Raw genomic sequence first — 72,089 nt, 5'->3', positions numbered from 1 at the left:
CACCTTACTAGATCAGCATGAACCCACCCCACCTTACTAGATCAGCATGATCCCCCCCACCTTACTAGATCAGCATGAACACCCCCTTACTAGATCAGCATGAACACCCCCCACCTTACTAGATCAGCATGAACACCCCACCACCTTACTAGATCAGCACGAACACCCCCCACCTTACTAGACCAGCACGAACAGCCCCCTTACTAGATCAGCATGAACCCCCCCCACCTTACTAGATCAGCATGAACACCTCCCCCCACCTTACTAGATAATAATAATAATATATAATAATAATAATATAATAATATCAGCATGAACACCCCCACCTTACTAGATCAGCACGAACCCCCCCCCACCTTACTAGATCAGCATGAACACCCCCCCCACCTTACTAGATCAGCATGAACACCCCCCCACCACCTTACTTAGATCAGCACGAACACCCCCTCCTTAGAAGATCAGCATGAACACACACCCTTACTAGATCAGCATGAACACCCCCCACCTTACTAGATCAGCATGAACCCCCCCCCACCTTACTAGATCAGCATAAACACCCCCCACCTTACTAGATCAGCATGAATACCCCCCACCACCTTATTAGATCAGCATAAACCCCCCACCACCTTATTAGATCAGCATAAACCCCCCACCTTACTAGATCAGCATAAACCCCCCACCTTACTAGATCAGCATGAACCCCTCCCCCCCCCCCACCTTACTAGATCAGCATAAACACCCCCCACCTTACTAGATCAGCATGAATACCCCCCACCACCTTATTAGATCAGCATAAACCCCCCCACCTTACTAGATCAGCATAAACACCCCCCACCTTACTAGATCAGCAAGAATACCCCCACCACCTTATTAGATCAGCATAAACACCCCCCCACCTTACTAGATCAGCATGAATACCCCCCCACCACCTTACTAGATCTGCATGAACACCCCCCTTACCCCCAACCTTACTAGATCTGCATGAATACCCCCCCCCCACCTTACTAGATCAGCATGAACACCCCCCACCTTACTAGATCAGCATGAACACCCCCCCACCTTACTAAATCAGCATGAACACCCCACCACCTTACTAGATCAGCATGAACACCCCCTTACTAGATCAGCATGAACACCCCCCACCTTACTAAATCAGCATGAACACCCCACCACCTTACTTGATCAGCATGAACACCCCCTACTTGATCAGCATGAACACCCCCCACCTTACTTGATCCCCCCCCCACCTACTAGATCACCCCCTACTAGCAGCATGAACACCCCCTACTAGATCAGCATGAACACCCCCCCTACTAGATCTGCATGAACACCCCCCCCCCTACCCCCCAACCTTACTAGATCTGCATGAATACCCCCCCCCCTTACTAGATCAGCATGAACACCCCCCACCTTACTAGATCAGCATGAACACCCCCCACCTTACTAGATCAGCATGAACACCCCCTCCCACCTTACTAAATCAGCATGAACACCCCACCACCTTACTAGATCAGCATGAACACCCCCTTACTAGATCAGCATGAACACCCCCCCCACTAGATCAGCATGAACACCTCCCCACCCACTAGATCAGCATGAACACCCCCCCCCCACTAGATCAGCATGAACACCCCCTACTTGATCAGCATGAACACCCCCTACTTGATCAGCATGAACACCCCCTACTAGATCAGCATGAACACCCCCCTACTAGATCAGCATGAACACCACCCCCTACTAGATCAGCATGAACACCCCCTAATAGATAAGCATGAACACCCCCCACTAGATCAGCATGAACACCACCCCCTACTAGATCAGCATGAACACCCCCTACTAGATCAGCATGAACACCCCCTACTAGATCAGCATGAACACCCCCCCTACTAGATCAGCATGAACACACACACAAATACTACTACACAGCATAGGAAGTCAACAGTCATACAGGGAGTTTGCAGGGAGCATGAGATGTTGTTTTTCATCTGTGCAACACACACACACCTCTGGGGAAGATACCCGGGTCCATGAAGGTGGCCATGCAGAAGTTGGCCAGGACGAACAGGAAGGTGACACCGTTGTAGATCGGCACGACAACCGAGAACTGCTCCGAAAGCCATGGACACCTGAAAGAGAGAGGGAGGGAGAAAAAGAGAGGGAATTAAGTTAGATCAATTGTCTTTATTCATAACAAGAAGCACAGCAGAGCCCCGTTGCCTCTGAACACCTCAGTAAAGGCAGGAATATCACGGCAGTGTTGTTGACAGTGAGCTCCATCTTTGAATTTGAGAGTGGTTACATTTGTCCAGTACCATCTTTCAGCTTTATAGCAAACCAAGTGGAAGGGCTGCCATTTTGTAGTGTTTTTAATTGATTTTATTAAAACATTTTAATAAAGGAGTGGGCCTTTAGAACAGTATTTTTGACAGGGAGGGCAGTGGCACTACAGGAGCAAAACTGTCAACAGTATCTGTTTAGGAAGAGCTTGTCTCATTGCCATGGGAACGGGGTGACCCACATATGGGGACCACATGTTGCATAGACATCAGGTCAATACCCTGAAACACAGGGAGAGAGACAGAGAGAGATAGTTCATGCTAGGTTTAGCCAAGACTGTGCATTTGTCTAGTGAATAAAGCACTTTCTGATTGAACTGAGTTGAGCAAATTCAGAGGAAGATGGATTGAAAGAGAGAGAGAGAGAGAGAGAGAGAGAGAGAGAGAGAGAGAGAGAGAGAGAGAGAGAGAGAGAGAGAGAGAGAGAGAGTATGTTGAGTAGAGAGAGGGAGAGCTGAGGAGAATGCTGAGCAGGGAGAAAGCAGAGAAGCATGTTGATTAGGGAGAGAGCAGAGGGGCATGTTGAATAGGGAGAGAGCTGAGGAGCAGGGTGAGTAGGGAGAGAGCCGAGGAGCAGGTTGAGTAGGGAGAGAGCCGAGGAGCAGGTTGAGTAGGGAGAGAGCCGAGGAGCAGGTTGAGTAGGGAGAGAGCTGAGGAGGATGTTGAGTAGGGAGAGAAAGAGAGCTGAGGAACATGTTAAGTAGAGAGAGCTGAGGAGCATGTTGAGTAGAGAGAGCTGAAGAGCATGTTGAGTAGAGAGAGCTGAAGAGCATGTTGAGTAGGGAGAGAGCTGAGGAGCATGTTGAGTAGTGAGAGAGCTGAGGAGTATGTTGAGTAGGGAGAGAGCTGAAGAGCATGTTAAGTAGGGAGAGAATTGAGGAGCATGTTGAGTAGAGAGGGCTGAGGAGCATGTTGAGTAGGGAGAGAGCTGAGGAGCATGTTGAGTAGAGAGCTGAGGAGCATGTTGAGTAGAGAGAGAGAAAGCTGAGGAGCATGTTGAGCAGGGAGAGAGCTGAGGAGCATGTTGAGTAGGGAGAGAGCTGAGGAGCATGTTGAGTAGGGAGAGAGAGAGCTGATGAGCATGTCGAGTAAAGAGAGAGAGCTGATGAGCATGTTGAGTAAAGAGAGAGAGATCTGAGGAGCATGTTGAGTCGAGAGAGCTGAGGAACATGTTGAGTAGGGAGAGAGCTGAGGAGCATGTTGAGTAGAGAGAGAGAGCTGAGGATCATGTTGAGTAGAGAGAGCTGAGGAGAATGGTGAGCAGGGAGAAATCAGAGGAGCATGTTGAGTAGGGAGAGAGCTGAGGAGCATGTTGAGTAGGGAGAGAGAGAGCTGATGAGCATGTCGAGTAAAGAGAGAGAGCTGATGAGCATGTTGAGTAAAGAGAGAGAGATCTGAGGAGCATGTTGAGTCGAGAGAGCTGAGGAACATGTTGAGTAGGGAGAGAGCTGAGGAGCATGTTGAGTAGAGAGAGAGAGCTGAGGATCATGTTGAGTAGAGAGAGCTGAGGAGAATGGTGAGCAGGGAGAAATCAGAGGAGCATGTTGAGTAGGGAGAGAGCTGAGGAGCATGTTGAGTAGAGAGAGAGAGCTTTGGAACATGTTGAGTAGAGAGAGCTGAGGAGAATGGTGAGCAGGGAGAAATCAGAGGAGCATGTTGAGTAGGGAGAGAGCTGAGGAGCATGTTGAGTAAAGAGAGAGAGAGAGCTGAGGAGCATATTGAGTAGGGAGAGAGCTGAGGAGCATGTTGAGTAGGGAGAGAGCTGAGGAGCATGTTGAGTAGGGAGAGAAAGAGAGAGCTTTGAAACATGTTGGGTAGAGAGAGCTGAGGAGCATATTGAGTAGGGAGAGAGCTGAGGAGCATGTTGAGTAGAGAGAGAGAGCTAAGGAGCATGTTGAGTAGAGAGAGAAAGAGAGAGCTTTGGAACATGTTGGGTAGAGAGAGCTGAGGAGCATGATGAGTAGGGAGAGAGCTGAGGAGCATGTTGAGTTGGGAGAGAGCTGAGGAGCATGTTGAGTAGGGAGAGAGCTTAGGAGCATGTTGAGTAGGGAGAGAGCTGAGGAGCATGTTGAGTAGGGAGAGAGCTGAGGAGCATGTTGAGTAGGGAGAGAGCTGAGGAGCATGTTGGGTAAGGAGAGAGCTGAGGAGCATGTTAAGTAGGGAGAGAGAGCTGAGGAGCATGTTGAGTAGGGAGAGAGCTGAGGAGCATGTTGAGTCGAGAGAGCTGAGGAGCATGTTGAGTAAGGAGAGAGCTGAGGAGCATGTTGAGTAGGGAGAGAGAGAGAGCTGAGGAGCATGTTGAATGGAGAGAGAGAGAGCCGAGGAGCATGTTGAGTAGAGAGACAGAGAGAAAGATGAGGAGCATTTTGAGTAGAGCGAGAGCTGTGGAGCATGTTGAGTAGAGAGAGAGAGCTGAGGAGCATGTTGTGGTCCTTCTGTAGCTCAGTTGGTAGAGCATGGCGCTTGTAACGCCAGGGTAGTGGGTTCAATCCCCGGGACCACCCATACGTAGAATGTATGCACACATGACTGTAAGTCGCTTTGGATAAAAGCGTCTGCTAAATGGCATATATTATTATTATTATATTATATTATTATTATTATATTAGATAGAGAGAGAGAGCTGAAGAGCATGTTGAGTAGAGAGAGCTGAGGAGCATGTTGAGTAGAGAGAGAGCTGAGGAGAATGTTGAGTAGAGAGAAAGCTGAGGAGCATGTTGAATAGAGAGAGAGCTGAGGTGCATGTTGAATAGAGACAGGAGTGTGTGTGAGTGTCAGGAGTATGTGTGTCTTTACGTCTGACGTTGCTCTGCTCTGTCCCATTGCCAGGGGTTAACTGACTGTGCACTACTCAATAACTGTCACACTACAGGCAGGCGGTAGGTAGGGGACTGGTGTGTCCGAATTGATGTGCATGTGAGTGTGTCTTTCTTGAAAGGCAGAGAACTCACCAAGTGAGGGTGTGTGTGGTGATAAGTGTTTATGTAAAGGTGTGGGTGTGTTTGAGGAGACGGTCTTGTGTGTGTGTGTGTGTGTGTGTGTGTGTGTGTGTGTGTGTGTGTGTGTGTGTGTGTGTGTGTGTGTGGGACATGTTCACGCCATGCATTTGAGCATCTGTGTATGAGTGTGTGACGTGTGTATATGACGTGTGTGTGTGTCCTGGGGGGGCAGCGGTATGTTCCAACTTCCAATTTGTAAGTCGCTCTGGATAAGAGCGTCTGCTAAATGACTTAAATGTAAATGTAAAATGTAAATGTTCATACTCACGTGAAGCAGAAGAAGAGTGTGGTGGATCCCACCAGGAAGGCCGTCGCCGCCGACACGGGCACGTAGCGGGACGGGCGAAGTGGCCGGGACGGGGAGGCGGTATGGGGGGGCGAGGGAAGGCCACCCGCACCCCCACTCTTACTGCTGCCCGGCATCACACAGGGGGAGAGGGGAGGGGGCTATAATGCCTTTGATTACTCAGGGAGGGGGAGGGGTAGAGGGGAGGGGGGACGGTGGAATTACCCCACCCAGGGAGGGTGGGGATGAGGGGGTGGGGAGGATTTGTTTGGGGTGTGTGGATGGAGGGATTATAGATAAAGAGGGAGGGAGAGATTAAGAGAAAGAGCACATAGAGAGAGAGGGAGAGACGGAGGGATTGAAGTGGTTAGAGAGGGAGGTAGAGGAGTCCCCTTCTCAATCGGACCAGGACGAGAGAAGACCAGCGTTTCTGCATGTTCACCGGAAAGAGGGGGGTGAAAAGAAAGAAGGGGTAGATTGGCCCCTCCCTAAACCGCGTGTTCAATAAAACAACTGTCCCTTTGCTTGAAGTTGTTTGACGTCCATTCAACTTGACCGTTGGCCTCGTCTAAGAGGAGGTGGTAAGATAAGACAGAGGCTATTTGAAAGGAGAGGGTAAGACAGAGATAAGGGGGGTATTTGATTGAGATGCACTCTGCCAGCCGCTAGAGGCTTAAAGAGCCTCCGCGATAAGGCTTTTGTTGCTCTGTCCTCCGGACAACACACAGGTCAACAAAGGTCAACATGAAAGGTAAACAGAGCCACTACTTAAAGACGTGCTCTTGTAAGATTGAGGCGTTGCCGCTCTATGCGTGAACTACTGACTTATATAGGGGGGGGGGGGGCTTGGGACAACAACAACTTCTGCTCAATTGTCAAGGCTGATTCTTTCGAATAGCTTGGTTTTTCCTTTAGTCTTTAAACTGGTTCCTTACAGTGGATTTGGGTCAACGTCTTGACATTTTAAAGGGGAATTTCAAGAACTGTGTGCGGGCGAGAGGTAAATAACTTCATTGAAGGCTTAGTGATTTTACGATACAAAAATAAAATAGTGCAACAAATAGAAAAGAGGAAAAAGCTGTGATATGGCTTGATTGTTTGGGTGTGGAATATAAAAACCTTGGACGCTCCCTTTTCAAATGAAAACAAGTAGGATGTCCTAGCAAAACATAATGCGTATGATTTGGTGAAAGCGGTTTTAACTTTTCTTCTTAATTCATTTACAATCCTACTCTCATCTAGTCGCCTAGACTCAGAAACGGTTTCAAAAACACAACTCGACTTTCGGGCGTCAAAATGTCAGTTAGGTACAGGGGATGAGGCAGATCGCCTTGGTTGACCTGCTACACATTCCCTCTTCAACGAAAGCCCGCAGCAATAACTTAATATATCAAAGAGCTCTGGTCCAGTTCAATGACATTGACCCAATAACCTTCTCCCCTTCCAGACTAAGATGACAGGTTGTTTTGGTCTGTAGCTTGGACGGTCTGTCGACTGTTCAGTCTGTACACTACTCGGTCTGTGATGCAGACCGACTGAGTATGGATTTGGTTCTGACACAGACGTTTTAAAAGGGTTTGAAGCGATTGAGGAGGTAGAGACCGACTGCAAGGTTTTTGATTTGTCGCAGGTAAGACATAAAAAGGTCACAAATTAATAGTTTCTTTGCTGCCTCGATAGAAAGGAAGGCTATCACTGTAGCTGGTCTAGTGTGTAAACAGGTAGTTGATATACATAATGAGGGAGAGAGAAAAACCAAGGGAGAGAGAAAGGCAGAGCAAAATGACCTTTGATTGTGGCCAAGTGGGATTCTTGTCTCTGTTTATTTTACTCCCTGGTCGGCTCAATCGTCATATGAGATAGGAAAAACAAAACATCAAAACGAGAGCAAAAAAAATCAGCGAAGACGAATATCAAGAAGTCAGCTAGTCAGCTCGTTTCCTTACTAATTAAATGGCTGTCCCTTCAGTCCAAACAGCGTCTTAAAAAGCGCCAATGTGCGCGTAGACGGACTCTCAGACTTTGTTCTTCCTGGTCGGGGCATCCCTGAGCCAATGGGAGACAAGCAGGAAGTCTCAGCGGTCGATCCCACATATCCAAAACACCCTTAAAAGGTCCTCCTGAAAAAATGGTTGAAAAAAAAAAGGATAAAAAAAAATAAAAATAGCAATGTGAAGTTGAACCCAGAGAGGAAGGATGAGGGCCTGAAGATTAGAAGCTGGAAGCTGTATTCCCCAGTGGGGGGGCTGATGAGCTCCTCCCCAGTGTCTGTAGACTCAAGGCCCAGCTGTGTTAGCTAGCCAAGGAGAGAAAGATGAGGCGGGCTTGTTAGTTACATAAGCCTCCGTCTCACTGAGCGAGGCAGCCAGCCAGCCATTCCCCCAGGGCCATTCCTCTACTTCCGTCCCCCAGCGGAGTGCAACGAGAGGGGGGGGGGCACCCTCCCACCACGACCCCTGAGAACCAACTGAGTCTCGGAGCGCGAGTCTGAGTGACTGTGAGACGTTTATGTGACTCTCTAGGGCTACTTCTAGAGGAGTGTGTGTGTGTCTGTGTTAGTCTCTGTCTATCCGTCTCTGTTCGTGTCCGTCTCTACGTCTGTGTGAGTGTGTGTCTGTGTCAAGTGTGTGTGTGAAGGGGGAGGGTGGCAGTTAGGAGAGCAGTGTGATAATCTGTAATAAAGAGAACTTAAATCCAACAGGTTTTCCAACAGGCACGGTCGCTCTCTCCACCCCCGCTGTGGTGTCACTTGTGATCTTCCTCTCTTTATGTGTGTGGCAGGGCCTCTAGATGTCTGCCGGGATACAGCGCCTAGAAGGAGGGGGAGGGGGTGGGGAGAGAACGAGGGAGGGTAGAGAGAGACAGATGGGATAGAGGGAAAGAAAAGGGGAGGGTGGGAATAAGAGGGGGGGGGGTGGGAGAGAGATACACGTGTTTAGCTCCATCGTGAACCACGGACAATTCTATGGACGGGGCTTCATCGTGAAACAAAACAGCATTCAATGTCGAGCACCAACTAGTCCCGCAGGAATGCTTCGGGTTGTTCACCAAGCTTCTGCTGTGTAAGTTATCTGCTGCTGTCACTGTGTGTGTGTGTGTGTGTGTGTGTGTGTGTGTGTGTGTGTGTGTGTGTGTGTGTGTGTGTGTGTGTGTGTGTGTGTGTGTGTGTGTGTGTGCGCGCGAGTGAGTCCGTCAACCTCGAGTGTGTCTGTGGGCAATATATTTATTATTTATTTCACTCGGGCCAGCAATCATTCTGGTTCCTAAAAACGAATCCAATAAAACAAGGTGTGTGATTGGGTCTGGCAGATATTCCGTTAGCCCTCCAGGGATTCATCTGAAAGAGTGTGAGAACAAAAATAGATAGATAAAAAAATAAAAAATGTCCCACGTCTCGATACAGCGTTTGACAAGGTGTTGAGAGGTGACGGTTTTCATGTTCCACCAACTCAATGGGAGTTGAGCCCTTATAACCAGGGACCCGCGTGCCATTCAGACACAACCCACGTTAGAGAGGGCGTGAACCGTGAACGTACGAGTGAGACTGAGTGAATGTGAGTGACTGTGATTCTGGGCCCGCGAAGGACGCCACGGTTGGAAGGAAATGAGAGCGCGCTCTTCGAGACAGAGGGTACAACCTGAACTTGCACAATAACAACGCTCATTTTGCCGTTTCTCCAGAAGGCCCTACCCTCCTCTGTTGAAATACGTTCTCCAGAACCCCTTGTACACATTAGGTGAGAAGACGGGGATAAGACACAGCACCCGAGATCAAGCGCAATTCAGACTCATGAATTTCACTGAACCACCACAGAGTCCTAAGTCCTTATTGATTCGTTGGAGGGGGTGTGCATTTATACTGGTTTAGCATCCCCCCACCCCAATCTCAAAGTGATTTAAACTGTTTTGGGTTGAATTGTCCGTTCCTCAAACCAATTAGGCGCTCCCTATCTCCCCTTCGACAGTTGAAGTAGTCAACTCAACACCGGTTACTTTGTGACATCCTTCCCAAGGGGGGGGGGGTCGTATTCATTAGGCGCCAGACAGAAGAAAGCAGACAAAGAGGGAGGGAAGGACTAACTCAACTAGTCCAATAAAAACATTTCCATTGCGCAACTCTTAAAATAAAAATTGAAAAAGATTTTCTCCAATGTGCTGCCTCTTACACCGGATAGGTCTGTAATTAGGGTGATGCACTTCTAAAACAGGCTGACTAATAGGGGACATGCTTATAGATACAGTGCCTTGCGAAAGTATTCGGCCCCCTTGAACTTTGCGACCTTTTGCCACATTTCAGGCTTCAAAAGATATAAAACTGTATTTTCTTGTGAAGAATCAACAACAAGTGGGACACAATCATGAAGTGGAACGACATTTATTGGATATTTCAAACTTTTTTAACAAATCAAAAACTGAAAAATTGGGCGTGCATAATTATTCAGCCCCCTGAAGTTAATACTTTGTAGCACCACCTTTTGCTGCGATTACAGCTGTAAGTCGCTTGGGGTATGTCTCTATCAGTTTTGCACATCGAGAGACTGACATTTTTTCCCATTCCTCCTTGCGAAACAGCTCGAGCTCAAGTGAGGTTGGATGGAGAGCATTTGTGAACAGCCTGAAATGTGAACAGCCTGAAATGTGAACAGCCTGAAATGTGAACAGCCTGAAATGTGAACAGCCTGAAATGTGAACAGCCTGAAATGTGAACAGCCTGAAATGTGAACAGCCTGAAATGTGAACAGCCTGAAATGTGAACAGCCTGAAATGTGAACAGCCTGAAATGTGAACAGCCTGAAATGTGAACAGCCTGAAATGTGAACAGCCTGAAATGTGAACAGCCTGAAATGTGAACAGCCTGAAATGTGGCAAAAGGTCGCAAAGTTCAAGGGGGCCGAATACTTTCGCAAGGCACTGTATCAGGCTCGACTATGCAGAGACAGGAAGTGACGGTGACAGTCAGACTGATGACCTGAATCATTCAAACACTAAATACACATAATGTAACATGACCGCCCAGGTACTTCTAAGTGTACGTCCCAAACAGCACCTCCGTTTCCTTTATAGCGCACTACCTTTCACCTGGGCCCCATCCTTTTTATTTGAACTATAGGGCCCTGGTCAAAGGTAGTGTACTGTAAAGGAACTAGGGTGTAGTTTGGGTCACAGCCCAAGTAAGGCTATTCCTGAGCCAGAACGGCGATACGAGCCCTATCTCCTGTTTCTGTAGTGGGAGGCAGCATGAGGTATAAAGTACACCCCTAGACAGGACGCTAGTCTGTCGCAAGGCCTCACCCCCGATCCGCCTCCTTGGATAGTAAAGCCTAACTGTTAATTCTGGACTATGACAATCATCTATGACTGATACCTCTCCTTCCGGAATCTCCATCTCCATCTTAAGGAGGAGGGAAAGACAGGATAGTGACAATGATTCTGTTTTTGTTTTTTTTAATCGCTAGTATGTCTGTAACATATACTCTTCTCCTCTGCTTTGTGCTAAATTCCAATCGAATTTGTAAAACATAGACCTCGGCTCTGCTTTGGGGCTACGTCCAATCAAACTCATTAACCTCCTAGTATCCTCATCTCCTTTCCTTCATCATCATAAAGGCAGACCAGGAGTTATCTGACTAGACCAAGGAAAAACCACGGCGCTAGCTAGTTATAGCCATATAAATAAGGCCCAGAGTTCTCTCTAGCCAGTTCACATGGTCGGGAACACCTCTGGCCTTACTGGTAAGAGAGAGAGAAGAATGCCTTGTATCACTCGGACCAATGGTTATCGGAGTGAAACCGGTACTATCAGCATGGATACTGCATGGATACTGATAAAGGCTGTGTTCCAGATGGCATCCTGCTCCCTAGAAAGTCCACTACCCTACGGGCCCAGGTCAAAAGTAGCGTACTACATAGGGAGCCATTTGGGACACAAAATAGGTGGTTGTAGCCTGTAGCAGTAGCATCTTGCCAGGAAAAAAGGCTGTCTCTGCCTACACTGTCATAGTACTGAGATCTAGGGAAAGATTACACATAGTGGGCAAGATGGGCGGGCACACACACACACACACACACACACACACACACACACACACACACACACACACACACACACACACACACATACACACACATACACACACACACACACACACACACACACACACACACACACACACACACACACACACAGAGAGAGAGAGTGAGTGAATGTAACACGAGTGTGGATGATTGCCTAATCAGTGAGTCATAGGTCTTACTGCCATGGGGAGAAACCGGAGCACAGACACACAATATGATTCATTGCAGTGCTATGCCCTGCCCTCATTTCTGGGGTTGTCGCGGAGAACCTGCCATGTGTGACCAACAATACGAATTCTTCCCCTCTACAGCGTAAAGGTATGTAATCATCTGACGAGGACTAGTGGGTACCAGGTGCTGAGAAATGACTAGATACTCTAACGTGACCACAGATGGACTGAGATTATTACATATACAGAACCAGTCAAAGTTTGGACTCACCTACTCATTCCAGGGCTTTTCTTTATTTGTACTATTTTCTCCATTGTAGAATAATAGTGAAGACATCAAAACTATGAACGAACACATAGGGAATCACGTAGTAACCAAATATATTTTAAATTCTTCAAAGTAGCCACCCTTTGCCTCGATGACAGCTTTGCACACTCCTGGCATTCTCTCAACCAGATACATGAGGTAGTCAACTGGAATGCATTTCAATGAACAGGTGAGCCTTGTTAAAAAAGTTAATTTGTGGAATTTCTTTCCTTCTTAATGCGTTCCAGCCAATCAGTTGTGTTGTGACAAGGTAGGGGCTGGTAACTCTAATGAACTTTTCCTCTGCAACAGCTCAAATAAGCAAAGAGAAACGACAGTCCATCATTACTTTAAGACATGAAGGTCAGTCACTCTGGAAAATATCAAGAACTTTGAAAGTTCCTTCAAGTGCAGTCGCAACAACCATCAAGGGCTGTGATGAAACTGCCTCTCATGAGGACTGCCACAGGAAAGGAAGACCCAGAGTTACCTCTGCTGCAGAGGATAAGTTCATTAGAGAGTTACCAGCCTCAAACATTGCAGCCCAAATAAATGCTTCACAGAGTTCAAGTAACAGTCCCATCTTAACATCGACTGTGTGAATCAGGCCTTCATGGTCGAATTGCTGCAAAGAAACCACTACTAAAGGACACCAATGAGAAGAGAGACTTGGACTTGGGCCAAGAAACACGAGCAATGGACCAGTGGAAACCTGTCCTTTGGTCTGATGAGTGCAAATATGATATTTGGTTCCAACTGCCGTGTTATTGTGAGACGCAGAGTAGGTGAACGGGTGATCTCCGCATGTGTGGTTCCCACCGTGAAGCATGGAGGAAGTGGTGTGATAGTGCTTTGCTGGTGACACTGTCAGTGATTTATTTAGAATTCAAGGCACACTTAACCAGCATGGCTACAACAGTGTTATGCAGTCCCATCTGGTTTGCACTTAGTGGGTCTATCATTTGTTTTTCAACAGGACAATGACCCAAAAAACACCTCCAGGCTGTGTAAGGGCTATTTGACCAAGGAGAGTGATGGAGTGCTGCATCAGATGACCTGGGCTCCACAATGAACCGACTTCAACCCAATTGAAATGGTTTGGGATAAGTTGAACTGCAGAGCGAAGGAAAAGCAGCCAACAAATGCTCAGCATATGGTGGGAACTCCTTCAAGACTGTTGGAAAAGCATTCCTCCTGAAGCTGGTTGAGAGAATGCCAAGAGTGTGCAAAGCTGTCATCAATGCAAAGGGTGGCCACTGAAGAATTTATAACATATTTCGATTTGCGAAACACTTTTTGGTTACTACATGATTCCATGTGTTTTTTCATAGTGTGACGTCTTCATTATTATTCAACAATGTAGAAAATAGTCAAAATAAAGAAAAACTTTTGAATGAGTAGGTGTTCAAACATATATATATACATATATATAGTAGGTGTCCATACATATATATACACACATACTCAGCAAAAAACTAAATGTCCTCTCACTGTCAACTGCGTTTATTTTCAGCAAACTTAACATATGCAAATATTTGTATGAAGATTCAACAACTGGGAAGTAAACTGAACAAGTTCCACTGACATGTGACTAACATAAATTGAATAATGTGTTCCTGAACAAAGGGGGGATCAACATCAAAAGTAACAGTCAGTATCTGGTGTGGCCACCAGCTGCATTAAGTACTGCAGTGCATCTCCTCCTCATGGACAGCACCAGATTTGCCAGTTCTTGCTGTGAGATGTTACCCCACTCTTCCACCAAAGCACCTGCAAGTTCCCTCACATTTCTGGGGGAAATGGCCCTAACCTTCCGATCCAACAGGTCCCAGACGTGCTCCATGGGATTGAGATCCGGGCTCTTCGCTGGCCATGGCAGGACACTGGCATTCCTGTCTTGCAGGAAATCATGCACAGAACGAGCAGTATGGCTGGTGGAATTGTCATGCTGGAGGGTCATGTCAGGATGAGCCTGCAGGAAGTGTACCACATGAGGGAGGAGGATATCTTCCCTGTAACGCACAGCATTGAGATTGCCTGCAATGACAACAAGCTCAGTCCGATGATGCTGTGACACACCGCCCCAGACCATGACGGACACTCCACCTCCAAATCGATCCCGCTCCAGAGTACAGGCCTCAGTGTAACGCAAATCCAACCATCCCCCCTGGTGAGACAAAACCGTAACTCGTCAGTGAAGACCACTTTTTGCCAGTCCTGTCTGGTCCAGCGGACAGTCTGAGCACTGATGGAGGGATTGTGCGTTCTTGGTGTAACTCAGGCAGTTGTTGTTGCCGTCCTGTACATGTCCCGCTGGCGTGCTGTTCAGATGTACCGATCCTTTGCAGGTGTTGTTACACGTGATCTGCCACTGGGAGGACGATCAGCTGTCCGTCCTGTCTCTCTGTAGCGCTGTCTTAGGCGTCTCACAGTACGGACGTTACAATTTATTGCCCTGGCCACATCTGCAGCCCTCACGCCTCCTTGCAGTATGCCTAAGGCACGTTCACGCAGATGAGGAGGGTTCCTGAGCATCTTTCTTTTGGTGTTTTTCAGTCAGTAGAAAGGCCTCTTTAGTGTCTTAAGTTTCCATCACTGTGACCTTAATTGCCTACCGTCTGTAAGCTGTTAGTGTCTTAACTAACATTCCACAGGTGCATGTTCATTAAATGTTTATGGTTCATTGAACAAGCATGGGAAACAGTGTTTAAACCCTTTTCAATTAAGATCTGAAAAGTTATTTGAATTATCTTTGAAAGACAGGGTCCTGAAAAGGGGACGTTTCTTTTTTCTGAGTTTATACACACACACACACACACACACACACACACACACACACACACACACACACACACACACACACACACACACACACACACACACACACACACACACACACACACACACACACACACACACACACACACACACACACACTCGGATGAGAACAGAGTCACACACACAATGAGATGAGATTGGAGATGTTGGTTAGTGTTGCCCTGCCCTACGCAAAACACTCACAAAATGGGAGTTTGCTATTCACAAGAAGCATTGCCTGATGTGAACCATGCCTCGAACAAAAGAGATCTCAGAAGACCTAAGATTAAGAGATGTTGACTTGCATAAAGCTGGAAAGGGATACAAAAGTATATCTAAAAGCCTTCATGTTCATCAGTCCACAGTAAGACAAATTGTCTATGAATGGAGAAAGTTCAGTGCTGTTGCTACTCTCCCTAGGCCTGGCCATCCTGCAAAGATGACTGCAAGAGCACAGCGCAGAATGCTCAATGAGGTTAAGAAGAATCCTAGTGTCAGCTAAAGACTTCCAGAGATTACTGTAACATGCTAACATCTCTGTTGACCAGTCTACAATACGTAAAACTCTAAACAAGAATAGTGTTCATGGGAGGACAACACGGAAGAAACCACTGCTGCCCATTATAAACATTGCTGCACGTCTGAAGTTCGCAAAAGGAAGGAACACAACACTGTGTGGAGAAAAAAAATGGCACAGCACACCAACATCAAAACCTCATCCCAAAAGTATGGGAGCATCTTGGTTTGGGTCTGCTTTGCTGCCTCAGGGCCTGGACAGCTTGATCTCATCGATGGAAAAATGGATTCCCAAGTTTATCAAGACTTTTTGCAGGAGAATGTAGGCTGTCCGCCAATTGAAGCTCAACAGAAGTTGGGTGATGCAACAGGACAACGACCCACACAATAGTATATCAACAACAGAATGGCTTCAATAGAAGAAAATATGCCTTCTGGAGTGGCCCAGTCAGAGTCCTGGCCTGAACCCGATTGAGATGCAGTGGCATGACCTTAAGAGAGCGGTCCACACCAGACACCACAAGAATATTGCTGAACTGAAACAGTTTCGTGAAGAGGAATGGTCCAAAATTCCTCCAGACCGTTGTGCAGGTCTGATCCGCAACAACAGACAACGTTTGGTTGAGGTTATTGCTTCCAAAGGAGGGTCAACCAGTTATTAAATCCAAGGGTTCACATACTTTCCCCACCCTGCACTGTGAATATTTACACAGTGTGTTCAATAAAGACATAATTGTGTGAGTGTTATTAGTTTAAAAAGACTGTGTTTGTCTACCGTTGTGACCTAGGATGAAAATCAGATCAAATTGTATGACCAATTTAAGCAGAAATCCAGGTCATTCCAAAGGGTTCACATACTTTCTTGCCACTGTATATTTGTAGTCTGGATCTACTACACAACTTACATTGTGAAAGTAATTTAATAGAACCTTGGCGTACACCTACCGATCTTCACTTATGCTTTTCTACCGTAATCGTGTTAAACCTGTCATCAAAGGATGCATTTTACAAGTATTCTCCTAAACGGGCCTGTGTTCAAGTCTTGAGTGTCTCTCTCTCTCTCTGGTGTCCACTGCCCAGGAGAAGTCTTGACTTCTGGACCATTGACCTAGCTGTGGAGGACCTCCCACTGACTCAACCAACAAACTAGCTGCTTCATCTGGGAATTTTTCTCAATTCGTCTTTCCTCACCTTTCTCAAATCACATTGGACGGGAGAAGGTCCAAGGTACCTCCCCTCAGGCCTTCTCCGCCAATGCGTTTTGAGGAGGCGAGGAGATGCTTTGAAGACTGACACAGACGATACCTGAGAGGGAGAGACTGAAACAGAGAGCTAGCCTATTCTGACAGTCAGATTCCACGAGGATTAGCTCATGATCAACATCACTTCCTCTTCTTTTCAGGTGGCTGCTGGGTAAAACAAGCTGATGCCTTCCTTGTAGGGCGTGCTCACCTACATCATCACACTCAGCGGGGAACAATGCAATAGGACGCAACAGTGTAAATGTGTATGTGTGTGCACAACAGCTGTGCGTCTGTCTCTAGGCTACATGCCCTCATTGCTCAGAGGCTTTGAACTCCCCATCTCTCGGTCTCTACGTTTTCAGCCATCATTCTTTGGGAAATGTGTACGTGTGTGCACAACAGCTGTGCGTCTGTCTCTAGGCTACATGCCCTCATTGCTCAGGGACATTGAACTCCCCATCTCTCTGTCTCTACATGTTCAGCCATCATTCCAATTCCAAGGAGAATAATGAAGTACATTGTTTAATTCGTTCAGAAAACAACCCTTGACTGTCACACTACATCTGGTGCTTGAAACAATATACACAACTGACAAACCAAAGTTGTTACAGCTCCTTCTTGCAATAAAATATACTTATGATCTGAGTAGGGCTGTGACACGATGGAATATTGGATGATGGTATTTGGCCAGCCAAATGACCACAGCCTCCATATTAACCGTTACAATAGCAAATAACAATACAATTCAAACGTATATTATTTTTGACGCACATCTTCCCCTCTCCTCCTGACTGCATGTGCTGTCATAGGTTATATTTCTATGTGTTGATGCACCTTTCTACATGTCCTCATTTGCTTGGAGCAACAAAGCTTCATTGCCTTGTTAAGAGTCCACGTTACCGCACAAAAAGGCACGAATACCCGGCCATCTCGTCTCGTCATCTGTTCTCAAAATAAATAAAAATATATACATTTTTTTTTAACTTAATTTTTTTACGCCGAGACCACCCTGCATCTACGACAACACACTCAGAAAGGTTTTCGTTCCCTTATCACTTCTTCGGTGTGAGTGAGATATCCCCACCCTGACCAAAAGAACTTGGCTTCAATTGGTTTCCATGGAGACGTCTGACCAAAGCTGCCCCGGATGCTGCGGAAAGGGGGCCTTGAGACAAAAGTGAACCGATGACAAACAAAACACTGAGGTTAGGTGGAAAGAATGAGTGTATACTGTGGGATACAATACACGCAGACCCAATAAACAAGGCAGTTGAGTCCACTCATGAACACAAAGACTGTTTCCTCCTTCCCTCATCGGCCGCAGGAGCGCCCAGCCGGCCACGACTGTTGGCACAGGCTTCGCTCCTCTCTTTACTAGCAAGGTTTCCATCCAATTGGCAACAGATTTCCATGATAATATAAAAATCGGCATAAAAACAATATGCGCATTTCCCCACCAACCATAGTGCACATAAAAATAACTTTTGCGGTTAAATTCCCATGTACCGAATAAAAAGTACAAGTTACATGGGTTTCCAATCACATTTCCAACTTCACTGGTGGTTTTGTGACAAAAGAAATTGCGCTATATAGCCAATGTCCCTCCTCTGGTCTTGATACATGCGCTCCAGCCAATAGCTAGCAGATACAGTGCCGGTATAGTCCAGCCTACACGATGAGATTATTATAGACAAAATAGCAGATTATTTATATTTGTCCAGTCAAGCATCAATTATGTCAGCAGAAAAAGACAGCAAAAATATATAAGTGTTCATTTGGAAAGGAGCACCAAGCTCATCACGTGCACCACCCTGTAAAGTTCACCATTTATTTAATCTGTAACCTAATAAAATGGCATTCTTCCCAGAGTCCCATTGGGAGGATCTTACAAAATATCACCACGTGGCTCCAACTTAACTTCCGATATGATGGTTATTATATCAGTATTTCTGCAAACAGGCATTTCCACCGCCATTTCTTACACAATTCATTTTACAGATGCAAAAAGATCCCACCTCGCCTGGCGTATTTTGTTTTTTTGTCGACAAGTTTTACTGACAAATTTGGCTGTTCCCGTCAGGCCTGTGGAGACATGTTTCATCCAACATGGACTTTACCTCATATAAAAAAGGTTGTACGGAAACCTGGTTACCGTAATACATTAAACATCACCACTAACAACTTCTCCTGGACCAGTGGGGGGCAGCTGAGGAGAAGTGCATACATTTGCATTCAAATGGACTGTGTGCGTATCGATGGGGTGGCAGATCGATGGGGTGGCAGAGGTCTGCAGCCCAGAGTGAGTCGTCGCTCCACGGAGCCTGGAATCCGCTGCCAGCGGCACACGAGTACCACTGTTCTCTCCCGGAGTGTATCATTCAGTCCCCATTCATCAGAATGGAGGTGAGGATCAGATGTGTCCCAATACTCTTGAATAGCTTCAGCTCCTCATCTCCTTCTGTTTGATACATGATGAGTAGAGCTGTAGGTTAGTTACTAGCTTCTATGGCGATACAGTGGAAAAACACCCACCCATTCCTACAATTACTCTTCTTCACATTTTATTTTAAATCCACTGCTAACCTTATGCCTAACCCTGACCTTAAATTAAGACCAAAAATCACATTTGTGTCTGTGGAATCTGACTTAGTGGTTACAGAAGCTAGTTGAAACCCAATACTATTGAATAGCTTCCTCGTTTCCTTTTGTTTGATACATGCACCTTCTATATTCCCTCTCTGAATGATCTTTCCTTCCCTTACAGGGAGGATCTTACTGTGACCTCACGGCTCATTTGCATCTTATCCACCCTTCATGCTGGAATCTTCAAAGGTGGACCCTGACTGCAGAATCACACGTGCATGCCCTGTGCACGGAAAGGAACAAAACACCATCTAAATAGCTGAAGGGGAGATGACAATCATGTGTTCAGTCCTCAACAGGATCCCCTGTCAAGTGTACCACACAAGCATGTGCTACTAGGGCTGGGCAACACCCCCACACAAAACCGCAGGTTGGTATCTGGTCTGCCACGGGATAGGCCTTAGTGCAGCATGTGATTTGACATTACAGAGGTGGGCATCAGGCTGCATATGTAGACAGGGGGACAATAACAGTGAAAGGAGTTAAATCACAAACGCGACTTCTTTTGGATTTGGTAAATACTAGCTAGCACACCTCCAAACTGTGTATATGGTTTGACACACACAGGCATTGAGCCTCATGTAATCCCACGATTATATTGGCACACCTGGGGTAGCGAACTATTCCATTAATGTAGTCTGAAAAACCATAAAGGCTGACAAATGGTTGGATAATCTAAAATGGGTTGGTAGGCTATATACAATTATACTAAATCTGTGATACCGAAGCTTCGTCAACCGATCGAAAAGGTTAGTTTCTGTTCGTGTTCAGTGAAAGAAAAAAGCGATATGATTTGAAACCCTTTCTCATTTTCGTTGACAAACCCATTCCGTCTATTTTTTGGGGTGTGTATCGCTGCGGTTCCACTCTCTCTCTCTCGTATAGGCCTCAAAACGGATCCCCGAACTCACTCTCCTGTCTAGGTTGAGAAAAGACACCTTCAAACCCGGGGTCGACGCAGCGGCACAGCCCGATGTGTTCTGACGGCCCGGCCTTTTGCTTGAAGCGAGATGACACCCTAAACCACAACTCGTTTGAGGTCAGAGTAATAAATATTCGTTAGCCTCACATCGAGACTGTATGGACGTTGACTCCGATTCAATAACTTTGCCCCGAAAATAATATAGACATGAACGTTACTGTCTACAGTGTTAGGTGAGAGTCGGTTATGGTAACCTTAGCCAACTATGAATTGACCAACGTTACTAGTCTATGACTAACTAAAGCCCCCTGTTAAAATGTAGCTAGCTTCAGTGGTACGGAATGGAGTGGATATTTTGCTAGCCATTTCTGGTGGCTAACTACTAGCTAGATAGGAAACTGCTAACTTGGTGGCAACACCTGAGCGTTTGAGCTACCTAGCCAGCTAGCTATAGTAACATTAGCTCATAGGTTCCATTATAACAACAGCATTTTGACAAACCTGGCTAGCCATTTACCTGTAACGTTAGCTATATGGAGTCACACCGGCTCCGTGAGTGAATAAATCCCAAATCGCGTGAATGTCCTCCGTTGATAGATTAGATTGATAACCGTTTTAATCTCCATACGAAGTTTTGGTGCTGGGTCCTCTCAGTGTTAGCAATTTGGCTAGATAGCTACATTGTCTTTCTCCATTACGGCACAGTGTACGCCTAAAAGATAAGTATCTGAAGTTGTTCGTTTTCACTGGTCGAGGCCTTCGGTGCATGTGCTGAGAAAACGGCTAGGCGTTTTTTAATCCAAGACACGAACGATATCGGCAGGTAGATTGTACGGAGGTGCCCGAAGCCGATATATATTTTCAGCACCAACCGAGCGCAGAGGTCCACTGTCCATGAACCTCTCTCCCGAGAAGATATTGCAATCCCGCCCCCTTCCTTGCTATTGGAAAGTGTGTCTGTCAACCAAGAAGTGGAAGCTAATTTCTAATTTTCTATTGTACATTATAAACTGGGTGGTACGAGCACTGAATGCTGATTGGCTGAAAGCCGTGGTATATTTAAGCAATAACGCACGAGGGGGTGTGCTATATGGCCAATATACCACAGCTAAGGGATGTTCTTATGGCCATGGCCATAGACTACAACCCCGAGGTGCCTTATTACTATTATAAACTGGTTACCAATGTAATTAGAGCAGTAAAAATAAATGTTTTGTCATACGAGTCTGCTATACTAAGGCTGTCAGCCAGGGCTGTATCCAGCCACTCGTGGCATATTGGCCAAATACCACACCACCTAAAAGTATTGCTTAATTAGACAATTTTGTTGATCCTTAAACGAAATCTCCACACCTGGGACACCGGGTCATACAAAACCAACTTGCCCACTCATCAGTAGAGATAAAGACCAATACATCATGTCATGTGTTGGTCAATCAATGTCCATACAAGATACTCTCCCAAAATAAATAATTGTATTGACTCCCAACACACAAATACAATTAGGCCTGGCTATTCCTACTGCATGATTGACAGGTAGGCTTTGACTGAAAGGGGGTGCTGAAAAACCCTCTGACACACTGACATACTAAATACTGTGTGTATTTGTGTGTGTTTACTGTCTCGGCGTGTGTGGGCACGTAAACACACACACGCCAGGGGATTAAACCGACAGCAGGAGTTTTGGATAAGCCCACCCAAGCCCTCTCCACGCACACATATCCCCACAAAGCTCTCTCACACACACACACAAAGCTGACCGACATCTGCTGTAGCACCACCAGACATAATGATACAAATCTGAATCGCACTAATGAAATCACACACAATGGCATAACAGTGTTTCCCCTAGGATTTTGTAAGGTTTGCATGGGGAGTGTGGCCAATAGCGATTTTAGAGTCCCTCCCTTTTGCCTCAGAGACAAAATCTTGCTGTTTTAAAGTAACTACCCAGTGTTTACAGATTTCTATGAAATATGACCTATCATTACTTACAATATGAGTGAAATAGTTTTCCTTCCAAAAAATTGTAATGAAGTCTGTTAAAAAGCAGCTGTTCTGTGTGGGAATGGTGTGGGCGTATCCCGGCCATTAAAAATATTCCCGCTTGTAGACTGGCTAGCTCATCCTGCTGAGGAGTATTTACCAGGCCCCCAGTGTCCAGTCTGGAGTGTGAAGTCACGAGCTCCGCTAGTCAGCTACTGTGTACAACCTAGCGGTGCCAAAAGCCCTGGTCTACCCTAGAAAGCCAATGTAAATTATAATCGGTATTATGGCCCAACATTGTTTTTGTTTTTTTTTGGGGGGGGGGGCGTTTTGGCCTCTAAAATGTGTTTATTATGATAAAGTTCGATCACCACAGTGAATTATTTTAAAGTTCGCAATTTTTTGTTGTTGAGATAATCAATTAGATAGTGATCCATTCTGACTACTAAATTTGTCATCACACAGGACCATGTGCGACCAATCACGATGGGTAGGCTATGAGGAGACTGGCACCCTCATGTGCGGTCCTTGCATGTGGTATCCGGTATTGACGCCGATGTCATCTAGCAGCATTGGGTTGATTCGCTCAGGCAGGATGAAAACGACTACATCAACCATGATCCTTTGCTAGTTATGGACACTTACGGATCCTTAGCGATTTTTTGGGGTGGAATTTAGCACCATTCAGCAATATGGCAAGCTTCAAATTAAAATACTTCCGGCTTCATGCGCCATCTGGAGTTTTCAATAGAAATATGTGGATGATGTCAGCACTATCATGATCTACTGGTTTTATGGTCTATGAGTATTACCTCATACTTTATGAAGAAATAGCAAGCATTTCTATGTTTGAGGTGGGGTTTTTGAAGTGTTTTTTTGTTAAATTTATGCTTTGGCCACAAATACAGGTATAGGACGAGTCAACAACATTGTTTGGGTATGGGTTAACAGAATACAAACTTTTAAAAGTGCGATTTTCCCTTGGCAGTTACTTTCAAGCCTAATTTCCTGCAATTCTATACTTTTTTTGGTTGTCATGGGGCTGAGAGAAAAAAATGCAGTTTTAAAGCCAATTTCCTGCAATTCTACACATTTTGCAATGGCTTATGTTGTGTTCTTGTGCTAGCTGAGTGACTCAAAACAATGGGGACCAATGCCATGTGGTCCTTCTGTAGCTCAGTTGGTAGAGCATGGCGCTTGTAACGCCAGGGTAGTGGGTTCGATTCCCGGGACCACCCATACGTAGAATGTATGCACACATGACTGTAAGTCGCTTTGGTTAAAAGCGTCTGCTAAATGGCATATATTATTATTATTTATTTATTATGCCATGACATTTTTTTAAACTTTAGATTCTCCCTGACTGTGTAGTTTTTATTCTGGTGGTTGTTAGTTCTCAAAGATGATCTAATAAAAACCTATTTACTGCTCCATTATCTTTTCTACATCATTTAGATCTGGTATTAGTCATTTAAGTTGATACGGAAAACTTCACTACCCCAAAAATGATAGATATAAAGAAAATACTGCTAAATGAATATAGGGGAAACACTGACATAGGTGGCTGACATGGGGATGACAAGTGATTTCTAATGGTGTGTATGTGTGTGGTACAACGAGAGGGAGCGAGTGTGTGTGTGAGAGAGAGGGAGTGTGTGTGTGTGTGTGTGTGTGTGTGTGTGTGTGTGTGTGTGTGTGTGTGTGTGTGTGTGTGTGTGTGTGTGTGTGTGTGTGTGTGTGTGTGTGTGTGTGTGTGTGTGTGTGTGTGTGTGTGTGTGTGTGTGTGTGTGTGTGTGTGTGTGTGAAAGAGAGAGAGTGTACTGTAAAACCTTTGGTAGTTGGCACAGAGAGTAAAGACAACAGAGGGGATGGACATTTACAAAGCAATGCTTCCAAACGCGGCCGAATGAAAGATAAGCCTCAGTGTGTTAATACACTGATGAATACACTCGCTCACAGACACACAGGGCAGGTGTAAGGTTACAGGTGTAACCTTACAGTGAAATACTTACTTATGAGCCCCTAACCAACAATACGGATAGGAATAAGACAACTTTTCTGATTATTCAGTACAAACAGTGGCTGACTTAACAACCATCCGGGGTAGAGGTACATGTTATTACGGCTCATGCTGGGAGTGTGTTAGCCCAATAATGGACTAAAGGAACCCTAACGTTACTTCTTATAGTCCAATGACCTCGTTCTGTTTTGTGCTGAATTGGCTCTAGAAGCAAAAAAAGCCACATGCATTAAGGTTCTATTAACGTAAAGCACCCTACTTTCATATCATATCAAAATAATTTCACAAATGCAAAATATACTTTTTGAAACCGGGTTTCAACACAGTTGCAGCCGACAGTATTTTTCAGTGATATGTTTGTGGCCTGTCTTCTGTTTACACAGGTGTTTGGAGACGCAGATAGGTAATTAGTACAGGTACGTCTCTGTCCGTTTTCAGTAAACAAGCGCCGTAATATGGAGCGATTTCAGTGCCAACAAAAATTGTATTTGTGTTAGAATATTTAATTATATTGAAACTGAATAGATACATATTCAATTAGAATATTTTATTAAATTGAAATGTAACTTTAAAACAGAATGCAATATTCATTCAATTCAGTTCAAAATCATGAAAGACAAGTTCAATTTAGGAATTGAATGATTCAATTTAGGGTTGCAAAATTCTGGGAACTTTCAATAAATTCCCTGATTTTTCTGAAATCCCGGTTGGAAGTTTCCCGGAGTCAGGAGGGAATAAGCAAAATATCCCGAATCATCCAAACATGATTTATGGAAAACCAGGGAATTTATTGAAAGTTCCTGGAATTTTGCAACCCTAATTCAATTTGTGCATTACAAATGCAAAAAAAATATTGAATAATATTCAATATCCTAACACAAATTCAAAATGAAAAAGATCTAATACAATTTCTGTTGGCACTGAAATCGCTTCATACTGGAACATGGAAATATGGGAACCCTAAATATGGTAACCCTAACCGTATAAAGGTGTGTAGTAATTTAACCTTTAGTTTTTTTGAGAATTAGATCTTGCTGATATGAAAGATATGTTCTTTAGGTTTCCAAAACCGTACCGCAAGCGATGCGTTTTAACGTTCAGAACGAGCATCGGGGCTCTTAACAAAACTACCCCGGTCAGAAGATAGTCACACTTTATTTGGATAGTCCGGATTTTCATACGGTCAATAAACTATTGGTTGATAAGCAACTGCTTGCTAAGGTTAGGGGTAGAAGAAGGGTTGGGGTTAAGTTCAGGGTTAGAATAAGTTTTAAGGACAGGGTTAGGAGATCTGTGGATCTACAGATGGACTATCCATATAAAATGTTACCGATGATACTATTTATTGCCAATAGGCGCTAAAGGTAGTTAGCGTCTATGAAAGGGTTAGGAGTGTGTGAGAGTGCACAACAGTGGAGCTGCAATTATATATATATTTTTTAAGTGGACAGCAATTTCTGGCACATGAGATCTCATGTCGAAATATGCCATCTTTCGGTATCGGTAATACCGGGCGCTGACCGGGTTCGAACAGTCCCTGGCTTGAGTTCCGCGAGGGCTCGTGGGGATGCCACCAATCACCAACCCACTTTGACTTTTAACGAACACAGGATTTGACGGCGAGACCCGCCATTTACATACACTATACTAGCGGCACTCGCCTAGCCATGCTATCCTCGCCCTCGTGTGGGTGCAAACAAGCCAGCGAGGTCGTGCTACGTATCAACAGCCAATGCCAGCCAATCGAATAAGGGTTGGAAGCTATAGTGAGCTTCGATTGGTCACTCGTGTCACAATATCGTGGAGGATTCGAATCAAGTTCAGCTTTCCTGAACTTTAGTCCGGCCCTGATCAGCTCCCTTGCCCATGCTCGCATCATGCAACGGCCCATTCCACTTCTCTCACCTTCCTTCCATTGAAAGTGATTTGCTTCCAATGTTTCACAGAGCTTCCTATTGTAAAATGGCCAGTTAGTGTATTACTCTGGGCCTAGGCCTGCTTGAAACCATTCGGCTATTGAATTAGTATTTCATATAAAAGAGTGTGTTTTCAAGTACAGCATGTCACAAGAACACAGTGGATATACACTGAGCGTACGAAACATGAAGAACACCTTCCTAATATGGCCCTCAGAACAGCCTCAATGCGTCAGGGGCATGGACTCTACAAGGTGCCGAAAGCGTTCCACAGGGATGCTGGCCCATGTTGAATCCAATGCTCCCCACAGTTGTGTCAAGTTGGCAGGAAGTCCTTTGGGTGGTGGACCATTCGTGATGCACAGAAGAGACTGTTGAATGTGGAAAAACTCAGCAGTGTTGCAATTCTTGACACCTGCTACCAATACTCCGTTCAAAAGGCACTTAAAACTTTTGTCAAGCCCATTCACCCTGTGACTGGCACCCATGTCTCAATTGTCTCCCGACTTAAAAATCATTATTAAACTTGTCTCCTCCCCTTCATCGACACTGATCGAAGTGGATTTAACAAGTGACATCAATAAGGGATCAAAGCTTTCACCTGGTCAGTGTATTTCATGGGGGGAAAAGGAGGTGTTCATAATGTGTTGTATATTCAGTGTAGGCTGCATCCCAAAAGGCACCCTTGTAGACTGGAATAGTGCGGATTTGTGAAGGTCAGGACTGTGTATGTGTTCTTGCATACCTGTGTGTGTGTTATACTGACCCAGTCCTCTCTCTCTCTCTCTCTCTCTCTCTCTCTCTCTCTCTCTCTCTCTCTCTCTCTCTCTCTCTCTCTCTCTCTCTCTCTCTCTGTAGGTGCAGTATCCAATGAGGGTCAGTTCTCCCCCCAGCCTCAGGGCAGGAGCCTGGCCCCATGTGTTGCTACCCCCAGGAGCTAGTGCCCATGCTCAGAGTCATGGGAGGGCCCAACGCTGACTGTTGGACGATAACAGGAGCTAAACAATAACTGCCACAACAACAACAGAGAGAGCTATAGAACCACGCAACAGGGACAGTTACACATTACTACTGTATATAATCATACAACAGGAACAACTCTTCAAGCAGGAACAGCTACACAACAGAAAGGAACAACTACACTATACAATCCCAACACAATCATACAATAGAATAGTAAGTAGTTTAAAAAAATTGTAAGTATTCAGCTGACAATTGCGTAATGCATATTTATGTTCACTAAAACTTAAAACGTCAGCCAAACTGCGACTTCACATCAAGAGCAAATCTCACTTGCTGGTTTACTGGACACAAACTATTGAGCGGGAAACCTACCCACAATCTCATTAATGTAGCCGACTCTTGTCTGCTGTCATGGTGTTCTCCTAATTCACCACCAGGTGGAGTCATTGGGTTATTCTATGAAAATGGTGGCTTTTTGAACAGCCAACTCACAAATTGTATTAAAAAATATATATATCAAAACTTTGTCAGATAATAGTTAACCCCTTAACATAATAAATCAACATAAATGACAGCGTAACATATTTTTCTATTTTTACTACATATACCTATATTTTAGATGACAATTCAGGCTTTCTAGAATGCAATTTCAGTCTTTAATTTGCATACATAATCAAAGACAGAAAAGGTTCAAGATAATAATGTACTTTAAACATGCATGTGTAAAGTTCTATTGTCTGACATTTTTCCATTTATATTTATTTATTGTTTTATTGTAACATTAGAAATAATTGAGTTTGAGTCATCAAAATTGAAGGATCATATCCTTAAAATGTTTACTAATGAATGTAGCAACAATTAGGTAGATACAAAACCCATATTCAATTAAATTGTGCAACTATGATGCTAGAACACCAATATACCATACAGTAACACCAGTGACACAAAGTAACACCAGTGACACAATGTGAAACCAATGACAAACACAAGATTATTTCAAACAAATTTGATCAATTTATTGGTAATATTTTTTAATTACAAATCATTTCAGATTTCATAAAATGGGTTGATTTAATATGAACAATACAATTAGGGTTATTGGTCAAAGATTAAGACCAAAAGATGAAGCCTAGACTAAAATGTGTCTTTCATATCACAACATTGTCATGCAACCATATAAAACATGTCCACTAGAACATTAGAAACACTAACATTGAACATAAACTAAAACTGTTTTCCTAACCACACTGATACGAACATTTTGTACGCAGTAAAACATGTTCATGGAATTTGTCCTGCATTGTTCTTCACTTTTACATGTTATTGTGTCGCGTCCATCTCTTATCATCTCTGAGCCAATCGCCATTGCTTCCTAGCTGCAGATGGCTTCTTCACTAGTAGCCAGTTCACATCTGCCACTTTCACACAGTCAAGTTCTCCTCCAAGTACTTGTTTTTGTTTAAGGTAGGCTGCTTCTCAGCAGCACCTCATTTCGCCATTATCTATCAGAAGAAAACCATATTATGTGATTACAATATTGAAACAGTAATCAAATGCTAATAAGTCTTTTTAATATAATTGTTGAGGGTTTTATAAAACATTGCCGGGAGAAAAAGTTTGTGGTGTTATTGATTGTCACTGGCTTTATCGTCATGTCACTGGTGTTACCGGCAAGAACAGTAACACCAGTGGTACTTCGTGATATCTGAGTATCTGAGACACTCCGGTATCTCAACATTTTGCAGGCGTTGCCACGAGCCTACAGGTCATTGCAAAATCTCATATGCTGTTCTAGATCTGTGAATAAGAGATGGATGAATTGAGCTAGTAGATCGAGTGTCCGTTTGTATTCTATTTGGTGATGTCACCGTGTTTGTGGTAGTCGGGGTACCAGCATTTTTAGCTATTCGTTACAGGCTGGTAAAAAATCTAAAAAAGGTAATCCGGGATTTTGAAAATGAAACAACACACTTCTTAAAGATCCTATTTGGATTGGAAACATCAAAAACATTTTTTTTTTTGCACAAACAGACTCGGGTCATGAAAGTAGATGGTCAGAGTTGTAGCCATTAAAGGTGCCATTGAGCTGAAGAACCTGACGACCCTTAGAGAAAAAGATTTGATGAGCAAACTCTACGGTTTTCTAAAGAAAGATCACCCATCTCAAGAAGAAGAGTCTGTGTTTAAATCTTTACTAGAGTTAGAACAGTTTTACAAGGATCTGGTCGCCTTTCGCAGATCAAGAGCAAAATGGATTGAAGAGGGGGAAAGAAACGGCAGTTATTTCTTTGCACTTGAAACGAGAAATAAATAAAATCTATAACGGCACGCAAATGAATGATGTATTGTTAAATATTTAGGAATACTTCTATCAAAAAAACACTTAGTCAGACAACATATAAATTCCTCTCCTAAAATTAAGAATAATAATATAGTTAATGGTTGGCTACAAAGGGATCTATCTAATCCCCTCTACCTGTAAAGAGATCAACAAGACATTTCTTGACTTCATCTGGAATAATAAGTCTCACAAACTTAAAAAGTCAGTCCTCTCAAATAAAAGATCAGAAGGAGGTGTGGAAGTGTTGGATTTTGTTGACATAAATAACATTTTCAAGATCAATTTGTTGAAAAGATGTTTGGTCAATACAGAATCAATTTGGTATTTCATTGCAAACAATGTGTTCAATAAGTTGGAATGTCTTCAGTATTTTACTGAAATGTAATGATACTCCTGAAAGATGACCTGCTAAATTGGCTAGGTTTCACCAACAAGCTTTAATGTCCTGGAAAATATGTTTCCTGCACAACGTTTCCCCACATTACACTCTTTTGTGGAATAATTCAGACATACAGTACATTCGGAAAGTATTCAGACCTCTTGACTTTTCCCACATTTTGTTATGTTAGTCTTATTCTAAAATGTATTACAAAAACAATTGTCATCATAAATCTACGCACAATACCCCATAATGACAAAGCAAAAACAGATTTTTATACATTTTTGTAATTATACAAAAGAAAATGTAACTGAAAAATAACATTTACATAAGTATTCGGACCCTTTACTAAGTACTTTGTCTAAGCACCTTTGACAGCGATTACAGCCTTGTGTCTTCTTGGGTATGAAGCTACAACCTTGGCACACCTGTATTTGGGGAGTTTCTCCCATTCTTCTCTGCAGATCCTCTCAAGATATGTCAGGTTGGACAGGGAGCATCGCTGCACAGCTATTTCCAGGTCTCTCCAGAGATGTTTGATCGGGTTCAAGTCCAGACCCTGGCTAGGTCAGTCAAGGACATTCAGAGACTTGTCCCCAAGCCACTCCTGCGTTGTCTTGGCTGTGTGCTTAGGGTTACTGTCCTGTCACCCCAGTCGGAGGTTCTGAGTGCTCTGGAGCAGGTTTTCATCAAGGATCTCTCTGTACTTTGCTCCATTAATCTTTACCTTGATCCGGACTAGTCTCCCAGTCCCTGCCGCTGCAAAACATGCCCACAGCATGATGCTGCCACCACCATGCTTTAAAGTAGGGATGGTGCCAAGTTTCTTCCAGACATGACGCTTGGTATTCAGGCTAAAGAGTTCAATCTTGGTTCTCATGGTCTGAGAGTAGTTTTAGGTGCCTTTTGGTGAACTCCAAATGGGCTGTCATGTTCCTTTTACTGAGGATTGGCCTCCGTCAGGCCACTGAGGAACTCTGGAGCACTGTCAGAGTGACCATCGGGTTCTCGGTCATCTCCCTGACCAAGTGCCTTCTCCCCCGATTGCTCAGTTTGGCTGGGCGGCCAGCTCCAGGAAGAGTCTTGGTGGTTTCAAACTTCTTCCATTTAAGAATAATGGAGGCCACTGTGTTCTTGGGGACCTTCAATGCTGCAGACAATTGTTGGTACCCTTCTCCAGATCTGTGCCTCGATACAATCATGACTCGGAGCTCTACGAACCATTCCTTCGACCTTTTGGCTTGGTTTTTGCTCTGACATGAACTGCCAACTGTGGAACCTTACATAGACAAGTGTGTGCCTTTCCAATTCATGTCCAATCAATTGAATTTAACACAGGTGGACTCCAATCAAGTTGCAGAAACATCTCAAGGGTGATCAATGGAAACAGGATGCATATGAGCTCAATTTCGAGTCTCATAGCAAAGGGTCTGAATACTTATGTAAATAAGTATTTCTGTTTGACTTTATGGGGTATTGTGTGTAGATTGTTGAGGAAAAAATATAATTTAATCAATTTTAGAATAAAGCTGTAACGTAGCATAAAATGTGGGAAAAGTCAAAGTGTCTGAATACTTCCCGAATGCACTGTAACTGTAAGGAATAAATCATTGTTCTACCCTAGCTGGCATGAGAGGAATATTGACTTTGTTCTTGATGTTTTCGACAACAGGGGTAATATTCTTTCATATTAACAACTTATAACATTGAATGAGTTTTCAACACCTTTCAGAGAGTTTATGTCTGTGATCAAAGCAGTTCCCACACGAATGAAAACTCATCTTAGCTTTGGTGATGATCACAGAGTTGATCCAGAACTCAGTATAGAAGGTGCGGGCTTAACTTGAGAAATCTTGTTGTAACAACAAATGAATAAGACACATTTTTCGTTCACGGAACCAACTTTCGCCTCGAGTAAAACATTTCTGAAACATGCTTATTCCTGACATTGTCTAGGGAAAAAAAGCTTGGTTGATGCCTTACGAATATTGTATACCAAACTTATTTAAGGGAGTACACTTTAAGATTCTACATAAGATATATCCATGTATTTATAGTTTGTCCAAATTTGTTTATATGAATGATATCTGCCTTTTCTGCGAAAAAAAGAAAGTGACTCACTTGTTCTATAAATGTAAACCTGTGATAGAGTTTTGGGAAAACGTTGCAGAATACTTATTTACCTTTTTGAACACTACTCATGTTTCTGACATGAAGGATATAGTATGTTACTAATGCAATGATAACAAGACCATTGAAATTGTGATTTAAAAACAAAAATATTGTTGCCAAATACTTTATACACAAACAAAAATGCCAGAATTCGATACCAAAATGACAAATTTTGTGGGTTGAATTGAATAATCTTGTTACGACATTATCCATAGTAAATAACAAAAATAATGACATCTTCCTGAATCATTATAATGAGATTTTTTTCTGAATGAATACAATCTTAATTTATATTTTTTTATATTTAATAATTTCTTGTTTATACTTGTCTTGTTTTGTGAGACATGTCAGATGTAGGGATGTACGTTGTTGATCATTTTGTATAATGAATAATAATTAAAAAAAATATATATATAAAAATAAAACTAATTAAAGGGGGGGGGGTGTAGCTAACATTCCACTCCTTGACACTCCTGTCATTTGCCAAAGAGAAAATAAATATTAAAATATTAACATTCTAATAGCAGAAGACAGAAACCGGGCGTTGTTTGTGTGTATGAATCATCACAGATTAGAGTACAATGCTTCAGAATCAAATCATGAGATACTGGCATCACTCAGGGCAGTGGGATTAGAATTCCATTTCACACTGAATTGTCAGATGATTTTGATATGCTCATTACAAATGGCTCTGGGTGGTCAGAGAATGTGCCATTGTCACTGAGGTTCTGGTGGAAGTTGATGGTGCTTTTTTATGCCCTGTAGTAGCTGAAGGTTTTTATGTTCCAAGACAAACAAAAGCACATTTGTTTCCTGGATAACAAAAGTGTACTGTGTCCATCAACACCCCAACACGTCAAAATACAATAAAACAAAGCATGTTTTATCTAAAAGCAGTTAGCAAATTCTACAACTTGCATTCATGTCAAAATAACATGCATTTTAATAGAAACATATTTATTTTCATAAGCTTTTAACCGACAATAAGTGAATGTCTGCAGTAAACTCATTGGGGTTTTCACTGTTTTAATGTCTATGGGTTTTCAGCATTGCATCCAACGTTTAGCCTACAGTGAAAGCGTTTCAGTGCCATAAAATAATATTAGAAAAAAAACGTATGATTGCAGTGACACTTTCGCCTCGTTCACCAGGAAAAAGCTAATCGCATGTGCATACGCATCTAATCTGTTTACAAGCGCAGTGTTACAGGCAAGGAAGTTTTGCAGGCACTTTTTGTGTTTTGGAAGTTCCAGTCACTCCCTAAATCGCCTGTCAACAATGGGATGCTGTGGCAGTTCAGAGGTAATCGGGTTTAGGGATATTTAAGACAAAACGTTTGTTACTAGCTAGCTAGACATTTTTAATGTTCCAAACTAGTTGCTAACATTATCTGTTTGGGGTAACATACCCATTTAGCTACAAAAACGAACAAGTTGTTATCGACTGTCTGCAGATCTTTCGCGGCGTTGTCTGTACTGTATGTAGTTAACTATAGTTGTTTACACTTAAACAACGGACTACTTCCGTGTCTAAAATAAACGTTTTCATGTTAATTTAGGTGAGAGTACGTTATTTAGTCAAATACTATACAGTATTTATGTGTGTTAGCACTGACTGAGGGAGAGAAAAAAGCACGCCAGGTTAAACCAGTGTTGTGCATGCACCAGGCGTTCACAGATGACGAATTTGATTGTTTCCAACTTTTATTTGTTAGCAAAAGCAGCGCGAGTGGAAACCATTGGAGGATCGAAGCTGCACGGATATTCCATGGCTCATCATATTCGCATTGTTCTGTATCGGAATGGTGAGTTTGCTGTGGTTTCTTTGTAGATGACCATGGGCGCGTTCGAGCTGATCACTTTCGTCAAGACTTTGACAAATTTTGGTCACCGCCTTTCAAAGTGTGTAGCGTTATTATAAACATTGTTCGATTTGGGACTACATGTCGACTGCATGACTTTAACAACAACCATGTGATCAAAGGTCGTGATCTTTCGATTGCAGTCGCTCCTCACCACATATTATCCGTTATATTGACCAGATATAATCTGGAAAGCAGTCAAGAGGAGGCAAGATCAGGTGGGACCATTCTAGCCAATGAGAGGGCAGATACGCGTGCGACCAGGCACAACTGTTTTCATTAGTTACCACAGCCACAATGTGTATCGTAAAAATTCATGAAAACAAACATTTGCATTTTGGTCCAAATTTAAGGTTTAGGGTTAGGCATAATGTTAGCAGTGTGGTTAGGTTTAAAATCACATTTGGAGAAGTTAAATTGTAGAAATAGGCAGGGTTATGACTTTGTGACTGTGTTAACTAGTGACGACCAGGCATAACTGATAGTTTGTTCTCAAAATTGCTGGGATGTATCGTGTCCTTTTTATATCAATATCAGCGGCAGGTTGCTTAGTGGTTAGAGCGTTGGACCCGTAACCGAAAGGTTGCTAGATCGAATCCCCGAGCTGACAAGGTAAAAATCTGTTGTTTTGCCCCTGAACAAGGCAGTTAACCCATTGTTCCTTGGATGTCATTGTAAAAAGGAGTCTGACTTGCCAAGTTATAAAGGTTGAACACCCAAAAAATAACAACCTAATCATGACAAAAATTATATTAGAGCAAATAAGCAATACATTTTTTAAATGAAATTTGACACTCATTAACCTCGACAAAAACGCCACCTGCTGGAGACGGCAGACTTTGGGCCCAGTTATCCCTCTCGCTTCGCCTCTTTCCTCTCTGTCCTCACCAACTGCAACTTGAAGTCAGAACCAAAGCATTGTGGGAGACCACCTTCTGTTTTGTTGGAAGCAAAAGTCACTACATGCTATTAAATTGTTGATGTTGCCACTTATCATTGGTTATTACCAATACATGTGGACTATTTTGTGTGGATGACTATTTAGAGCTTAAATAGATCTTTGTCCTTACATCCGTACAATCTAATTGCATAGGCCTACACGTGATCCACATTTCTAATATAAATAAATTAAATATCCTACTTGCTGACAATACAGCTAATGGGTTTATTTAAATATTACTGTAATGTTGTGTCCCATGTCATAGTCTACAACTTGTCTTGTCTGTAACATTGTTGTCACCAAACAAATTCAAACTTGTTGGGTGTATATTTAGTGTGAATACAATTGAATACGTATTGTAGGCTACACATGGGTCATTGTTGTCACGACTTCCGCCGGATGTCGGTCCCTCTCCTTGTCCGGGCGGCGTTCGGCGGTCACCGGCCTTCTAGCCATCGCCCATCCACTTTTCATTTTCCATTTGTTTTGTCTTTGTTTTACACACCTGGTTTCAATTCCCCAATGACTTGTTCATTATTTAACCCTCTGTTCCCCCATGTTTGTTTGTGAATGATTGTTTGTATGTAATACGGTCCGTTATTGTGGGCTCGTTTATTTGTGTTGTATTTGAGAATATATTTGAGTAAATATTACGTTGATTACTCATATCTGCTGTCCTACTCCTGACTCCTCTACACCAGCTACACACAGGCTTATTACAATTGTAAGATGTTTTCTACACTGGCAATTAATGTGTGTTCGGGAAACCATCCCTTAATTAGCAAGTACCCCAGACACCAGTCATGGGGTCAATACCAAGTGCATATGACTGCTTGGCATATTGCTAGGCATATTGTTTCCCCGAGTAACTTATTTGAACTGATACACTGGTACGTGTATAGTCTAATACGTTTCTGTACAGTGAGCGTTTCCTCCTTCATGCGACTTAATCAAATTCTGCTTACTGACAAGCAACATAAAGGCTGAGAATGAAAGAAACACACGGCGGTCTCTACTGATGCTGACCTGCAATCAATTAGCATGCAGCAAGAACCTTGGATTCCATTTAGTCACATCTGTTACAAGTATATGTTGCGCAATCACAAATAATACTGAGGAAGGTACAAGGGCGTGAAGTAATGGCAAACAGAGCATGTCCCATACGCTGCAACAACAAAGAAATCTGTCGGTGCATATGTACCTGCCCAGAATTTACTCGTCGACTTCAGTCTACAGACGGCTGCTTTCGCCTTGCCACTCAAACGCGCCCCATGCTGAGTGTGCAACACTTTACTCGGGCACATGCAGATCTTATTGATCTCTCTTTTTGTTTTCAGTAAGCGGACATTATGTAGAACTGGCACTGTTAACTGTAATGACATATGATAATATGAAGCACACTGGTCAATCCAACCACATGAGGCATAGTGGTACATTGTTTGGCACCTATTCTGTTCGATTGCATGTATGGAATAAAATGACACTGTTTATGGTTCGCGAAGGTTATTCGATGGGTCATTTAGTCCATGGCGTCATATACTGATTATTGTAATTACCAGCGTAGTTCAGCTCCACCCTGATATTGTTTTGTGCATTGTCATCATGATGATGGTGGTGGTGATGATGATCATGTTGTTATTAATGGAAGCTGCTTCCCCGGTAGGCCTGTATCGCTGGTTTCTCCATTTCCACGGGAGCTGCATCCAGGCTCATCTCTGGCTACGACAGCTACGGTAACACCTGCGGTCAGAAGAACGGGAAGATCGAGGGGGTCGAACTCAGTGGCCGGGATCAGACCGACAACAAGTAAGTCGCGTTGGAAATGTGGATCATCTCGAGATGGATGCTTACCAGTTATTAGCCTATCATGGAATAGCGAAGTAATAACAATGTTTTGGTTGAGATTTCCACTCCCATGACAGAGCATTTCTATCAGACACTTTTACTCTAAATCTTACTATACTCACTTCTTGTTACCTGTGGTCAGAAAAGACTGATGTGGGTCTGAAATGGCACCCTATTCTCTATATAATGCACTCTTTTTGACCAGAGCTGGGGTCAATAATAGTCCACTAGGGAATAGGGTGCCATTTCACATGTAGCCTGAGTGCAACAATGTTTTGCATTAATTCATGTCCATGTTCTTTCTTTTGGGAAGATATTAGAATAAATGATTCATACATCCAGTCCAGTAAGTTTCCATTCTAGCTCTTCAGTCTCTAGGAACAGTTTCAATGAGACAATGGGCCTTGTTTCTTAAGCTGGGCTGGTTGCCCATTGACGTTTTGACTGAGGGGGCAGCAGGGGCGTTTTGGCTACAGAGATTTGACTGTTTGCTAAGCTCCATCCCACATCACATTTTACACAACCTACCTAGTCAAAAAGTCTACTATGAAAATATACTTAGGACAATATGCAGTTTATTGTATTGCAAGATGGAACCGTACATTTTGCAACATTCAAGGATGTCACTCACATGTGCAGATGTTTAGTTCCGTCTTACTTGACCATCTCCCTCTTTTCAGGACAGTTTTGTACTTCCCTCCATCCTTATTGAGGTCCTGTTCTTTGACCTTTCCCAGGTATGTCTTCTTCCTGGACCCCTGCAACATTGACATCCTGAACAGGAAGATCAAGTCCATGGCCCTCTGTGTGTCCAGGTGTCCAGACAGAGAGCTCAAGACGTACACTGACGTCAAAAAGTTTGCACTGCAAAATGGTGAGCGTTCTTCCTGCTCTAATCCGTACTGTATGCATTTATTCCATTGGGAATTGGTGAAAATCAATTGCACAAAGTTTACTTCCTATTTCTCCACTTTTACATAGGATCGGAGCTCTGCTCATACGACATTCCAGTCTCCAGGTATCCAAGCCACGGAGAGAGATCCAAAAAGTGCCCCAAACTCCCCGTGCCACCAAGGTACAGTCCTTTTACCAGTGTCAAGTCAACAGCGAGTAAATATAATGACACTCGCGAGACTTATGTTGACGATACCATTTCCCCCATCCTCTCCCCTTGTGCAGTAAGTCTCTCCCGGTGTTCCACCGCTGCACCCCCGTGGACATCTCCTGCTATGCCCAGTTCGCTGAGGCCTTCGTCACCTTCGTCAGTGACAACAGCATGTTGCACAGGGTCATCGCCGGGGTGATGGCCAGCAAGGAGATCATCATGGGCCTCTGTGTGCTGGCTCTAGGTACTGTGCATTCTAAAGTGGCGTTTTACGTTCTACCTGTCCGTATAGCCTCCTAAAGCATAATAGTGCATATCCTAAATAACTTCTCTCACTCTCTGTATACTGCTTGATATGATTGTGCCTCAGAGGCCTCAGCTCTCCCCCTAGAAAGTTGCCTTTCCTAAGACGGGGTCAGGAAATGATAACAGGAAATGTCTCCTGGAGATCTGACGGCATCCAGGGCTCCATGCCGACTTTAAAAAAAAAAAAAGTAGAAACGTTTAGGAGCACAGTGGAGAATATTTGAGGTAACAAGCCGTTTTCTTTGCAGTAATAGTGGAACCATGACAGTCGTGAATCTGCGCTCAGTGTATGCCCCATGGCACTCGGGCTGCAGTACAGTGAAGTTGCCTAGTCATTGCAACAATTATCATATGGGTGATTTTCATTCTAGGCGCACTGGTGCTCCTAAATAAAAATGCCAGGTCGCACAGCAAAATATTTAAGCACATAATGCAAGTAAAAAGGTCGCACTGTAGAGCGCTGGCATCCAAAATAAGTAGTCCCCCCTCCCCCTTAAATTTACACAAAACATCAGCCTTGTGTTTCAATAAATATAGCAGCAAGAATCGTAGCGTTATACAATAATAAATGCATTTTTATGTCATGACAATAGCATCGTTTCGTCTCTTTTATTTCTATCCCCTCTGTCTCTAGTCCTCTCCATAATCCTGATGGTGGTGATTCGCTACATCTCTGTCGTGCTGGTCTGGATGCTCACAGCCCTCGTGGTTCTGGGCTCTTTAGGTAAGCTTCCCTCTTACCGACGTCTCAGTGATGTCATGAAAGAGACGTCTTCAGTAGTGATGGGCATTCCGAGTCTTTTCGGTGAGCCGGATCTTTGGGCTCCGCTCACCTAAAACGAGCCGTTCAGATAATGTTTTTAGAACTGATCTCCAGATAATGTTTTTATATCTGATCTCCAGATAATGTTTTTAGAACTGATCTCCAGATAATGTTTTTATATCTGATCTCCGGGTAATGTTTTTATATCTGATCTCCAGATAATGTTTTTACATCTGATCTCCAGATAATGTTTTTAGAACTGATCTCCAGATAATGTTTTTAGAACTGATCTCCAGATAATGTTTTTAGAACAGATCTCCAGATAATGTTTTTATATCTGATCTCCGGATAATGTTTGTATATCTGATCTCCAGATAATGTTTTTTTATAACCGATCTCTGGATAATGTTTTTATATCTGATCTCCAGATAATGTTTTAGAACTGATCTCCAGATAATGTTTTTATAAATGTTTTTATAACTGATCTCCAGATAATGTTTTTATAACCAATCTCCAGATAATGTTTTTAGAACCGATCTCCAGATAATGTTTTTAGAACTGATCTCCAAATAATGTTTTTATAAATGTTTTTAGAACTGATCTCCAGATAATGTTTTTTATAACCGATCTCTGGATAATGTTTTTAAAACTGATCTCCAGATAATGTTTTTATATCTGATCTCCAGATAATGTTTTTAGAACTGATCTCCAGATAATGTTTTTATAAATGTTTTTAGAACTGATCTCCAGATAATGTTTTTATATCTGATCTCCAGATAATGTTTTTAGAACAGATCTCCAGATAATGTTTTTACAACTGATCTCCAAATAATGTTTTTATATCTGATCTCCAGATAATGTTTTTATATCTAATCTCCAGATAATTGTTGTTGGGAGCTCAAAAAGCAGTAGTAGCAGTATGCAAATCAGGAAGCCAAATGAACAGCTCTTTCACAGGTGCAATTCAATTTCCGCTGTTCGAAAAGAGCCGGCCATTCTCGAACAACCCATCACTAGTCTTTACCTGGTTCTTCTCTGATATCCATCCAGAAACCAGTGTATAACCAGAAAACTACATTTTACCCAGTATTAGCCTGAACCCAATGGTAGCCTAATGGTTTCGTCCTTGTGCGTTTCAGGCGGGACCGGGGTTCTGTGGTGGCTCTACGTGGACCACAGGATGAATCTGACTGACCAGACTGGTACCACCCCAACACCCCAACAGCAGTTGGCCACAGGCAACGTCCAGGCTCTGCTGGTCTACGCTGTCATTGCCACCGTCTTCACGGTACGTGTGTGTGCATGCGTGCTTGTGTTGCCATGTGTTGTGATTTCTCTGTTTTATATGGGTAATGTGTGTTTATACTGTACTGTGTTTTCAAGTATTTGCTCTTCAAGACCAGATTTGTTTAAGCAACAAGAAAAAGACAGAAATGGCCGGACCTATATTTACATTTTAGACTTTTAGCTTATGCTCTTACAGATTTTTCACCTCAGGGATATTGAACCAGGGATATTGAACCAGCGACCTTTCGGTTACTGGCCCAACACATGATTAGGGTTCCGGTGGGAAGTTAAGCACTGGAATTTTGCTTAAATTCATCAAAAAAGTTAGCTTATAACAGTGAAACATAACAGTGCACACATTCCATCACATGTGCAGTGCACTCTGCCATCACATGTACAGCTGATTCTGAAGATCTTGCTCACTAATGAGATGCTATTGAGCCCACACTACTACACTGTCTGAGCCAAGGACTACATGCTTTCTGGTAAGTTTTGATTACAATACTAGGCGGGGTGAATGTATTTTATATGAGATACATGATTTTCTTTTAACATGTAAGTAATAGCCTACAGCAAAGTGTGTTTAAATCATTTCTAACTTGTTAACAATTTCTGCTAGTTAGTGTTTGCTACCATGTGGGTTTTAGGTTGCTTGAGCCTGTTAACATTTCTAGGGCAGGCGTTCCACTAGTGGAACCCCTCGACAACATTCCGCTGAAAAGGCAGCGCGCGAAATTCCAAAATATTTTTTTGAAATATGTAACTTTCACACAATAACAAGTCCAATACAGCAAATGAAAGATAAACATCTTACCTCTTAAAGATAGCGGGCAGAATTTTCACTTTTGGATAAATAGCTGCCCAATTTCAACTTCCTGCTGCTCGTGCCAAGAATATAAGATATGCATATTATTCATAGAGTTCGATAGAAAATACTCTGACGTTTCTAAAACTGTTTGAATCATGTCTGTGAGTATAACAGAACTTATGTAGCAGGCAAAACCCCGAGGACTAACTGTTCAGAATTGTTTTTCTTTTTTTCCTATCTCTGTTCCCTATATTGTCTTTGCCATTGGATATTTAATAGGAACCTATGTTCAGTTCCTACCGCTTCCACACGATGTCGCCAGTCTTTGGAATATGTTTGAGGTTATTACTTTGTCTTATGAGGAAGTAGGCCAACTCGGAACAGGGGACACTTTTGTGAGTTGCGCAAGACGTTTTTTATTTTCGTTCATGTATTGAATACAGATTGCCCCGTCTACAATTTGATCGATTATTAACGTTTAAAAATACCTAAAGTTGTATTACAAAAGTAGTTTGAAATATTTTGGCAAGTTTATAGGCAACATTTGAAATATTTTGTTGTGACGTTGTGTTTTTCTAAGCTGTTTTTTTCTGGATCAAACGCGCTTCATAAATGGACATTTTCGATATATATGGACGGAATTAATCATACAAAAGGACCAATTGTAATGTTTATGGGACATATTGGAGTGCCAACAAAAGAAGCTTATCAAAGGTAATGCATATTTTATATTTGATTTCAGCGTTTTGTGAGACCAAGGCACTATGCCAGACCACTCAAACAGGTCTCATGAGCCCCTCCTTTATAGTAGAATCCTCATTCAAGTTTCTAAAGACGGTTGACATCTAGTGGAAGCCGTAGGAAGTGCAACTTGACTCCATAGACAGTGTATTTGGTAGGCCAAGCTTTGAAAAACTACAAACCTCAGATGTCCCACTTCCTGGTTGGATTTGCCTCAGGTTTTCGCCTGCCATACGAGTTCTGTTATACTCACATACATTATTCAAACAGTTGTAGAAACTTCAGAGTGTTTCCTATCCAATACCAATAATAATATGCATATATTAGCATCTGGGACAGAGTAGGAGGCAGTTCACTCTGGGCACGCTATTCATCCAAAAGTGAAAATGCTGCCCCCTATCCCAAAAGAGTTTTAACCGAGGAGTGTTAATTCACCTGTTCCATACATGTTTAATTTTAAAACAATTATCTTACAAAGGAGTTGTTTAATCTAACTGCTTAACTATTTATCTGTACATGGAATTGTATTTGTTGTTCTTTTAGTCATGTTTCTCTCATCTTTACAGGAAAATGCCACAGACACTATCTGATGTGTGGAGACATTTCACAGCAGCTAATGTAGAAGGGAAAGCTGTGTATATTTGCAAATACCGTGCCCAATCATATGTGAAGAATGCAACAAAGATGCAGAATCATCTGGCTAAGTGCATAACGTTCCCACAGCACTCACAACAAGCAACCTCTGACAGAAGTCCCTCTACTTCTATTCGAGGTGAAAATTAGGAATCAGACACCTTATTGATAGCAACAGCTCATGGTCCTCCTGGAATCAGAAGTGTTTTTGACTCAATGGTGGAACATAGTCAGAGAAATACTGATGAATTTCTTGCTCGAGCTGTGTATGCAACTGGTTCACCTCTGATGCTCATAAGCAATATGTATTGGAAGAGATTTCTGAATGTTCTTTGCCCAGCATACACCCCTCCAACCAGACATGCTTTGTCTACTCATTTCCTGGATGCAGAGTTCAACAGAGTTCAAGTGAAGGTAAAGCAAATCATAGAGAAAGCAGCCTGTATTGCAATCATCTCTGATGGATGGTTGAATGTTTGTGGGCAAGGAATAATTAACTACATCATCTCCACCCCTCAACCAGTATTCTACAAGAGCACAGACACAAGGGACAACAGACACATCAGTCTCTACATTGCAGATGAGCTGAAGGCAGTCATCAATGACCTTGGACCACAGAAGGTATTTGAACTGGTGACAGACAATGCTGCGAACATGAAGGCTGCTTGGTCTAAAGTGGAGTCCTACCCTCACATCTCACCCATTGGCTGTGCTGCTCATGCATTGAATCTGCTCCTCATGGACATCATGGCACTGAAAACAATGGATACACTCTACAAGAGAGCCAAGGAAATGGTTAGGTATATGAAGGGTCATCAAGTTATAGCAGTAATCTACCTCACCAAACAAAGTGAGAAGAATAATAGCACCACATTGAAGCTGCCCAGCAACACCCGTCGGGGTGGTGTTGTCATCATGTTTGACAATCTCCTGGAGGGGAACGAGTCTCTCCAAGAAATGGCCATATCACAGTCTGCCGATATGGACAGCCCCATCAAGAGGAGCAGCCTGAAACTCCTGAAACCTATAGCAGTAGCCATTGCTCGGTTTGAGGGAGACAAAGCCATCCTGTCTGATGTTCAGACTCTGCTTGCAGATGTAAGAGAATAAATATGTACTGCCCTGCCCACTTCACTGTTGCTCCAAGCAGAGGAAACTGCCGTTCTGAAATATATCAAAAAGCGTGAAGACTTCTGCCTGAAGCCCATACACGCTGCAGCGTACATGTTGGACGCCAAGTAAGCTGGCAAGAGCATCCAGTCTGGTGCAGAGATCAACAAGGCCTATTGTGTCATCACTATTGTGTCTCGTCACCTTGGCAAGGTTCTTGGCAGTCTGGTGAAGTACACTTCCAAGTAAGGGCTTTGGGATGGAGATGCAATATCGCAGTCATGCCAACATAACTTATCAGCCACCTGGTGGAAGGGACTTTGTGGATCTGAGGCTCTTTCCCCTGTTCTCTCCATCATCCTCCAAATCCCACCAACATCAGCCGCCTCAGACCTCAACTGGTCCTTGTTTGGGAACACGCACACCAAAGCACGCAACAGGTTGACCAATACAAGGGTTGAAAAATTGGTGGCCATCCGGGCACATTTGAGGCTATTTGAGCCTGACAATGAGCCACCCTCTACAAGGTTGGAAAGTGACAGTGAAGATGAGGCCTCAGAGTCTGATGTTCAAGAGGTGGACATTGAGGGAGAAGACATGGAAGCCTGAGAGGAAGACAACCAAACCTTTAGATTCTAGACTATCATTTTACAGGTGTATGTTGAAAATGTTTTTGGAGATGTGATGGATAATTGGGGATCATTCAATATTCACTTTATTTTGTTGTTCAGTGCAATCATCCCATGTGAAGAGTCAACTAATTTAATTAAAGTTAAACAATTAAACTAAATTGTTTTTTAAAATGTATATTGGAAGGATTTAATCATTTGCAATTATGTCTACTTATGATAAGGTAAAAGGTTTCTGTCTACATATGATGTGGTAAATATATCCAATGTAAAAAAAACATCTACATTTAAAACGTATTAATATTAATGTAATATTTCCGTTAATTCCCACGGAAAGTTTCCACCTCTGAATATTCCCCGAAATGTGCAACCCTAACAGCGCGGCAGCTATTTAATGAGTCTGTAATCTGATGTTTTGCCGACGGTTGGCACTAGTGGAAAACACTGCATTCCCACATACCAACACAATCTCACAATCAATTTGTGCATATATGTACAAAATGCATTTCAGCAAATTTCGTGCGTTTTTCTGGCTTAATTTGTGAGAAAAGACACAAATTGATTAGTGCGAAAAGACACAAATTTAACCAGTAGGCTACACACAAGCCTTTTCAACAACCATATAGACGCGATAGTTTATATTTAATTTTTGTTCTTAAACTCGATGTAGGATCAGGCAAAATCCCTTGAGTTGCCCACCTTATGCAGGTTTGGTTTGTAGTATCACATTTTTCATTTCATTTCATTACAGCACAACGGTTTGATTTGTTTGATCGTAGCTAGCTACATAGCTAGCTACATAGCCGTCTGTGTATCAAAGATAATTGTGTAGTCTAGAGCGATTTTCTAGGTTAGCTAGCCAGCTATTGTCGTTCTTTTAACGCAACGTAACGTAATCAACACTGCTAGCTAGCCAGCTAGCCCCCGAATAGCAGCACTGTAGAAACTACTACACTCAACGGAACGACTTGATTAGTGTAGTGTCAACAACGCAGCCACTGTCAGCTAGCCTACAAAGTCAACAACGCAGCCACTGCCAGCTAGCCTACTTCAGCAGTACTGTATCATTTTTAATAATTTTAGTCAATAAGATTCTTGCTACGTAAGCTTAACTTTCTGAACATTCGAGACGTGTAGTCCACTTGTCATTCCAATCTCCTTGCATTAGCGTAGCCTCTTCTGTAGCCTGTCAACTATGTGTCTGTCTATCCCTGTTCTCTCCTCTCTGCACAGACCATACAAACGCTCCACACCGCGTGGCCGCTGCCACCCTAATCTGGTGGTCCCAGCGCGCACGACCCACGTGGAGTTCCAGGTCTCCGGTAGCCTCTGGAACTGCCGATCTGCAGCCAACAAGGCAGAGTTCATCTCAGCCTATGCCTCCCTCCAGTCCCTCGACTTCTTGGCACTGACAGAAACATGGATCACCACAGATAACACTGCTACTCCTACTGCTCTCTCTTCGTCCGCCCACGTGTTCTCGCACACCCCGAGAGCTTCTGGTCAGCGGGGTGGTGGCATAGGGATCCTTATCTCTCCCATGTGGTCATTCTCTCTTTCTCCCCTTACCCATCTGTCTATCGCCTCCTTTGAATTTCATGCTGTCACAGTTACCAGCCCTTTCAAGCTTAACATCCTTATCATTTATCGCCCTCCAGGTCCCCTCGGAGAGTTCATCAATGAACTTGATGCCTTGATAAGCTCCTTTCCTGAGGACGGCTCACCTCTCACAGTTCTGGGCGACTTTAACCTCCCCACGTCTACCTTTGACTCATTCCTCTCTGCCTCCTTCTTTCCACTCCTCTCCTCTTTTGACCTCACCCTCTCACCTTCCCCCCTACTCACAAGGCAGGCAATACGCTCGACCTCATCTTTACTAGATGCTGTTCTTCCACTAACCTCATTGCAACTCCCCTCCAAGTCTCCGACCACTACCTTGTATCCTTTTCCCTCTCGCTCTCATCCAACACTTCCCACACTGCCCCTACTCGGATGGTATCGCGCCATCCCAACCTTCGCTCTCTCTCCCCCGCTACTCTCTCCTCTTCCATCCTATCATCTCTTCCCTCTGCTCAAACCTTCTCCAACCTATCTCCTGATTCTGCCTCCTCAACCCTCCTCTCCTCCCTTTCTGCATCCTTTGACTCTCTATGTCCCCTATCTTCCAGGCCGGCTCGGTCCTCCCCTCCCGCTCCGTGGCTTGACGACTCAATGCGAGCTCACAGAACAGGGCTCCGGAAGGCCGAGCGGAAATGGAGGAAAACTCGCCTCCCTGCGGACCTGGCATCCTTTCACTCCCTCCTCTCTACATTTTCCTCCTCTGTCTCTGCTGCTAAAGCCACTTTCTACCACTCTAAATTCCAAGCATCTGCCTCTAACCCTAGGAAGCTCTTTGCCACATTCTCCTCCCTCCTGAATCCTCCTCCCCCTCCCCCCTCCTCCCTCTCTACAGATGACTTCGTCAACCATTTTGAAAAGAAGATCGACGACATCCGATCCTCGTTTGCTAAGTCAAACAACACCGCTGGTTCTGCTCACACTGCCCTACCCTGTGCTCTGACCTCTTTCTCCCCTCTCTCCAGATGAAATCTCGCGTCTTGTGACGGCCGGCCGCCCAACAACCTGCCCGCTCGACCCTATCCCCTCCTCTCTTCTCCAGACCATTTCCGGAGACCTTCTCCCTTACCTCACCTCGCTCATCAACTTATCCCTGACCGCTGGCTACGTCCCTTCCGTCTTCAAGAGAGCGAGAGTTGCACCCCTTCTGAAAAAACCTACACTCGATCCCTCCGATGTCAACAACTACAGACCAGTATCCCTTCTTTCTTTTCTCTCCAAAACTCTTGAACGTGCCGTCCTTGGTCAGCTCTCCCGCTATCTCTCTCAGAATGACCTTCTTGATCCAAATCAGTCAGGTTTCAAGACTAGTCATTCAACTGAGACTGCTCTTCTCTGTATCACGGAGGCGCTCCGCACCGCTAAAGCTAACTCTCTCTCCTCTGCTCTCATCCTTCTAGACCTATCGGCTGCCTTCGATACTGTGAACCATCAGATCCTCCTCTCCACCCTCTCCGAGTTGGGCATCTCCGGCTCGGCCCACGCTTGGATTGCGTCCTACCTGACAGGTCGCTCCTACCAGGTGGCGTGGCGAGAATCTGTCTCCTCACCACGCGCTCTCACCACTGGTGTCCCCCAGGGCTCTGTTCTAGGCCCTCTCCTATTCTCGCTATACACCAAGTCACTTGGCTCTGTCATAACCTCACATGGTCTCTCCTATCATTGCTATGCAGACGACACACAATTAATCTTCTCCTTTCCCCCTTCTGATGACCAGGTGGCGAATCGCATCTCTGCATGTCTGGCAGACATATCAGTGTGGATGACGGATCACCACCTCAAGCTGAACTTCGGCAAGACGGAGCTGCTCTTCCTCCCGGGAAGGACTGCCCGTTCCATGATCTCGCCATCACGGTTGACAACTCCATTGTGTCCTCCTCCCAGAGCGCTAAGAACCTTGGCGTGATCCTGGACAACAAACTGTCGTTCTCAACTAACATCAAGGCGGTGGCCCGTTCCTGTAGGTTCATGCTCTACAACATCCGCAGAGTACGACCCTGCCTCACACAGGAAGCGGCGCAGGTCCTAATCCAGGCACTTGTCATCTCCCGTCTGGATTACTGCAACTCGCTGTTGGCTGGGCTCCCTGCCTGTGCCATTAAACCCCTACAACTCATCCAGAACGCCGCAGCCCGTCTAGTGTTCAACCTTCCCAAGTTCTCTCACGTCACCCCGCTCCTCCGCTCTCTCCACTGGCTTCCAGTTGAAGCTCGCATCCGCTACAAGACCATGGTGCTTGCCTACGGAGCTATGAGGGGAACGGCACCTCAGTACCTCCAGGCTCTGATCAGGCCCTACACCCAAATAAGGGCACTGCGTTCATCCACCTCTGGCCTGCTCGCCTCCCTACCACTGAGGAAGTACAGTTCCCGCTCAGCTCAGTCAAAACTGTTCGCTGCTCTGGCTCCCCAATGGTGGAACAAACTCCCTCACGACGCCAGGACAGCGGAGTCAATCACCACCTTCCGGAGACACCTGAAACCCCACCTCTTTAAGGAATACCTAGGATAGGATAAAGTAATCCTTCTCACCCCCCCTCCCTCCCCCCCCTTAAAATATTTAGATGCACTATTGTAAAGTGGTTGTTCCACTGGATGTCATTAGGTGAATGCACCAATTTGTAAGTCGCTCTGGATAAGAGCGTCTGCTAAATGACTTAAATGTAAATGTAAATGTCCTCGGTTGGTTGCCATGTGTCCATATCGAGTGGTGTGGTCATGATGTCCAGGTCCGCTTGTCAACGGATGTGGAAAGCATAGTGCAACCTAGGAGTTTGGTTTCTAGTTTTGAGTTGGTTGATCCACTTCCATCTCTGACACGTGGAAACCGGAGGGGGGGAAGGGAGGGGTTGCACTCCACACATATGCGCGTAGGCCGGAGGGGTCCGGGCGAGGCCGGCCAAAGTTGTGGGCCCCATGGTTGCCCACTTGTAGATTGACCCATTGGTTGGGTTAAAGAGTCGTCTCTCCGTAGAGTGGGGGTTAGGGTTAGGTCCAGTTGAAGTTAGGGTTAGGTATAGTTAGTAGAATGGTTAAGGTTAGGGTTAAGGTTAGGGTAAGGTATAGTCGCGTATATGGTTGTTGCAAAGGCTTGTGTGCCTACTGGTTAAATTTGTGTATTTTCACACGAATTAAGTAGCACATAAATTTGTGTATTTTTGAAAGAATTGAACCACACAAAAATGCACAAAAAACGCACAAAATCTGCTGAAATACATTTTGTACATATATGCGCGAATTAGATGTGAGGCTGGGCTGTACTCACACAGCCACGCTTTGGTCTCAAACAGGTTACATTGTTGGTCAAAATATAAATCCGGACCGGCCCAACCCGAATCAACTCTTAGAATATTAGGCCCGAGCTGAAAATCTACTTTTTCAAGTTACGTTTTTTTGTGGGGGCAGAAGAATAAACGAATAAGCAACTCAAAATAACTTTGATAGCTTTTATTATCATTTTTACATTGCAAAAAGTTACAATAGTTTTTCATGCCTCGAGATGTACATGATCTGGCTAAATAGCTTCCGGAACAAAACAGTCCAAAATGGAGAGATCTGGCTCAAATTAAGCACTGCATTTACATAAGTATTCAGACCCTTTACTGAGTACTTTGTTTAAGCACCTTTGGCAGCAAATACAGCCTTGAGTCTTCTTGGGTATGAGGCTACAACCTTGGCACACCTATAGTTGGAGAGTTTCTCCCATTCTTCTCTGCAGATCCTCTCAAGATCTGTCAGGTTGGATGGGGAGCATCACTGCACAGCTATTTTCAGGTCTCTCCAGAGATGTTTGATCGGGTTCAAGTCCGGACCCTGGCTGGGCCACTCAAGGACATTCAAAGACTTGTCCTGAAGCCACTCCTGGGTTTTCTTGACTGTGTGCTTAGGGTCGTTAAGGTTCTGAGCACTCTGGAGCAGGTTTTCAAGAAGGATCTCTCTGTACTTTGCTCCGTTCATCTTTCCCTCGATCCTGACTAGTCTCCCAGTCCCTGACACTGAAAAACATCCTCACAGCATGATGCTGCCACCACCATGCTTCACCATAGGGATGGTGCCAGGTTTCCTCCAGACGTGACACTTGGTATTCAGGCCAAAGAGTTCAATCTTGGTTTCATCAAACCAGAGAATCTTGTTTCTCATGGTCTGAGAGTCTTTATGTGCTTGTTGGCAAACTTCAAACAAGCTGTTATGTGCCTTACACTGAGGAGTGGCTTCCGTCTGGCCACTCTACCATAAAGGCCTGATTGGTGGAGTGCTGCAGAGATGGTTGTCCTTCTGGAAGGTTCTCCCTTCTCCACAGAGGAACTCTGGAGCTCTGTCAGAGTGACCATCGGGTTCTTGGTGACCTCCTTGAACAAGGCTCTTCGCCCCGATTGCTCAGTTTGGCCGGGTGGCCAGCTGTAGGAAGAGTCTTGGTGGTTCCAAACTTTTTCAATTTAAGAATAATGGAAGCCACTGTGTTCTTGGGGACCTTCAATGCTGCAGAAATGTTTTGGTACCCTTCCACAGTTCTGTGCCTCAACACAACCCTGTCTCGGAGTTCCACAGACAATTTTCTCGACCTCATGGCTTGGTTTTTGCACTGTCAAGTGTGGGACCTTATACAGACAGTTGTGTGCCTTTCTAAATAATCTCCAATCAAGTTGTAGAAACATCTCAAGGATGATCACTGGAAACAGGATGCACCTGAGCTCAATTTCTAATCTCAAAGCAAAGGGTCTGAATACTTATGTAAATAAGGTGTTTCTGTTTTTTTTTAAATACATATATAAATTTGCAAACATTTCTAACAACGTGTTTTCGCTTTGTCACCATGGGGTATTGTGTGTAAATTGATGAGGATTTTTTATTTAATTCATTTTAGAATAGGGCTGTAATGTAACAAAAATGTGGAAAAAGTGAAGGGGTCTGAATACTTTCCGAATACTTCATATCCTGTATCCCATTTTCAGGTGATCCTGCTGCTGCTGCTGTTCTTCATGAGGAAGCGCGTGGCACTGACCATCACCCTGTTCCACGTAGCGGGCAAGGTGTTCACTCACCTGCCCCTGCTGGCCCTGCAGCCCTTCTGGACCTTCCTCAGCCTCATGCTCTTCTGGGTCTCCTGGCTCGGTGTGTTCCTCTTCCTCGGAACCACAGGTCAGAATGGAATACAACTTTGTCACGAAACAGACATTTTTGTTAATGTCTTTATTTTCCCCTTTCAACAAGATATTTACGTCTAAATAAACCTTTTTACATTACATTACATTTAAGTCATTTAGCAGACGCTCTTATTGGCGAGGATACCATTTTTTCTTTTACAGATTTGTTCCAATTGTTTTATGCCCCGAAAAATAATAAGGTAGTGAGTGGACTTGCGTCACTATGGAAAGTTTGGATACTGTACGTATGGACTGTTTGGTTCATTTCATCCTGCTAGTGATGTGATGATTAACCATAGAGATCCTATTAAATTACTAAATGGGCTGTGTCATAAACCCACAAAGTTCCATAATGGGGTGAAAATGGCAGCCATCTTGGTCAGGGAGAAATCCAAAACCAGTTGAATTAGAATAAATGACAGTAGAGGCATGTGATGCATTTCCTGTCTTGCAGGAAAATACAAGTAAGGTATGTGATGCATCAGAAATTGTGTAATGGAGTTATAGTCAATATCACATATTGTCATATAAATACAGTTTATATGTGTTTTACACACATTGTCTGTATAAATAGCCTCTCAAATATATGTAAACGGACCATAAATGTCTCAGATTTAGTTTTCTTAGAAAGCTGTGAGTGCTATTATATGAATACATTTACATACACACTAATAATTCAATATTAAAATGATTTATGGCAGAGTATGGAAATAGTCATGTAAACACCTTACTCTACTTATCTTATTTGGCGTGAGGTCAAAATTGAAGTAAGCATACGCTGATTAAAACACCTGGTTTTCTGAGCATTCTTTCAAATGATTAGGACACGTAAACAGCTTAATCAGCATTCCAGCTGTGTATTTGATGTGCGTATGTGCCAGAACCGGTAGCGCAAGCCTCCCTCTTATGCGCGAGTGAAGTGAGTTCGGAAAAACTGAAAATATGCATTTTAGAAACAGTTTTCACATACAAATGTTATATGTCCGAACTCAGAATCAAATAGGCTTGGTCACTTGTGGAACAACATGGTCACTGGTGGAACGTTTATTTTCATTGGCGATTTTCTGCAATTATTTAAGTCCCCTCAGGTAGCCTGATTTCAGATGTGTCCATGTAAACAGGATGATTAGGGAAATCATTATTCTTGCGAAGCATGTAAACAAAATATTATACACTGAACAAAAATATAAACGCAACAGGTAAGTTGTTGTTCCCATGTTTTATGAGCTGAAATAAAGAGCCCAGAAATGTTCCATATGCAAAAAAAATGCTTGTTTCTCAAAAATGTTGTGCGCATTTTTTTTTTTTACATCCATGTTAGTGAGCATTTCTCCTTTGCCAAGATAATCCATCCACCTGACAGTTGTGGCATATCAAGAAGCTGATTAAATAGCATGATCATTACACAGGTACACCTTGTACTGGGGACAATAAAAGGCCACTCTAAAACGTGCAGTTTTGTCACACAACACAATGCCACAGATGTCTCAAGTTTTGATGGAGCGTGCAATTGGCATGCTGACTGCAGGAATGTCCACCAGAGCTGTTGCCAGAGAATTGAATGTTCATTTCTCTACCATAACCCGCCGCCAACGTCGTTTTAGAGAATTTGGCAGTACGTCCAACCGGCTTCACAACCACAGACCACGTGTAACCACGCCAGCCCATCAACTGATTTCAGCCAGTGTAGGACTGTGGATTGACCACATTGTTTGAATGGAATGTTGGCACATTGTCAGTTAATTAGAAACATTTATGGAAACATTCCTCTACCGACCTACACACATACAGTGCAGATAAATTCTTCACGTTCATTATTTTACACACTATCTTATGACAGCACTGGCAAACCATGGTTGACCAACATGGGTGACCTTAGGACCATCACAAGAAGGTTCATGTCCATTCTAGTGTTCTAATTCCTGCTTCTATGTGATTAACACACTCATGTGACATTTTGGAACTGAAAGCGCATGGCTAGAGTGGCATGACTCGACGCCCACTCTTATTTAGATTCTTGGGTCGGTCTGGTGCTGTGGGTGGCAGCTCGGGCGCACAGTCAAAGGAAAGGTCTCTGAAATCTACCCAATACATCATGTTCTCCCTCATCAACAACAACACCAGAGCGACCTCCAATGCAACAACGCGTCATGTTTTTGTAGAATCTGTCTGCCTACTATCTTCCTTTGTCTGCCTTTTAGCTGTTCCTGGATGTTATTCAGATTAGAGTTCGATAAACTAGATAACCTTAAAAAAAAGTGTCCAACAAACTCATCCGAGCTGCAGTGTTTGTTGTTGCAAAATGGTGCCATCTTGCTGTATTATATTTGAATGAAAATATTTTCCCCAAAAAATCTTCCAGGAACAATCATGATCCTTGAATGCCTTGCAGATCAGAGGAGATCAGCCTGCCCCTAACATTTGCTGTAGGGAACCCTGTAAAGAACGAGAAGATTGACCCCATACCTTAGCTGTGTGCCCCTACAGGCAACCCTGTGCAGAGCGACCTCGAACCCTGTCTGTGTGTAACCCCTACAGGTAGCCCAGTGCAGATTGAGGAGACAGGGCTGGTGGAGTTTCGTATGTCAGGTCCACTCCAGTACATGGTGTGGTACCACGCTGTGGGCCTCATCTGGATCAGTCAGTTCATCCTGGCCTGCCAGCAGATGACCGTGGCCGGAGCTGTGGTCACATACTACTTCACAAGGTCAGGAGAGAGTGTTGTGATGAAATGCTGTTGTGATGAAATGCTGTTGTGATGAAATGCCATGTGATGAAATGCCATGTGATGAAATGCTATGTGATGAAATGCTATGTGATGAAATGCTATGTGATGAAATGCTATGTGATGAAATGCTATGTGATGAAATGCTATGTGATGAAATGCTATGTGATGAAATGCTATGTGATGAAATGCTATGTGATGAAATGCTATGTGATGAAATGCTATGTGATGAAACGCTATGTGATGAAATGCTATGTGATGAAATGCTATGTGATGAAATGCCATGTGATGAAATGCTATGTGATGAAATGCTATGTGATGAAATGCCATGTGATGAAACGCTATGTGATGAAATGCTATGTGATGAAATGCCATGTGATGAAACGCTATGTGATGAAATGCTATGTGATGAAATGCTATGTGATGAAATGCTATGTGATGAAATGCCATGTGATGAAACGCTACGTGATGAAATGTAATGGCATGTTTGTGATGTGTTCACGTATCAGACCTGGGTACAGGTTTCTGGGTTTCTTCTGTCAAATACGTTAGCTGCACTTCATTGAGCTTGCGTGGTGCATTTGAACCAATGGAATTGTCCCAAAAGTGCAAAGCACACCCATCTTAGCTACAGCACAGCGCCTGCTTTATTGGTCCATTAGTACGGACAACACTATTTAATCCCAAGTCAGTCCTGTATCAGTTAATTGGACTATTTTACAACTCTTCTTCTTTTCCTCTATCCTGTGGTGGACATCAGGAATAAATCTCAACTGCCCATGACCCCCATCGTGTCGTCTATGCTGCGTCTGACCCGCTACCATCTGGGCACCGTGGCCAAAGGCTCCTTCATCATCACCCTGGTGGAGATCCCTCGCCTCATCCTCACCTACATCCACAACCAGCTGAAAGGAAAAGTATGTACTTTATCTCATTCAGCTATATCAAATGTGTATTTTTCACATGCGCCGAATACAATGGGTGTATATCACTGACATCCACAATCGGTTCAATGGCAGAGTATGTAGGGTGTTCACCCACTGCTCTAGAATGTTGAGGAAAAACAGGGCAATTCAAGAGAGTACTACAAAATGAATGTCAAGAGGTAGTTTTCTTTGCCCTATGTCATTATAAATCTCATATAATGAATAATTCAATTGTTCTCTACAACCTTATAACCTTAATAATATACTTGTACTTTTTAAAATTTGATTGAACCTTTTATATTGACAGGGAAGTCATACTGAGACTAGGATCTCTTCCACAGAGGAGCCCTACATAAATACACCAAACACATACAATATACAAAATTACAAAACATATGACGAAAAACATTTATCAACATAAGAGGTCTCCGGTCATTACTCTGAACTGACCAAGGGGAACATCTCATTTCAGAGAGCTCTGGAAGTGGTTCCACATAAAGGCGGAAAAAAAACAAACTAAAAGCAGCTTTACCCAACTCTGTGGAGACCAAAGGGGCCTCCAGGGTTATCCAAGCCTGAGACTGGGTTTTGGTCATTTGTAAATCTAAATTGAATTCATGATGATAGATACATAGGAAGTTTCTGCATGAGTGCTTTGTAGATGAACACAATCAGATGCTGCTCTCTCCTTACATGCAAAGAAACCCAACCCACTTTTTGATACAAAACACAATGGTGAGTTCTGTAACCATGACTAGTAATAAACCTAAGAGCACAATGGTGAGTTCTGTAACCATGACCAGTAATAAACCTAAGGGCACAATGGTGAGTTCTGGAACCATGACCAGTAATAAACCTAAGGGCTCAATGGTGAGTTCTGTAACCATGACCAGTAATAAACCTAAGAGCACAATGGTGAGTTCTGGAACCATGACCAGTAATAAACCTAAGGGCACAATGGTGAGTTCTGTAACCATGACCAGTAATAAACCTAAGAGCACAATGGTGAGTTCTGTAACCATGACCAGTAATAAACCTAAGGGCACAATGGTGAGTTCTGTAACCATGACCAGTAATAAACCTAAGGGCACAATGGTGAGTTCTGGAACCATGACCAGTAATAAACCTAAGGGCACAATGGTGAGTTCTGTAACCATGACCAGTAATAAACCTAAGAGCACAATGGTGAGTTCTGTAACCATGACCAGTAATAAACCTAAGAGCACAATGGTGAGTTCTGTAACCATGACCAGTAATAAACCTAAGAGCACAATGGTAAGTTTTGGAACCATGACCAGTAATAAACCTAAGAGCACAATGGTGAGTTCTGGAACCATGACCAGTAATAAACCTAAGAGCACAATGGTGAGTTCTGGAACCATGACCAGTAATAAACCTAAGGGCACAATGGTGGGTTCCAGGGTTTGAACTATTGTTTTTCTGAAACAGTTTATTACTGGTCTATATTGAATGGACTTATTTGTATAAACCTTGAATGAATGAATTATTTTATGGGTGAACACCGTTGAAAAAGGACGGGTGGCTGCGACCCACCCCTTTTGAAGGTCCTCGGATACATTTTTTGGAACTCAGTCGAGGTCTCAACTTACTGTTCCGAGTTAGAATAGTAGAATACACAAGGTGCAGTTTAGAAATTTGGTCGTACAAATTTCTCTGGTTATGTCAGTCACTTAAAGAGGAAGTGACAGCTTTTTAGCAACATGAAATCTTATAAAAATCGGTTCATATACACCCCCAGGAAGAATATGATATATTTTGTTTACATTTTCTGACAAGGGAACACTTTAGATATGGTTATTGAAATACTTTCACACTTTCCTAGAATGTTTGAGTAGGACGTGTAGGGTAAGGTATTTGTGAAAATTCGATTGTGGTAAAGCGACCGTGCATTTCGGCAATTTAATAGACACGGCATAAAACCTACCCCCCCAAAAAACGTGTCGATCTTGTTCAGGACCGGACTCTACACAGACCGATGCACCATAGCCAATCAGAGCTACAATAGGTCTATATGGAAATAAGCTATTTGCCTCACCGGCCTGCCTGCCATTATTCAATTTGAACTGAACTGTGTGTTTACAAGCAGTAAGTAACAACAGCCTGACATTAGAAATCATTCGCCAAAAGCAACAAAGATACATTTTAATGGCTTTCTGCAAATATGTATATACAGAGGTCCTCTTACATTGAGAAGGGTGCAACTGCAGCCCGCAATTTGGGGTGTTCCTGCATGTGGGCATCCCTGCATCTGCAGGAACCCCTCTTTATACTTCTGTTGGTCAATTTTTTATTGACTCCGGTACATAGGCGGGAGGCAGGGCACTTCAGTAGAGTAAATGGTGGTAATGCACAATAATGTTGGATGCCAACATCCGATAAACCCCACAGAAGAAGAACAGGCAGGGGTGACAACAGTAGTTAGCTATAGCTAGTACACACCGGTAACGGTAGTTAGCTATAGCTAATACACACCTGTAGTGTCCTTCACCCCCGCCTGTCGGGTAGTTTTCCCACAGTTCTGTAAACGACAGCATGGGCAGGTGTTCGGCAGGCGGGAGTGAAGGACACTGTGTGCTAGCTTAGCCAGCTTGTCCTAAGGAGGACTCTGGTACACAGCATGCGGGGGCGTCACCGTGTGCAGCTAAGCCAGCTAACTGCAGTAGTAAGCTAGCACACAGTGTCACCCCAGCCTCCCGCCTGCTGTGCTAGCGGTGACGACCAGTAGACCGTGTCCTTCGCCCCTGCCTGTTGGGCACTGTTTTCACGCAATTCTGTTAATGATGTTGAAGGCAGGTTTAGGTTTAGCAGGTGGGAGCCAAGGACACTGTCTACCGACTTCGGGACACAGCAGGCAGGGGCGAAAAATCTCAATACTCATAATACACATTTTGACAACTGAATGGGAACGGCCTGCTCGCCCATTTGATCGATGCCAAATACATTTCATAGACAACTAAGAGATATGCATGCTAACTGTGCATACTTTGTTCAAGTTCAGCATAGCTAGCTTGCTAGCTAGCAAAGTGACACCCGCATCTCTAGCTGAAGCAACCAAAAAACGATATGACAGGGGAAAGTCGCTCTGGATAAGAGCGTCTGCTAAATGACTTAAATGTAATGTAAATGAAAAGGCGGCCACCCACCAACTCGTGTCATGACATGACAGCCTCCCAGCAGCTAGCTAGCTAGCTAATGTTAGGCTCCTTGTTTTTAGCTTGCTAAATAAATAGATACTCTAGCGGCTAGAGTCTAGCCTATTAGGAACGTTATGACTGACTTGAGATCATTGCCCTTGCCAGTTTGTTTGTATTGATGTTCCCTGCCTTAGTTTTGTCAGTTTTTGTCCGAAATATTGAGTCATTGAAACTGAAACAGTGCATCTTGAATGGGTGGAGGCAGCAATCAATCAACCAGGGCAGCTGTGATTTACAACCTAATAGCAATATTTTTGTTACTAGCAATAAATGTATTGGTGAATTATATTAATCATGCATTGAACTGCATTCATCTGTTTTGCCAACAATGCTATATTCTTAATCATAGAATTTGGAGTCAAATAGAATCTATTTTTAAAATCTCTTATTGTCTGTTTGTCTCATATATGCAAAGTAGTTAAAACGCTGTCTGTTCCACTTTAATTAGCCTATGTCTGCTAACATTTTTTTGATTGCTAAGTTGGTTTAGCAGCTAGCTATCTAAAATGTATCTGCACCCCATGGCAAAATGTGTAGAATTTCAGGAAACTTGCTTTAAAACAGCAACATTTTCTCTACACCCCATGTCAAAAATGGTGTTAAACATGATTTTTGAATGACTAACCCATGTCTGTACCCCACACATACAATTATTTGTAAGGTCCCTCGGTCGAGCAGTGAATTTCAAGCACAGATTCAACAACAAAGACTACATGTAGGGAGGTTTTCCAAAGCCTCACAAAGGGCACCAAAAGCAGACATTGACTATCCCTTTGAGTATGGTGAAGTTATTTATTACACTGTGGATGGTGTATCAATACACCCAGTCACTATAAAGTTGACAGAGAGGAAAGAAACCACTCTGGGATTTCACCAATGGCGATATTTAAACCAGTTAGAGTTAAATGGCTGTGATAGGAGAAAACTGAGGATGGATTAACAACATTGTAGTTACTCCACAATACTAACCTAAATGACAGAGTGAAAAGAAGGAAGCCTGTGCGCAATACTAATATTGTTTGTAATAAGGTACTAAAGTAATTTAACTTTTTGTCCTGAATACAAAGCATTATGTTTGCGGCAAATCCAACACAACAGAGTACCACTGTAATGGGTGAGTGCTGGTGGCAGGGAAGTCAGGCGCAGGAGAGTGAACTTGGTATAAACGGAGCAGTTTAATAAGTATTCAAAACCTCAGAAAACCCAAATATACTAAATAAAATAATAGGGTGCAAAACCTGTCGCACACCAGAACATAACTACACACATGCATACAACAAACAATCACCGACAAGGACATGAGGGGAAACAGAGGGTTAAATACGTAACATGTAATTGATGGGATTGATATCAGGTGTGATGTAAGACTAGACAAAATCAATGGAAAATGAAAAAATGGATCAGCGATGGCTAGAAAGCCGGTGACGTCGACTGCCGAACACTGCCCGAACAAGGAGAGGGACCAACTTCGGTGGAAGTCGTGACAACCACTCTTCATATTTTCAAGCATGGTGGTGGCTGCATCATGTTATGGGTATGCTTGTCATCGGCAAGGACTAGTGATTTTTGTGGGGGATAAAAATAAAAGAAATAGAGCTAAGCACAGGCAAAGAGGAAAACCTGGTTCAGTCTGCTTTCCAACAGACACTGGTAGACAAATCCACCTTTCAACAGGACAATAACTTAAAACGCAAGGCCAAATATACACTGGAGTTACTTACCAATACGACATTGAATGTTCCTAAGTGGCCTAGTTACAGTTTTGGCTTAAATTGGCTTGACAATCTATGGCAAGACTTGAAAATGTTATGCAGGTGAATGAGGACCCAAAAGCGACTTAGCGAAAACAGAGTCTTTATTCCAGTAAAACTCAAGACGAAAACAAAACATGAAAAAACTTAAATCCACTCGTAGTGACGAGGACAGACTGGAGACTCAACCATTGACTGCAGGTTGCCTCGGGAAGGCACCGACCGAAGCAGACTAAGACACCTGCTACACGCAGCATCTGAAGGAGACAAGACACGACAGGGCGAGACAACAGCACAGCGAACATCATACAAGGATCCGACAAGGACAGAAGCGGAAAACAAGGGGAGAAATAGGGACTCTAATCAGAGGACAAAATAGGGGACAGGTGTGAAAAGACTAAATGAGTGAGTTAGGAGAATGAGGAACAGCTGGGAGCAGGAACGGAACGATAGAGAGAGGAGAGAGAGGGAGGGGGAGAGAGAGGGATAGAAAAAGGGAACGAACCTAATAAGACCAGCAGGGGGAAACAAACAGAAGGGAAAGCATAATGACAAGACAATATAAGACAAAACATGACAGAAAATGGCTGTCTTGCAATGATCAACAGCTAACTTGAAAGAGCTTGAAGATATTTTTCAAGAATAATGGCAGGTTTTCTATAAGTTTAAGATTTTCAAAGCTCTTTGGGACTTACCCATAAAGACTAACAGCTGTAATCGCTGCCAAAGATGATTCTAACACATATTGACTCAGGTGGTTGAACAGTTATCTAATAAAAAAAATACAGTGGTTCCTCAATTAATAGTTTTGAGATTATGCTGCAGGACTTAATTTGTGGTTTAGACATTTACATTTACATTTAAGTTATTTAGCAGACGCTCTTATCCAGAGCGACTTACAAATTGGTGCATTCACCTTATGACATCCTGCATCACTGCTTCATTGCTCCAGACCACCGCAAGGGGGAGTTAGAGCACTGATTATGCTTTTGGAAGCTGTACATTTAAAAATATATATATAGTCCATGATATTATTAAGATATATGTGTTGGCTGAATATAAGCAGCAAGTGATGTTTGCTAAATAATCAAGTTGATGGTGCAGTCATATAGCCTCGGCACCTACATAAAGCTGAGTGACTCACTCATTCATGGCTTTGGATCAAAAATAAATAAGTACCCACATTCTTTCTGATAGTCTAGAAGTGAAAAATAGAAGTGATTATAAAAGTCACAACTCTACAATTGTTCGCTAGTTTTGGTCTCACATAAGCACGGTCTGTGAAGAGCGTTTAACTAAAATAAGCAATTTTGTTAAAAATACATTTAAAAAACACCAGGAATATATAAGACTATGACCTTAGACCTATGAACACTTAAAAAATGAGAGTCAGGGTTAGTGCTTTGTGTATGTTATTGGTTATCCTGACCTGGATGCCATGTATAATAGTCTCTAAAAGGACAAATGTTATCACCGTTTCTTGCACATTTTCCTTTCCTTCCGTTTCTTGCATACTTTCAGAGAGAGAATTTAAACAGCCACCTGTTTAAATTATATCATTATATATCAAAAATATTCAATTTTATTTGGAATGGCAAGCCAGACAAAATTAAAAGGACCAATTGTCTCACCCCCCGTTCAAGAATGGCCTTTTCCCCCTTTATGAAGTTTCCAACCACTCCACTTTCGGTTATTTGAAAATGAAATAATCTCCAAAATATAGTTGTTTTTTAAACAAGGATTTAGAAATGAGATTATGAACTCTGCAAACAACGTTTCCAGTACGAGAATGAGAATGGTAAATAATACATTCATTCAATACAAAAGAAGCCACCCATCCACCCATTATGGGCTATTAGCAGGACAATAGACTATGGCCAAGAAAGAGGGTAGGGGGGGAATTGTATCTTCAATTTCTCAAGCCAAAACATCTTGATGGTCTCCACCGGTTCATCTTTACTACATAAAGGTCTGCTTACTCTGCTGGTGACTTGACCCAGTTTTTACCCTCATTTGCAATGCAAACCCGGGTGGCAGTGTGTTTTGGTCCGAGCAGGCCCTTTTCATCAAGCCAGCTTATTTCTATGGTGCTACCCGTTCCAGGGTTGGGACTGTATCCACCAGAGGACTTTAAAATGAGTCAGTGCTGAGAGGATCACCAAAACTAAAGGTATTTTGGTTTCAGTGCATTTAAAAAAATGTTTTATGTGTATAGCCTATCAATGTGTAGACATGCAGTCGTGGCCAAAAGTTTTGAGAATGACACAAATATAAAGTTTCACAAAGTCTGCTGCCTCAGTTTATATGATGGCAATTTGCATATACTCCAGAATGTTATGAAGAGTGATTAGATGAATTGCAATTAATTACAAAGTCCCTCTTTGTCATGCAAATGAACTGAATCCCCCAAAAACATTTACACTGCATTTCAGTGATTCTCTCGTTAACACAGGTGTGAGTGTTGACGAGGACAAGGCTGGAGATCACTCTGTCATGCTGATTGAGTTCGAATAATAGAGTGGAACTTCAAAATGAGGGTGGTGCTTGGAATCATTGTGCTTCCTCTGTCAGCCATGGTTAACTGCAAGGAAACGTGCCGTCATCATTGCTTTGCACAAAAAGGGCTTCACAGGCAAGGATATTACTGCCAGTAAGATTTCACCTGAATCAATTATCAGATCATCAAGAACTTCAAGGAGAGCGGTTCAATTGTTGTGAAGAAGGCTTCAGGGCGCCCAAGAAAGTCCAGCAAGTGCCTGGACCATCTTCTAAAGTTGATTCAGCTGCGGGATCGGGTACCACCAGTACAGAGCTTACTCAGGAATGGCAGCAGGCAAGTGTGAGTGCATTTGCAAGCACAGAGGCGAATACTTTTGGAGGATGGCTTGGTGTCAAGAAGGGCAGCAAAGAAGCCACTTCTCTCCAGGAAAAACATCAGGGTCAGACTGATATTCTGCAAAAAGTACAGGGATTGGACTGCTGAGGACGAGGGTAAAGTAATTTTCTCTGATGAATCCTCATTCCGATTGTATGGGGCATCGTGAAAGAAGCTTGTCCTGAGAAGACAAGGTGAGCGCTACCATCAGTCCTGTGTCATGCCAACAGTAACACATCCTGAAACCATTCATGTGTGGGGTTGCTTCTCAGCAAAGGGAGTGGGCTCAATCACAATTTTGCCTAAGAACACAGCCATGAATAAAGAATGGTACCAACACATCCTCCAAGAGCAACTTCTCCCAACCATCCAGGAACAGTTTGGTGAAGAACAATGCCTTTTCCAGCATAATGGAGCACCTTGCCATAAGGCAAAAGTGATAACTAAGCGGCTCAAAACATCGATATTTTGGGTCCATGGCCAGGAAACTCCCCAAACCTTAATCCCATTGAGAATTTCCAAGCATTGATTATGCAAGAATGGGCTGCCATCAGTCAGGATGTGGCTCAGAAGTTAATTGACAGCATGCCAGGGTGGATGGCAGAGGTCTTGAAAAAGAAGAGTCAATACTGCAAATATTGACTCTTTGCATCAACTTGTAATTGTCAATAAAAGCCTTTGACATTTATGAAATGCTTGTAATTATACTTCAGTATTCTATAGTAACATCTGACAAAAATATCTAAAGATAATTGATAATTGTGTACTAAAAACATCCATGTGTTTTTGCAGAGCATGCAACCATGCCGACAACCTCAAATGACTGCCTCGCCTGGTTCACCAACTACTTCTCACATAGAGTTCAGTGTGTCAAATCGGAGGGCCTGTTGTCCGGACCTCTGGCAGTCTCTATGGGGGTGCCACAGGGTTCAATTCTAGGGCCGACTCTTTTCTCTCTATACATCAATGATGTTGCTCTTGCTGCTGGTGATTCTCTGAGCCACCTCTACGCAAATGACACTATTCTGTATACATCTGGCCCTTCTTTGGACATTGTGTTAACAAACCTCCAAAAAGCTTCAATGCCATACAACACTCCTTCCATGGCCTCCAACTGCTCTTAAATGCTAGTAAAACTAAATGCATGCTTTTCAACCGATCGCTGCCCGCACCCGACCTGCCCGACTAGCATCACTACTCTGGACGGTTCTGACTTAGAATATGTGGACAACTACAAATACCTAGGTGTCTGGTTAGACTGTAAACTCTCCTTCCAGACTCACATGAAGCATCTCCAATCCAAAATTAAATCTAGAATCGGCTTCCTATTTCACAACAAAGCCTCCTTCACTCATGATGCTAAACATACCTTTGTAAAACTGACTATCCTACCGATCCTTGACTTCGGTGATGTCATTTACAAAATAGCCAAAAACACTCTACTCAGCAAATTAGATGTAGTCTATCACAGTGCCATCCTTTTTGTTGCCAAAGCCTCATGTACTACCTACCACTGCGACCTGTATGCTCTCGTTGGCTGGCCCTCGCTTCATATTCTTCGCCAAACCCACTGGATCCAGGTCATCTATGAGTCTTTGCTAGGGAAAGAACAAAGAAGCCTTATCTCAGCTCACTGGTCACCATAGCAACACCCACCCGTAGCACGCGCTCCAGCAGGTATATTTCACTGGTCATCCCCAAAGCTAACTCCCTCTTTGGCCGCCTTTTTTCTAGTTCTCCGCTGCTAATGACTGGAATGAATTGCAAAAATCACTGAAGCTGGAGACTTATATCTCCCTCACTAACTTTGAGCATCAGCTGTCAGAGCAGCTTAACGATCACAGCACCTCTACACAGCCCATCTGTAAATAGCCCACCCAACTACCTCATTCCCCAAATTGTTATTTATTCTTGCTCTTTTTGCATCCCAGTATCTCTACTTGCACATCATCATCTGCACATCTATCACTCCAGTGGTAATGCTAAATTATAATTATTTTGCCACTATGGCCTATTTATTGCCTTACCTCCCTAATCTTACTACATTTGCACACATTGTATGTAGAGTTTTCTATTGTGTTAATGACTGTACGTTTGTTTATAACTCTGTGTTGTTTTTGTCGCAGTGCTTTACTTTATCTTGGCCAGGTCGCAGTTGTAAATGAGAACATGTTCTCAACTGGCCTCCCTGGTTAAATAAAGGTGAAATAGAATAAAATTAATAAAACATCTGTGGAGAAATGGCTGGACAACAGGCCTCACCAAAAAAAACTGCATGGTTCCACAGAATAGCAACTGGGATGGACCCCGAGGCGAATGTGGCTTCTTCATCAACATGTTTATGCTTTCGTTAATAAAATAATGATAAAAAATACTCTTTCAAAATGCAGATGTTTATTTTGTTTTGGATCCATAAAGAATTACTATGTGAATAAATATCACTGAATGACAGAAATATTGGAACAAAGTAGGCTTTGATCCGTGCCTGGGCCTGCAGGACACAGAGCTCTTTGTTTTGTCGGACGAACCATTGGGTCGAAACTACAGAACAGTACAAAACAAGAGAACACATTATTCATCCACAGCTACATCGAAGTCTGTGGAGGGCTGAGTACATCCTTTATTGTATTCACTTATACAGTATCAACATGATATTAACTTATAGAGCTAATACAAGACTAAAATAACTGGGTAAATACAGTGCCTTCAGAAAGTATTCATATCCTATGACTTATTCCACATTTTGCTGTGGAACCTGATTTCAAAATTGATTCAGTTGATTGTTTTTCTTACCCATCTACACACATACAAAATAATGACAAAGTGAAAACATGTTTTTTTTTAGCCTGATTTCAAAATTGATTCAGTTGATTGTTTTTCTTACCCATCTACACACATACACAATAATGACAAAGTGAAAACATGTTTTTTTTTTTAAATACATTGAAATTGAAATACAGAAATATCTAATTTACGTAAGTATTCAAACCCCTAAGTCAATACTTTGTAGAAACACTTTTGGCGGCGATTACAGCTTTGAGTCATCTTGGGTATGTCTGTATCAGCTTTGCACATCTGGATTTGGGGATTTTCTCCCATTCTTCCTTGCAGATTTTCTCAATCTCTGTTAAGTTTAATTGGGGAGCGGTGGTGAACAGCAATCTTCAAGTCTTTCCACAGATTTTCAATGTGTTTCAATCCTGAGCTGTGGCTGGGCTACTTAAGGACTTTCACATTCTTGTTCTGAAGCCATTCCAGCATTGCTTTAGCTGTAGGCTTGGGGTCATTGTCCTGTTGGAACATAAATCTTCACCCCAGTCTAAGGTTGTTTGCACTCTGAAGAAGGTTCTCATCAAAGGAATTGCCTGTATTTGTCTCAATTCATTGTTCCCTCTGTCCTTACCAGTCTGCCGCTGAAAAGCATCCCCATAGCATGATACTGCCACCACCATGCTATGTGCTGGTTTTCTTCAGTCATTGTGCTTTGCAGTCATGCCAAAGAGTTACATCAGACTGCAGAATCTTTTGCTTTATGCTCTGTCTTTCATTTGCCTTTTTGCAAACTCCAGGCGTGCTATCATGTGCCTTCTTCTCGGGTGGTTTTCGTCTGGCCGTTCTCCCATCAAGCCCATATTGGTGAAGTGCTGTAGAGACTGTTGTTCTCCCTTCTCAGCTAAGGACTCTGTAGTTCTGTCAGAGTAGTCATTGGATTCTAGGTCACCTCCCTGACTAAGGTCCTTCTTGCCTGGCCTGGTTGCTCAGTTTGGTTGGACGGTAGCTCCAGGCAGAGTCTGGGTAGTTCCATGTTTTTTTTAAATTTCCCAATGATGGAGACAACTGTGCTCTTGGAAACTATCAACACTCTAGAAATAGTTTTATACCCTTCCCAGATATATGCCTCATCACAATTCTATCTCGGGAGATCTACGGACAGTTCCTTAGACTTCATGGTTTACCGTAGTTTCTGCTCTGACATTGCCCTGTCAACTGTGGGACCTTTATATAGACAGTAGTGTTTCTTTATAAATCATGTACAAACAATTGAATTGGCCACAGGTGTACTCCAATCAAGTTGTTTTGTGACATCTCAGGGGTGATCAAAGGATATTGGATGTGTCTGAGCTCAATTTGTAGTGTCATTGCAAAGGGGTGTGAATACTTATGTAAATGAGTTATTCCTGTTTTCACTTTGCATTATGGGGAATTGTGTGTTGATGGGTGAACAAAATAATATATTTAATCCATTTGAATTCAGGCTGTAACACAACAAATTGTGGAGTAAGTCAAGGGGTATGAATATTTTCTGAAGGTGCACTGTAGGTAGATTTGAATAATCAAAGCAACATAACTTGTATTACTTATTTGAGTTAATGCCAGTTAAGTTTTCATTTTCAGTAAGCACAAGCATTTATTATCCATATTAAGATGTACAGAACCGTTTTCATTTCATGATGAAATTTCAGAGGAAACCTGTGAACATCCTAATCATGTGACATGTCAATCTGACTAAATACACAAATTTTGATGATTTGTAAATTGTCTGTTGCAGAACAACAGTTCCCTCGTTGTTTAACCAGTCTGTGTGATTGACATGAGAGATGATGAGTGGGGCTGAGTTTTTGCGATCAGTATTATTACAGGATTCAAAGAATGGAAAGAGTGTCTCTGTAAAGGTGCAGACCGTGGAAGAGTAGATATGAGACCTGGCCTCCACATCATAAAAGGAGACCTGACCCTCCACATAGTCCACAAACAATCCAATCGAGAATCTGAATAATTTTGCACGCCCAATTTTTCAGTTTTTGATTTGTTAAAAAAGTTTGAAATATCCAATAAATGTCATTCCACTTCATGATTGTGTCCCACTTGTTGTTGATTCTTCACAAAAAAAATACAGTTTTATATCTTTATGTTTGAAGCCTGAAATGTGGCAAAAGGGCGCAAAGTTCAAGGGGCCCGAATACTTTCGCAAGGCACTGTATATATATATATATATATATATATATTTTTTTTTACAGAGCATTATTTATTTCCTCTAATGACAGTAGAAATGAATCAATGTTCTAAATATAGTTAAACATAGCTACGGTAGATGAAGAAAACAGGAGATGATCATAAACTGTTATCAGGTAACATTTCTTCACCAAACCTTGTAAATCTCTACTGACCTGTGTCTGTGTAAAAGAGTGTGGACGTGTTCTCCGATGTTTATTTTCTGGACTATAGTATAAAAAAAACTACCGGAGAGTCAGCATCGTGAAGATACTTTTCTGAAGAGTTTGAGGGTTTTTACTCATGTGCACAACATACAGTAGTAGGTGTATCCCACCCAGTGCTGTTCTGTGCTCTGGAACAGAATTAACCCTTCACATGGCTTATCTCTGTCTTCATTCTTGATACATTCTTTTACCATTTTAAAAATCAAACAAGGTTGAACAGTTTAAACAGGAGTCTTCCATTTTCCTTTTTACTGATTTAGGTCGAAAAAGTGTGAATCAGAAATGTTTAAACATAAAGACCTATTGCAAGTGTATGGAAGGTTTTCAGACAACAACAACAAGTTACAATTCCACACGGGGATGAAAAAAATAGTATCAGTCTTGGCAGATTTGACAATTAAGAAGCAAGACATATCCCAGATTGTGTTGTTAAACGTTCTTGCTTTCACTCATACCAATTACCAGTTTGTCAAGTCAGACAATGGGTGGAGAACTTAAAACTGAATGTGTTTTCTATTGGTAGGAAAATGCCTGTGCTCGCTGTATGCTGAAAGCCTGCATCTGCTGCTTGTGGTGCCTGAAGAAGTGTCTAACATACCTGAATCAAGTAAGTTTCCTATCAGACTGATTGTCATCGAAGATGTTGATTATTCTCACTATTACATACATTATATCATTGACAACAGTCTATTTTACAAGGGAGACTCATTCCAAGATGACACATTGTTATTGACGATACTCCTGTCTGTCTGTTTTCACCACAGAACGCGTACACGGCCACCGCGATCAACAGTACCAGTTTCTGTACGTCGGCATGCGATGCCTTTGTCATCCTGGTAGAGAATGCCCTCAGAGTGGCCACCATCAACACCGTGGGGGACTTTGTCCTCTTCCTGGGAAAGGTAACGGCCACATAACGACGCCATTTTAGCAATATTTCAAGCATAATAATACTATTCGATCTATCACCCTCTCTCTTTTTCTCTTTTCTCCCTTTCCAACCCCCACTTTTCTCCATCTTTCCCTGTGTGTGTGTGTGTGTCCAGGTACTGATCGTCTCCTGCACAGCGTTCGTCGGTGTACTGTCGCTCAACTACCAGCGGGACTACACGGTGTGGGTGCTGCCCCTGCTCATCGTCTGCCTATTCTCCTGGCTGGTGGCCCACTGCTTCCTGTCTGTCTTTGAGATTGTGGTGGACGTGCTCTTCCTCTGCTTCGCCGTGGACACCAAGCACAACGACGGCAGCCCCGGCCGAGAGTTCTACATGGACAAAGCCCTCATGGTGAGGGGAAGGGAGGCGAGGCTGGGTGGGAGATTATGGCTGGGTCCCCGATTCTCCACCTGTCATGGAATAAAAGCAATGGATTGGTGTAATCACAGATGAAAATGAAAAGAAATGTCTTTAAAAAATGTATCTTGCCAGTCGTGGCGTGGCAAGATCTGGTGGGACCATTCTAGCCATTGCGTGGGCAGATACGCAGATACGCGTGTGAACAACAGGCACAGCTTGCCGGGATTTCACGTGTCCTACTTATGTCAGTACAACTGAAACAACCTAAGCATTACGAGACGTCTATTCGATCAGATAAGCCTCATGTAGTAATTAAACCATACCATTTTTTGCTAAACAAATTTGACCCTCATTGACCTCCATGCAAAAACCTGTTTAAAAACACCATCTGTTGGAGAAGACACATCTTGGGCCCAGTTATCCCTCTCACGTCGCCTTTTCCTCTCTGCTGCAATCGCAGGCTAGAGGGAGTTTCCGCCATTGTTCAATTCTTTGGTAGAATTGTGGAGAATCGGGACGTAGCCTTATATATATATCTCTCTGTTCCATTATCCACACTAAGATTCCAATGTATCAGGCAACAGATTCTCACTGGTATGCTAGTGTGGGTAATGGAATGTAGCCATTGTTTTTGCAGTGCCACTTTTTAATCCATTTCTATATGGTGAATAGTGTTTATGTACGTATTGCACCAAACTCGCCTTGTTACCTCAACACCCGACACACACATTCACCCTCGCTCTTCTTTCTCCCCCTACCTCTCTCTTTAGGAGTTTGTAGAGAACAGTAAAAAAATGGCGGGAAGGGACCGGGCCGAGGCAGGTGGAGACGGTCGTGAGATGAAGCCCATGGTGAGTTAACAAAACTTTTCCGACAGAGAATGCATTCATTTACCTCCATAATCTAGAGTCATACACCCAAAATGACGATGCTGATGAAGACAATAGTAAAGATTAACACTCCATTTGTTTGTTGTTGTAGACTCATGGAGGAGGGACTTTTGCTTGACCAAACCAAACCAGAAGACGGAAACCAAAAGGCATTCTAAACGTTTCCAGGATATCACTCCAGTCCCAGGGACGACAATACTTTTGATAACCTGTGTATTAATTTATGGCACACGATACATGAAAGCTTCGGGTCTTTTTTAAAGCACAATGTCTTTTTGTAGCACATCCGTCAATAATATTGTTAGTGTAGTTTTGCGGTATTGTACAGGCTGTGGAGTAGGTGTTTTTTAGCTTAGCTTCCTGTGTGTGTGGAAGTATTGTGTGAGAGATTTATTCAAATGCAGCATGTCATCACTGTTGTTGTTTTTTTAACTACTAATATTGTACATTGCAAGTGTTTGTATATCAATGTCTTTTTACATTGTGGTAATGAGGATCATGGTCGCTACTTACGCTGCACTGGTACATCTAATCCGATTGTGACAAATAACTAGCATAACAGATGATCAACAGGCACTTTTCTCTGTGGAAAACTCCAACCCCAATGTCTTTTGACCCTGTTGATAGATTTCCTTCATGGAATAGAAGAAAAAACTAATTCTGCGTTTAGATTATTTTTTTTTTACAGGATCAGTGAAAAGCCAGCTCCCAATGGAGCATTTTAGAGTTGTAAATCAAATATGAAATAGCCAGTGCTATGTACTATGATAAGGATGTTCATATTGGTTATTAGTCTTTTGAAATGCAGATCCAACAAGTACTGAGGTGTCTTATGTCAAAGGCAATGCATTACCATAATGGAAAATCCCTATATTGTGGCAACGTTGAGTCATTACTCCTGATTTGAGTTTGGAATACTGTATCCATAGAAAAAGCGATTCCCTATGACTGTATCTCTATTCGTCAATGCAGACAGAGTTTTATCCCAGAATATTTTGGATTACATTTTGATACAGAGAAATAAAACAACAAAAAGAAGCAGTGTCCACTTGTGTTTGTGAGAGCTGTGGCCAAGAGAGAATCAGTTCCAGTAGGGACATGGGTTTGTGAGAGCTGTGGCCAAGAGAGAATCAGTTCCAGTAGGGACATGAGTTTGTGTCTGAATGTCATGAATATATCCACTCAGGAAGAAACATTCAAACAAAATACCCAATAATAAATACAATATAAAAACTCAGCAAAAAAAGAAATGTCCTCTCACTGTCAACTGCGTTTATTTTCAGCAAAACTTAACATGTGTAAATATTTGTATGAACATTAGATTCAACAACTGAAACATAAACTGAACATGTTCCACTGACATGTGACTAACAGAAATGGAATAATATTTCCCTGAAAAAGGGTGGGTCAAAATCAAAGTAACAGTCAGTATCGGGTGTGGCCACCAGCTGCATTAAGTACTGCAGTGGATCTCATCCACATGGACAGCACCAGATATGCCAGTTCTTGCTGTGAGATGTTTCCCCACTCTTCCACCAAGGCACCTGCAAGTTCCCGGACATTTCTGGGGGAAATGACCCGAGCCCTCACCCTCCTATCCAACAGGTCCCAAACGTGCTCAATGGGATTGAGATCCGGGCTCTTCGCTGGGCCATGGCAGAACACTGACATTCCTGTCTTGCAGGAAATCACACAGAATGAGCAGTATGGCTGGTGGCATTGTCATGCTGGAGGGTCAAATCAGGATGAGCCTGCAGGAAGGGTACCACATGAGGGTGGAGGATGTCTTCCCTGTAACGCAAAGCATTGAGATTGCCTGCAATGACAACAAGCTCTGTCCGATGATGCTGTGACCCTCCACGTCCAAATCGATCCCGCTCCAGAGTGCAGGTTTTGGTGTAACACTCATTCCTTCGATGATAAACGTGAATCCGACCATCACCCCTGGTGAGACAAAACCGCAACTCATCAGTGAAGAGCACTTTTGCCAGTCCATGAAAGATCTCACCTCATGGGGCATCAATGATAATGAGGAAGGTGAGGGATCAGCCCAGAACTACACGGCAGGACCTGGTCAATGACCTGTCTCAAGAAAACCATTAGTAACACACCACGCCGTCATTGATTAAAATCCTGCAGCGCACGCAAGGTCCCCCTGCTCAAGCCAGCGCATGTCCAGGCCCGTCTGAAGTTTGCCAATGACCATCTGGATGATCCAGAGGAGGAATGGGAGAAGGTCATGTGGTCTGATGAGACAAAAATAGAGCTTTTTGGTCTAAACTCCACTCGCCGTGTTTGGAGGAAGAAGGATGAGTA

At 43.1% G+C, this 72,089-nt stretch overlaps 1 protein-coding gene and 1 pseudogene across 2 annotated transcripts in view; one reads left to right on the top strand and one right to left on the bottom strand.

Moving 5' to 3' along the window:
- The window catches only part of LOC124001697, a 55,741-nt pseudogene extending 34,487 nt beyond the window's left edge, over nt 1-21,254 (bottom strand). Inside the window, exons 1-3 of the transcript XR_006832841.1 lie at nt 20,833-21,254; nt 5,604-8,432; nt 2,005-2,126 (exon numbers count right to left, since the gene is read on the bottom strand). The product of XR_006832841.1 is annotated as a palmitoyltransferase ZDHHC5-A-like (transcript). The remainder of the gene's footprint in view (nt 1-2,004; nt 2,127-5,603; nt 8,433-20,832) is intronic.
- An 11,909-nt stretch (nt 21,255-33,163) lies between these two features.
- LOC124001860 (choline transporter-like protein 1) lies at nt 33,164-70,811 on the top strand. Its single transcript, XM_046308986.1, has 16 exons — nt 33,164-33,394; nt 33,807-33,896; nt 36,557-36,699; nt 37,476-37,612; nt 37,720-37,813; nt 37,918-38,087; nt 38,784-38,873; nt 40,052-40,200; nt 50,689-50,875; nt 53,419-53,587; nt 54,366-54,522; nt 68,115-68,198; nt 68,356-68,493; nt 68,638-68,874; nt 69,654-69,734; nt 69,865-70,811. Exons 1-16 carry the CDS (start codon nt 33,371-33,373, stop codon nt 69,889-69,891), a joined length of 1,977 nt encoding a protein of 658 aa, XP_046164942.1. The 5' UTR covers nt 33,164-33,370; the 3' UTR covers nt 69,892-70,811.
- The last annotated feature ends 1,278 nt before the right edge of the window (nt 70,812-72,089 follow it).

The sequence above is a fragment of the Oncorhynchus gorbuscha genome, linkage group LG17, assembly GCF_021184085.1.
Source record: "Oncorhynchus gorbuscha isolate QuinsamMale2020 ecotype Even-year linkage group LG17, OgorEven_v1.0, whole genome shotgun sequence".
Classification (NCBI taxonomy): Eukaryota; Metazoa; Chordata; class Actinopteri; order Salmoniformes; family Salmonidae; genus Oncorhynchus; species Oncorhynchus gorbuscha.
The sequence above is the reverse complement of the archived record's forward strand: the minus strand, read 5'-3'. Positions and strand labels throughout refer to the sequence as shown.

Bases quoted from the DNA above. Each gene is read 5' to 3' on its own strand.
- LOC124001860 (XM_046308986.1), top strand. From the start codon at position 33,371: ATGGGATGCTGTGGCAGTTCAGAG. The intron at 37,814-37,917 runs GTACAGTCCTTT...CCCCTTGTGCAG, and splicing joins AAACTCCCCGTGCCACCAAG to TAAGTCTCTCCCGGTGTTCC. The intron at 68,875-69,653 runs GTGAGGGGAAGG...CTCTCTCTTTAG, and splicing joins ACATGGACAAAGCCCTCATG to GAGTTTGTAGAGAACAGTAA.